This window comes from Stegastes partitus, unplaced genomic scaffold, assembly GCF_000690725.1.
Source record: "Stegastes partitus isolate 25-593 unplaced genomic scaffold, Stegastes_partitus-1.0.2 Scaffold1108, whole genome shotgun sequence".
In the NCBI taxonomy this organism is placed as follows: domain Eukaryota; kingdom Metazoa; phylum Chordata; class Actinopteri; family Pomacentridae; genus Stegastes; species Stegastes partitus.
The window spans coordinates 127,739-188,054 of NW_007578839.1; the positions used below are offsets into that span (position 1 = coordinate 127,739).

The 60,316-nt window shown below is 41.9% G+C and overlaps 3 protein-coding genes across 3 annotated transcripts; 1 reads left to right on the forward strand and 2 right to left on the reverse strand.

The window, feature by feature from the left end:
• The first annotated feature begins 832 nt into the window (after positions 1-832).
• Positions 833-21,003, forward strand: si:ch211-225h24.2 (testis development-related protein). Its single transcript, XM_008296174.1, has 4 exons — positions 833-1,211; positions 10,420-10,476; positions 16,660-16,775; positions 19,124-21,003. The coding sequence occupies exons 1-4, from the start codon at positions 1,125-1,127 to the stop codon at positions 19,560-19,562; spliced, it is 699 nt and encodes a 232-aa protein (XP_008294396.1). The 5' UTR covers positions 833-1,124; the 3' UTR covers positions 19,563-21,003.
• A 2,130-nt stretch (positions 21,004-23,133) lies between these two features.
• fbxo25 (F-box protein 25) lies at positions 23,134-38,691 on the reverse strand. The gene is made up of 10 exons (XM_008296175.1): positions 38,621-38,691; positions 37,272-37,444; positions 30,177-30,280; positions 28,918-28,967; positions 28,694-28,786; positions 28,514-28,607; positions 27,172-27,356; positions 26,576-26,758; positions 26,011-26,154; positions 23,134-24,037 (listed from the first exon to the last, which is right to left on the reverse strand). The coding sequence occupies exons 2-10, from the start codon at positions 37,397-37,399 to the stop codon at positions 23,948-23,950; spliced, it is 1,071 nt and encodes a 356-aa protein (XP_008294397.1). The 5' UTR covers positions 37,400-37,444; positions 38,621-38,691; the 3' UTR covers positions 23,134-23,947.
• A 10,222-nt stretch (positions 38,692-48,913) lies between these two features.
• On the reverse strand, positions 48,914-50,459 carry fam110c (family with sequence similarity 110 member C). The gene has a single exon (XM_008296181.1). It carries the CDS (start codon positions 50,457-50,459, stop codon positions 49,440-49,442), a length of 1,020 nt encoding a protein of 339 aa, XP_008294403.1. The 3' UTR covers positions 48,914-49,439.
• Between the last annotated feature and the right edge of the window lie 9,857 nt (positions 50,460-60,316).

Below are 60,316 nucleotides of genomic sequence, written 5' to 3' on the forward strand. Positions count from 1 at the left end.
CTGTGCAGCTTCTTAAAGGATGAAAACAATCCTATTTTGTGTGCTTCAAACTTTTTTCGTTTTGCAGAGTTATCAAAAGAGGCATCGCGTATCATCGAAGCTAAAAATTCATTTTTACTTTTGTACTTAAGTAAATTTCTGAGCCTGTACTTTTTATTTTTACTTGAGTAAAGGAGTTGAGTCAGTACTTCTACTTTTACCAGAGTCTGTTTTTACACAAGTATCTCTTCTGTGAGTACTTTTACCATCTCTGGGCTTCAATTTATATTAAGCAATTGAAAAAAAGTGTTATTTTACGGATTTGTTTTGTTAAATGAGAGATCGTTTCTGTTCATTAACAAAAACATTTAAAAAATTACAGGATAACTGAAAACTTTTACAGAAATTTGTAAGTATTTGAAGAATTAAAAAAAAATTTTTTTTGTTTAAATTACTTTTGTTTTTCAAATCTTGCCTCTTTTGTTAAATTACAGATAAAATCTTCTACTACTCACCAGATGTGTACACACAGTGAAAATACGAAACAAATCTATGCAGTCTTTTTTAAACTTTGCCCTCCAGATTTCCACTGTGTGAGACAACCACCTCCAAATACCCGTTATGCGTTTTTTTTTTTTCTTTTCTTGCGGTCCACACTTCATTTAAATGTGAATCAGTTACATTATTGTGCATGAATGCGGAGCTCAGCTCTTGCATCGGGCGGAGATGACATGTACGACCCCCTTCCTCCCTCTGCCATGGCAACTTCAAGGAAACTGAGCAGGGGATGTGGGAGGAGCGTCGGTCTGAGGTCCAGGTGGTCCAGCCTGCGTAAAAACGCACCGAACACACGCCAAAGTCTTACGAAACGACATCGTAAGCGTCATCCAGCTCCTGGCACCTTTATGAATGAGCTGTTTTTCAGAGAGAAAGAAAGAAAACAACCTGGTGGATTTACTGCTGGAGAAGAAATCAACAAACGGAGTTGAACGCGCTCGTCTGGTGCGTCGCTGCGATCTCTCCAGAAAGCCAACAGTTGGACTGCAGCTTTTTTTTAATATTGTTATTTTTTTGTTTAATTGAAAGAGCCAAAGTAGACAACTTTGCTTTTCAGAAGATTGTCTGTTTCAGCGGCAAGGAGAGATATGTTTAAGAAAACCAAGAGTAAAGTGCTGGTGGATTATGCGTCAGAGGAGGACGACATGTCCTGGCACTATCATCACTCCTACAAGGTAACAGAAAGGAAACAGCGCGAACTGTGATGCTCGTGACAAGACAAAATATCTTTGTATGCTATAAATTTCACCAAGTTTAGTTGTTCAAAAATGACTAATAATGGAGACAAGTGTCACTTTAAAGTAGCTGAAAGGAATATTAAGCACATGGAAATGATGATTTAAAAGTCAGAGTTTGGCATGAAACTGGTTAATTATATTTATATTTATTTTGTTACTTGTAAAAAAAAAAGAAAAAGAGAGACTGCTTGAGGTCTCAAAGAGGAGGCAGATGGAGGAGGAGGAGGACAAGTGCTCTCACTGGTGTCAGGTCAGCTGAGGAGGAAAAAGGCCAAGAGGTCAAAAGACAGAGAATCTAATGTAATTTACATGTGACAAGTGTGTGAACAGGACTGTTTTCTCTGCTCTGGAGCAAATGCATACAGGTGAGTAACAAAGTGCTGTTTAACGTACGACATGAGGAGTCCAACTTGTGTCAGTTCTGAATTTGTTTGCGTTCTTCAAGCTATGAAGGTCACAGTTCTGACTGGAGGCGGTGCAGCTCATAGATGTCTCTTTGTTGTCTTTACGTTATGCTCATATTTCAGCAGGTGAGCAGAAGCACTGTGTGTGTGTGTGTGTGTGTGTGTGTGTGTGTGTGTGAGGTCTATAGAGCGTCAGTATCAGCACTTCCAAACAGCTGGACTCTGTCACGGTGTTGGGGGAGTGAACATGGGGGAGGAAAGGCGTCCAGCAGTCCGGCCTCCTGAGAAATAGCAAAGTGGCATGTTTATCTGTGGAGGCACTTGTAGTCGTGGGTCTCTAACCTGCAACCTGCACAGCCTGCATTAGGTCAGCAGCACAACCTAAATGAGCAGGTTTCAGGTGTTTACTTCTAGTTAAATCCTCAGACTCTTAAATAAGAGGAGGATGTTGGGCAATTGCATTTTCCAAATCTCTGGATAGATAAACTCGGTAAAACTCTCGGGGGTTTGTTGGTTTTTTTCCTCCCTCATAAATGTGGGAGTCAAAATAATGTGCTTTCGTCATACTTGTGGGATCTTATCAGCTCACGCTACGTGTGATAAGAAGCCTTTTTAAACTGTGCGATGAATCAAGGTTTTATGGAGAGATTTCTTTTCTCTTTTGTGGATAGTATAAATCATGCCAACAAGGACTTCGGGAAGTTTTTAATGCACAAGAACTTTGATGATTTGCTTTCCTGTAACGCATGTCAGATTTTATTCACAGCCTGCAGCTCTTTTAGTATTTGAGCAATCTGAGATATCAACCAACGCCGCTTTCCAGCATTTTTCTAATGTTGAGATCTGTGACCCTTGGCTGGCTTCTGCTGGTCCTTCTTAGCTTCCATCCTGGGAACCGGCTCATGTGGCCTTTTACGTCCGTGGAGCTGCGGCAGTTTGCGTCTCCGTTTCCAGCGGTCACCGGAATTACTCGGTTGATCGGAGCAGATCCGAGATCAGTGCGGCAGCTTTCCTTCAGACTTCCTGGGAAAGTCATCAGGGAGGTCTCCTCGAGTCGCCATGGCAGTAAAGTACATCCAGGGGTCAGAGGTTAGATCATAAAATGTCGTAAACATGGCAAAGAGGCAGAGCCGGTCCAGCCGCGATACAGGATGAAGACAGGATAGAAGTTATGATAACACAGTCTGGAAACGCAGCCTCGTTTTTTTTCTCCTTCCCGTTATTCAAACTGAGGCAGATTCAAGGAGCGGGAGCATTTTTTGCGCCAGGATCCTGTTGCACGAGTACCCGTTTGGCTTCTGTTTGAATTCTTCTCGAGATCTTGAAGTTTTCAAAGTTCAAACATGTCAGACTGTTTCAGGAAAATGACTAATCAAGCTTCCAGCTACATGAAAGGGAAATGTAAGAGGGAACTCAGGGATCACAACAGGGCTGTGGCTAAAAGGTGCTTTTAGTATCTATTGATGTGACGCCTATCTTGGCTAATCGGGTTGCAGCTGTGGTGCTATAAAGGTGCTACATTAAAACTGGACTGCTGAATCAAAAGTTCTTTCATGGAGTTGTAGCTCATATTAAAGTCATATGTTTCGTGATTTGCACTTTTTTGAAGATATTATCATCAGAGATACATCCATGAATCTGCTTAGACAGCACATAGAAGCACTCTGCTTGTAACGCCACAACTTTACATTCATGATGTTTTCTCACTTTTATTAAGTATTGCAGAAATCCAGCCATGAAATCACTGTAGACATGACCGGCTGATATCATTTGACGTTCTTTTAATGGTGCAAATTTGTCAAAATGTAATCAGATATAGATTTAAAGAGACCACAGCTGGCTGATTACATTATGTCTCCTGTTTACATCCTCCAGAGATGGTACACGAGATGGGGAAAGCCCCTCGTCTGAAAGATGCCAGGAAATAGTGACAAATGTCAAGTGCAATTGTCCAGACACATTTATATTGTTTGTTTTGTCCAAGCAACAGCTTAAACTCCTACTATATACAGTTTGCTATCATATAGCTCATAGAACAGCAGCAGATCTTTACATGAGCAGAGAGAACAGTTGGCATTCCTGCTTGAAAAGCGACTGAAGTGATAATCGAAATTTGTTTTAGTTGTGGTTCACATGTATAAGGTGGGGCTGCATCATGACTCGGTGGTTAACACCATCACCGCGCAGCTAGAAGGTCGCCGGTTCGCGTCCCAGTGAGGACACCCAGGATCTGTCTGCATGGAGTCTCCATGTTCTCCCCGTGCAGCGTGGGTTCTCTCCGGGTTCTCCAGCTTCCTCCCAAAAACATGCTGAGGTTAATTGGTGATTCTAAATTGTCTGTAGGTGTGAATGTGAGTGTGCTTGGTTGTCTGTCTCTAAGTGTGGCCCTGTGATAGACTGGTTACCTGTCCAGGTGAACCTGCCTTCACCCTGAGTCAGCTGGGATAGACTCCAGCCCCCCATGTGACCCTGGTGAGGATTAAGGTGTATAGATGATGGATGGACAAGGTGAAGTTTTCCTCGGTTTCCTTTGTAATAATTCATACTAACAATAACTGGTCATCGTTATTCTCTTAAGTAATATTAGGGTCAGAATCAGAAACAGTAATATTGACAATTAAAAATCCTTGTCAGAGAAAAATGTAGCTGAAATGTTCGTAAAAGTCCTGATCTGGTCCCTCTGACTGATGTGTTGCTGTATGTAACATCAGATTATCAGTCGTGAGGTGTCAGCGTGTCGGCAGCTTGTTGCTGTTTTGACCTACGTTGTATCCAGTTTGATTTTCAGGGACAGAAGATAAATCTGAAGGCTGGTCAGGTGATACATGGAAGAAGAAAAATCAAAGTTCTGACGCACAAATTTGTTTCCCGCTTTTGAACTTTTTCTCTAGCGTTGCCAGTTGTTGGATCAGTTGACGATTTATCAAAAATGAAACTGCTGGATGCTAAAAGTGAAACTTTGTCAGAGCTGTTTGCTGCTCGTAGAAATGTGAAACGTGACTCTCCACTGCTTTTTGTAAGAAGCCCAGAGATGGTAAAAGTACTCACATTCTTTACTGAAGTAGAGATACTTGTGTCAAAATAGACTCTGGTAAAAGTAGAAGTACTGATTCAACTCCTTTACTCAAGTAAAAGTAAAAAAAGTACAGGTTCAGAAATTTACTTAAGTACAAAAGTAAAAATGAATTTTTAGCTTCGATGATACTCGACAAAAGTTTGAAGAACACAAAATAGGATTGTTTTCATCCTTTAAGAAGCTGCACAGTGCTGCTACAGAGAAACACATCACTGGACAGTTTTCCATTTCAGCAACATGATGAACATTAAACATTATGATCAACATGGAAACACTCGTCTCTTCAAGACTACCAACATCTTTTATGGAGCCTCAGCAGAAGCTGGTTCTCAGAGTTCTCTGGATGAAGACGGGCCCTTTTGGGTCTGAACATCAGTCCTGCAGTGCTAGAAAGCCTCTGGCAGGCAGCTGAGGGTGCTGAGCTTCACTGCTGGGAAAGATAAAGACGTTTGTTGTTCCGTTTTTTACGTCATGTCGTCATCCGCAGAGGTTGAAACAAGTAACGAGAATGTAAGGAGCAGAAAGTCCAGATATTTGTGTTCAAATGTAGGAAGTAAAAGTAAAAAGTGGTCAGAAAAATGATTATTCAAGTAAAGTACAGATGCCTGCAGAATCTACTGAAGTACAGTAACCAAGTATTTGTACTTTGTTACTTCCAACCTGTGAAGAAGCCTAAAAGGTTGGAAAACACCGGTTTTATCTTTACGTTGTGTTTACGAGCTTCTTGTGTTTTCTGTTCTGTAAAATCTTCACTTTCAGAGTAACTACAGCTGCCAGATACATATAATTACAGTTAATACTAAAATGTACAGACGTGTAAAGTAGGAAGAACTGGAAACACTCAAAGTGCAAGTACCTCAAAATTGCATTGTCGTACAGCACGTGAGTAAATGTACGCAGGTATTTTTTCACTACTGCATTTATACAACAAACGCCTGCCTTTATAAGCTTGTAGCATTTGGGGAGGCTGCTGAGTGTTGAGTTGGCTGCACTACTTTTATAATAGTTTTTTTAAACCTGGACTTATCCAGGGAAGTCTCAGTAGCTTTTCCTGAAAAAGAGAACATTGCTGGAAACCACAGTTTGATCCGTTGGCCACCGTGCAGCCACGCTGGAGCAGTTCGGGTCAAGTTTCTCGCTCAGGGGAACCTCAGATCCGGCTCTTTTACTTTCTCCGCCCACATTCATGCAGGTGGTCCAGGACTCAAACCAGCAACTTCCATAAGCTTTGCTCTGTCAGGCTTTCTTTGTTGCTCTCTTGAAATTAAAGCTTGTGTTAACTTCAAGGCAAAACACATGATTGTGTTGATCAGCAAGCAGACAGTATCAAGAGATCGTACATCCTCAGACACAGAGGCAAGGAGAAGGGAAAAAAGGGGGTCGAGTCAAGACAGAAAATCCAGAACTTGGACAATATCATTCCCTTCCTGCCTCCTCGGCGCTGTGGGGCGACTGCAGGCCCAACGCCGGCCTGCTGTCTCAGCACTCTGTTGAAGCTCAGCAGGCTGTCATCAGCTGTGAAGGTGTGTGTGTCTGCGGCTCACGGCGGTAACACACCTGAATACTGAACTATCAGCGTCGTTTGTGAAGTGGGATCATGAGGGCACACATCAGGCCTGAGAAAAACTTCAGACCGCCTCACATCTAAATCATGAAGCCATGCAGAGGATAAGGAAGCTTAAGAAGACCTCCTCCCCTGCTGGAGGGGTTAAAGACAGCGGAAATCAAACGTTTGTTTTGTTCACTTTAAGTCATCACAGACATGATGCCAAGCATACGGGGAGGCTTCTGGGCGTTCTGGTTTTGTTTTGCTGCTGTCACATTGTTATCACATTGTTGTTCCCTAAGAGCCCAGGTGTTATCAAGACTGGAGAAAAGGTTCTAAGTGCTGTCGGTATTTACCTGTCTGTAATCATTTGCTCTCATGCTTGTCTCCTATTGACGTTTCTTTGGAAAACACGGCCTGCAGTTCATCCCAGTTCAGCAGAGAACACGTTTGTTCCGTGACTGTCGGTGGCAGCGGAGTCGCTAACGAACTCCTGGGAGCTCAGAAGTCGTAGTTTTTTCACACAGTCTGCAAACACTTAAAACAAGACGCAGAATATAGTCATTTAATGTTCTAAGTTTATATGTATATGAAGCAATTGGGGGGAAAAAAAAGTATTTTACAGATTTTTCTTGTTTTGTTAAACTACAGATAATTTTGAGTCAACACACAGAAAACAGAGAATTTATTTACCTGAAACATTTTACAGCTAAAATTACACATGTTCTGGGTTGAAAGAATTTAAAATAAGTAGTTGACCAAGAATTTATCAGATCGTCCTCATTTTGTTAAATTATAAATGACTTCTTTTAATCTTACAGACTCAGTATTTCTTTACATGTTGACTGTAGAAAACAAACAAACCCCCAAAACAAGCCCAGACTGAACATAATATCCAAATTAACAATCTGCATCTTTAGTTGTTCTTTTACAGCGTGACCATAAAGTTATATTTAAATCCACTAAAATCTTTTTGGTTCCTTCCCACCGTTGCCATATGACATATGCTGAGAACTGCTGCACTGTATAAATAAAATTGAATTTAATTAAAAATATAAATGTACAGATATTTGCCATTATCTTCACTGTTTAATGTAATTTTTTAATTCTAATTTTAATTCATTAATTTTTACACATTAAAATATTTCCCTATTTTTGTACATGTTTTTTTTCTGGCAGCCTTGCTGCCAGATTTTTATTTTATTTTTTTTACAGGATTTTTCTTTTTACAGTCTATTCCTTTAACTATATCGCCCTGTGGTGCAGTGTCATGGTAAAACATTGTGGGGATCCTGTGTTTAGAGAATGTGGGTTATTGTTGGAGTACGAGGGCTTTGTACAAATCCAGAGTGTCTTTATTGCCAAATACGCTGAGTGTTGGAACTCTGAACTAAAATTTACACGCAGATACAAAGAGAGGAAGAGAAAAAACGGCCCCTGAGGTGTGAAATAAGAACTCTTGTTTTCTGTTGTCAGGAGCCTTTTTTCAGCCCCAAACTCCTTCTGTCCCTGAATCTCCTCCTCCTTCACTCTCTCCTGCTGTTCTGAAGTGGTTCATGCTAACAGTAGTCAACAATCAGTGTGTGTGTGAGTGAATGTGTGTCTTTGATCAGCTCCGGTGGCGGAGAACCAGCAGACTTTGCTCAGACATGTCCAACCACCATTTCTCCTCCTCTCTCCCATGGAGTCGTTAGATCTTATAAGTTCTTACGGCTTTGATCATTTTTGCAGGAATTCTGGCTCCGCTTCAGTAGTCTGAGGCTCAGCTGCACGTCTGATGACTTGTAGCTGCTCTCTTCTCATGATTTAATGCCTTTAATTACGAGGGCAAGTCAAGGCAAACTGCAAGTGCAACGGTTCATATCAATCAAAATGTACTGTAAGGCAGAAAACACTCACTGAATGTAACTTGCTCAGGATTGGAAATATATGATTTATGATTACCTCTAGTATGTTTTTGAACTTAAAACAAATCTGTCTCCATTTAGGTGTAAAAGAAAATAAATTTATTCCCAAGGCATGCCACAGCCACAGGATGGAGGAAACAAACGGAGAAACAAAGGCAAGCTGATCTAGTTAATGAACTCTAAGGAGAAAACAGGCTTAGGTGGTCCGAATGAGCAAACAAGCCCAAAGGGGGACAGCAAGAACAGATACTGGTAGATCAGGCAAGAACAGGAAGAGGTGCAGAGTCAGGTTGCAGGTACAAGTGGCTGGAATGTGATGGCATGAAACAGCGCCTGGCAGGGAACAGGTGGAAATGGCCGGTGGAAATACTGAGGGGCTGATGGAGGAGTAGGTGAGGTGTTTGGGAAAGTTGGGCGAATGGGACTGGGGAGAAAGCCTGAGGGCATCTGCAGGTGGTGAATGGTAGGAGCTGGTAAAGATGCCTCAACTTGCAGAAGGAAGTGAAGAGAAAGAGTGGGTGAAAGGAACAACTGAGGCAGTAACGGGGATGAAAGTGATCATCAGAGTTTCTAGTGGGCATTGGGCAGAGTCCAGGTTGTCCACTCTGATCCTGTTTGTGATGTTCACGGACAGAGCTCGAGGTGCTGCAGAGGTGAGGAAGGGTCCAGGATGGTGACCTTAGAGTGCCGTGTATGCTTTTGTGCAGATGATGTGCTTCGATTAGCTTCATCAGACTGTGATCTTTAGCATGTACTGGGGCAATTTGCCACCATTTTATTCTTGGATCTTCTTTGAACTACCGGTGGCTCGGTGGTTAGCACCATTGCCTCACAGCTAGAAGGTCGCTGGTTCGCGTCCCGGTGAGGACACCCGGGATCTTTCTGTATGGAGTCTCCATGTTCTTCCCGTGCAGTGTGGGTTCTCTCCGGGTTCTCCAGCTTCTCCCACACAGTCCAGAAACATGTTGAGAACTTCGGAAAGAAGGCGCCCAGGAGGCATCTTAATCAGACCTGTGCTACCTCAGCTGGCTCCTTCTAATGTAAAAGCTGATGCTGCCTGAATTTGTCTATCGCACACTCCACTTTCTTATCATTCATGAAGAAGATCCCATCCATCATCTCTACACCTTAATCCTCACTAGGGTCGTGGGGGGCTGGAGTCTATCCCAGAGGGAAGGCAGGTTCACCTGGACAGGTCGCCAGTCTATCACAGGGCTACACTTAGAGACAGACAACCAAGCACACTCACATTCACACCTACGGACAATTTACAATGATTCATCAAAAAAATAAAAATGTAATGTTTAATTTCTCTAAATACGTTATTTGCCAGACTCTATTTTGGTGTCTATATCATACATATCTATATATCATATATATATCTATGACTGCAGATCTTTAAAATTATGCAAAATTTGACATAGCTCCTTAGGATACTTTGCTGTTTGAGAAATACGGAAGCAAAAACAAGAATCAAAATATTAGATAAATGTCTGAGAGACATAGGCTCAGTTTCCAAGACATGGATTAGACCAAAACCTCAATCGAGATCTTCATTAAACTTTCCAGGGCCTAATCCGTGTCTGGCAAACTGTGTCTGGCAAGATGTGCAACATTTTAAGATGCAGGGTGCATGATGTTGTTTATTCTGTAAAAGGTCTCTACAAATCTCGTGGCAGTGTGTTCCAGGCCAAGTTAGAGTTGACTCAAGTCCAAAGTGTCATGCCTGCAGGGTCTGGGTTTTTAAATTCATCATGGTGTTCGTCATTGTCTTTAATATTAGATGTGCTGCAGTTATTTAAACAAAGTGCTTCACATCAAATAATAGGAACAATAACAGAAATATACAAAGGATCTATTAAAAATGGAAAAAAAAGCTTGGAGACAGAAACATAATGGAACCAAAATAGAACCGTTAAATCTAAATAGTGGTGCACACAGCGAAGGCAGTAGGTCACGGGTTTGTTTTCACTTTCTTTTGTTCAAATCTGCCCCCGGAGCTCGGTGGTTTCCCTTCTGTCCTCCCCCGTCCCACATCCATCCATCCATCCCTCCATCTCGCCGTCCAAACACAGCGTGTTTATGTTCCAGCTCTAAAACGGTTGCCTCCTCTTCTACAGGAAGACACACTCTGCACACACGGCGAAAAATGTGGAGCGTTTAGGGGTCGCTGTTTGTGTTAACTGGCTGTGTGTGTGTTTGTGTGTCTCAGGACAAAGACATACAAGGAGAGGAAGAGGACGAGGAAGCCGCCACGGCAGCGTCCAAGGTAAACAGCAGCTTCGCAGCTATTTGGACGGAACACAGACACAAACACGCTATCTGCTTCTAAACTAGACTCATTTTAGGCTGTTTGACTTGTTACCCTGGAAGATATGCCCTCACCCAACACGCTCTTATCTTCTCACACATACTGTCACAAGTCCACCTCAATAGAGTCAATCCTACGTCACCATGAACATCCCTACGCTTCAGATGACCTAAGTGCCTCGAATCCAGACTCAGACTCTCTCGGCAGTTTCTTCTTGACACCAAAGTGTTTGACGGTACGGCTGAGGAGAGTCATAGGACCGTCCTGTTTATCTGTAAACACACCAGCCTTCAGCCTTATCCTTCACCTTATCACTGGAAAACTGGTTTGTTGTTATGGTGCATGTGTGTGTGTGTGTACTATTATCCTTATCATCAGACAGACACGTAGGAACTGTGGCATGAGGTCATTTCGATCATCAGTGTGCTTTTGGTGTCGCTGTTTTCTTATCTTAGTTTTGACTTCTGGAGTCCTGCCGGCCGTTTTGATTTGTTGTCGCAACCTTGGATCTTTTTTCTGGAAGAAAAGAAAAGAAAAATGCAAAGTTAATACTGTAAGATGGAAACAACATTTTAACTTAGAGCGTTTTATTCATATTTTAACACAGAGACCCCTGTATCCCGAGGCCTACAGGTTACGTTGAGGACTTAAAGGATAATTCTGATCTTCTTTGTCTTGTGTCTTATTCTTGTTGTTTTCCCCATTGATTTTAACCACGATAATGTGTTTGTGTGTAATCAGGTTAATTAATACGTTTATTGAATACTGTTTTAAACAAGTCAGGCGGTGCACGAAGTTAGTCAAACATCTTTACGAGAAAAAACAGAGAAAAAGTAAACAGTAAGGTTTTTAAGCAGACTAACTGTCGTAAACATGCATCCCAGTTTGCACACAGACTTCCTGGTTCGACTCAACCTGCTAGACTTTCTGAGTACAACGAGGCTTTGTCAACGTTTTACAGGCAAAGCTTTCACCTTTTGGTTTTGATTAATTTCTGAATTGTTGGGTCGTATACAACCTGTCTGACTACTTATTTTGTTGTAGCAGTGACGAATGATAACATAACTGCTACGCTAAAATTAAACTATTCGTCTGTGATTGAGCCCAGGGCTCGTCGTGAACCCGTTCAACCTGCTCTGTAGCGAAGGATGTGCCTGTAGCTCAGCAGCTCTGTGTGACAGCTCTGTGAAGAAAAGTAGAACAAACTCAGAAGAAAGACTCCCACGAACAACTAGAAGCAACTAAATGTCAGCAGCTGTTTACATTTATTATTATTAGTGAGTTTTGTTAATCTGATGCAGAGTCTGTCTCAATCAAAGTAACATTTAAAACCTGTCAGATTGTAAAGCAGTTGAGGAAAGTGACAGACACAGGTGTTGTTTGAGATTTTGACAACTTGGTTTGCAGCTCAGCTTCCTTCCATCCTGCCATGTCGACCGCCGCAGCATTCCAGTTTTGGTAACATGTTATTATTATATGAAAGCAAACGACTTTTAATGTAGTTTTAATGGTGCATTCTGATTCAGTGACTTAGCCAACTTAGGAAGAACTTTACACACAAATATATTGATGGATTTTCAGAAAGCTGCTGCGACCCAAACCTAAAGCCCCAAATCTCCCCTCAGCTGACTGTCAGTGGTTTCCAAACAAAACTAGGGGAAGATGTCTGTAAAGGTTGTTGGTAGGTGGAAAAAGGTTGGGATTTTAGGGTGAATTAGGTTAAAAGGGGGATACTGATTCTCCTTTTATAGATGCTCAGCTAGACCAGCTTCATGGTCGTCCCTGTAAACTTTGTAGATTATGTTTTTATGAGGCAGCTTTACGAGCACGTGACCTTCGTCTGTGAAGGTGATTTTTGCCTCATCTTTCTCCTCATGAGCGATATGCATCATCTCATAATCTGTGCTGACAGCAAGTCTTTACTCAGAGGTGTAGTCGTGTCCCAACTCCTTTGACTGTGCAAAGCTCACACAGGCGATGTATTGTCTTCACGTATAGCCGCCGTATGCGACCTTGTTCACAGGACACATTTCACGACCTGTCCTGTTTGTGAGGGTCGGGGTGGCTGAGCTGCAGAAGGGAAGGAAATGCAGCATTCTTTCGAGGAGCTGGCCTTTTTGGACTGGAACAATCACTGTGGAAGAAAAACAAGGCTGAAAATAGCCACAGACTGCTTGGACACTGTGGACGGCTACAATTCTTCCACCGTCCGCTGTTTTATGCTCATATTAGGACACACAGAAGTGTACATGGAGTCTGGAAGAGGACCTGTAGCTGCAGAAGCTGATTGCATTACATAGGAGCTTCATTCCAGAGTGCTTTATATTGACTTTTACGTTAAAAAAAAGTCTTAGTAGCAAGACATTCATGTTCCTGTTGCTGATATCATGTGTTTCCTGCTTACTTTAAGCTGTAAACTAAAAGTTAGAAAACATTTGGCTGATTAAGTGATCAGTTGCTCATTCAAACTGCAGATAATTTGGCAAACAACTCTGATGATTGATAAAAATGAGGAATTAGGATGTCAGGATATTAGGTTTTTACGATACAGTTGTTGTGGCTGAACGTTTAGCGTATTGGTTCTGTTCTAGTAAATGAATGATGCTCCACGTTAGAGTCCATGGAGGAACCATAACTGTAATGCATGTTGTTCTTGTGTTGGAGTGTCAACCCGACAGTTACTGGAGCTGGATTAGTCACGATATTGTTAGATTGTATTCTCAACATGATATCGATATTTTATTTTTTAATATCAAGGTTATTGCGACAACCACTGGTAGGAACAGTGTTGACCTTTTTTATAATTATGCAACTTTTTGCTCAGAGGCAGGTGGGAAGATTAACTCTGTGACTCTCAGGCCGCACCCAGTTAGCTTAGCATGAAACTAGCTAGCCTATATGAAATGTAACACCAGTAAAACCACAACAATGCTAAAGATTAAACTAATGAGATCTAACATGTCGATTAACGAGCTTAAAACATGCTGGTAGGAAGATTTTATTACCTTCGTACAGAACCTCGCTTGTTGTCTAAAGTCCTTATGCTAAGCTAAGCTAACTAGCTGAAGACCTTATAGGGGAGGGGCTTCTTTTTAACATTACCAGCTTACTTTACAGAATTCATCCATCAGTAGAAATCAACAGGTCACACCAAGGACAGCGATTATCTGACGCATGTCCCAGCTCTTCCCCAACAAGCCAATCTCAGGCTTTGTAACATCTGAACTGGGAAACGTCCAGCGACTTGTGTTACTGCACCAATACAGCACTGAAACTTTGTGTGGTACAAATATAACCACTTGGGAAAAACTTTTTAGATGCTTTTTAAAGCATATTTTTAGGCAACATCACAAGATTTGTTTGGTAATTCTTTGCACACAGTTCTGTTCCAGAGGTTCCTCATTCATTTAGATTGAGAACTGGTCTTCTTACCACAGAGGCCTTTGGTACTTGGCCTTACCAAGAGACGTACTGAGTGGCGAGAGTTGCCTTTAAGAACTTTGCTGTAGATTCTTTTTGAATGTATGGACATGGGAATATGTCTCAAATTGTCAAGCAACTTCTTTAGGTTGGCTGCTTGTCTGAGATATTATATTTCGACATGTTTGATAACAAAGCAGTATTAATATTCTGAAGCAAATGCAGAGGATGTATCAGACAGAGAGAAAGAGAAAGGATAGGACTACGTAAAAAAGCACAAGTACATCTTGAGTTTTATCCACCCTCCACTAGCGAAGACCTGTTTGTCCCTCATCTTCAATTCATCCAGCATTTTAAAAAATCAAACGCCTCCATTTCAGAGGTATGGTTTAGTGCAATGAGAGCACTATTGTTCAGCCAAGCGTGGAGCTGTAGGAAAAGCTCCCCCACGAAGCGAGCCAGTGAGCTGCTTGGTTTACCTTCTGGCCGGAGAGATTACTGGTCATTGAGCTGCTTTGGATCTGGAGGCCTCGAGGTTAGTGCTGAGGAGAGTAGTGAATAGGCATCCCTCTGTATGTGCAGGCATGCATGCGTGCACATACACAGCTGGAATTCAGCTACACACACACACACACACACACACACACACACACACACACACACACACACATACACACACACACACACACACACACACACACACACAGCCTACATGCAGAGAGACTCCCATCTGTTTTGGCGTCTCTGGTTTCTGTTCTGCAAAGCTCGAACTACTGCAAATCTGATCCAGTTTACACCTCAAGGCGCACAGAAAACGAGGGCTTAGAGTCAGAGGGTGTTGAAATAGCGGAGATTTGATAATATTTTTTTCTCGGTGCCCACAGGCATGTTCACGATAATCAGAAGGATATTTGTCTTTTTCGTTTATCAGCAAAGTGCCTGTTTAATACAAAAGCAAAATCTGTCAAATGTGACATGACTGCAGTGGGATGACGAGTGTTTTCATGTGTGTGTTACAAAGATGTAGAGGGCAAAGAGTTCTGCAAAGTTTGTTTGACCTAAACGTGGACATTGGGGAGCTTGATCTCAGACCTGGTGATAGATCTTATTATAGATGTTCCTGTTTGGTTTTTCCAAGACGACTGCTTTCATATTCAGCGTGTTTGCTTGTTGTCGCTGCATCCTCCGGTCCTGTACATACAGTAACGGATGTTTGTCGTGCATTACCTCAAATAAAGCTTTGAACTAAATTCCTCCTCTGTATGTAGAATATAGAAACAAAGGCAGCAGTCTAAAGGGGTCGTCAGGGTCGAACCCAGTGATCACATAACGCTGCTCGCACTAAGACTGTACAGTAAAGCCAAGGCAGGCACGGATGTGAGCGGGAGTAAACATCCTGACTTTGACAGTTGACATTGGGAATTCTTTGCAGGTGAGGAACAAAACGTTGCTCCATAATCCCTGGGTCGAGCTGTATCTGTGCTCCGAGAAGGAATTCTGATGGGCTCCCTTCAGAGGGAGTGGAGGGCCTCCCACTGGAATGTGCCAAACGGTACAGCCAAGTCAATGCCGCTCAAGTTTATTGTCCAAAGAGCAAGAGGACAGTTTCCCTGTCTACGACTATTTGTGGCACAACATTTTCCTTAAAAGAACACATGAACACTTTAGGAAATACACTTAAGTGTTAGCTGGGACGAGGGACAGACCAGTTATTGGTCTGGCCTTTGGCCCATCTGCTTTCAGATGTGGACCTTAGTGGGCAATAAATAGCTACTATGATAGAACAGTGAAAGATTAAGAAGATAGAGAAGAACAGCAGTCGGAACTGCAGGAGACAAACTGATCGATCTCAGTTGATCCCACATAAACAGAGGAGAGCTTCCTGATTTAATCGCTCCTATTTCTGTTTTACATATTCACTTATCGTCACCCTTGTCAGTGAAGAAGTCCAGTTATGAATGACAGGTTCTCTGCTGTCACATGCTGTTAAAACATTACATTTAATGTGTGTTGGTTCCAAATATCAGTTACCGGCCCATCTCGTTTGCTAGTCCATCCATCCATCATCTATACATCGCTTAATCCTCACTAGGGTCGTGGGGGGCTGGAGTCTATCCCTCAGGGTGAAGGCAGGTTCACCAGGACAGGTCACCAGTCTATCACAGGGCTACACTTAGAGACAGACAACCAAGCACACTCACATTCACATTTTTTGATCAATTTAGAATCACCAATTAACCTCAACATGTTTCTGGACTGTGGGACGAAGCTGTAAACATGGAGACTCCACGCAGAAAGATACCTGGTGTCCTCACTGGGACGCCAACTGACGACCTTCTAGCTGTGAGGCGACGGTGCTGACCACTGAGCCACCTGCAGCCCTCTTTCATTTAAAAAAAATTAAAAGTATTTTCTTTCTTTCTGACCTTCTGCTTACTTGAAAAAGGCAGGTTTAAAGTGTACATATGGATGGATGGACGATTCAGATTCAAAGGAGAACCATTAGTTCAGAACCAGTAACAAGTTTTCCTCAGTGTCTGAACATATGGCTGCGTTTCTAAACTCCTGTGAAACTGATTTTGTGAAATCCTCCTCCACAGGGAGCATAAATTACTCACAGATCCCATCAGAGATAACAAGCTAACATGCAACAGATGAGGAAAGTCGATTTAAGTCAGCAACTCAGAATCACGTGTTCTCATGTCTGCTGGTTTCTGTCAGGAGGCCAAGGTGAAGAAGATCATGTCCAAGAAGGAGAGGAGGGAGAAGAAGATGTTCTCCTCCAAAGACGATGAACACTTCCTGCTGACCGGAGTCAAGCTGGCTGATCGCAGAGGGTGAGGCGACGCTCTGCAAGGCTTTATCACACAACAGCAGAGAAAACTAAATTTGGTAATCCGCACAATGACAGGTGGAGACGAGTAAGAAAGAAAAATTAGCTTCACATTGTGCTTCAAGCAAATGTGTAAAGTACTGAGTACATTTACTCAAGTACAGCTTTGAGGTACAAACTTTAGTTGAGTGCTTCTGGTTTACGCCTGCTCCTCTACATGCTGTCTGCCACCAGTTACCTCACAGTGTTTTTAAATAAGCAAAGAAATATGACGAGTAAAATGTAATTCATTAAAACGTCAATTATTTTTCACATATGTCGTTACATCACGGGATTTTTTTTTTTTTAATGAAAGCATTAACGTTAGTAGCCAACATGTAAATGATTCATATTAAGTCAAATGTAACTGTTTTATACATTATCTATAATCATATTTTAATCAACGCAAAGTAGCTGTTACCTGTAGCTGCTTCACCAAAATGAATATTTGCATCTGAAATGTGACAAATTAATCTCCAAATTTTTAGAAAAGTATATTATTTGAGTAATGTAAAGAGTTACTTAATGGGTTTATTCAGTCAGTTAATCCTCTGAACCCCGAGCAGGTCATGGGCTTTATTTGCTGCTGTCTTATTTTTACTCACTGTGGCCTCATTTGTTTGACTGCAATATAAAGTTCTGCTCTTCTATGGAAACAGCACAATCATGAATAGAAGCAGAGACGTCAGAATGTTGTTATGCAGGACAACAAAGGTAAAATCCTAAATATCATAAAGCAGAAAAAAAGGTGCTTATTGTACAAAATTTAAAAAAAAAGAAAAAGAAAAAAGAAAGGAATCAACATGTACAACATTTTTACAAGTACATGTGTTACCAATGTTGAAAAATGGTGACTGTGCACACTTCAGAAATTTTACTAGTCACATATTTATGTAAGCAGACCTATGTGCTGTGTGTACACAGCCTGCAGTTCAGCCCAGTTGGGGCAATATTTTTTAGAAGTTTTTGTCACGCAGCTTCATGCCTTCAAGCTTCCTGGTTACAATGAGGAGCACAGATGTTTTTTTCAGGACTTTTGGGCTCTTTTGGACCCCAGGTCATTTGGTTTAGGTGGCAGGTATAGTTTTTTTATTGTTGAAGATTTTTTTAAAATATAAAAATCATCAACAAATATTTAGCACATGTTCTTTCTTCAAAACACCTTCTAGGTCTGGAAACATGAAAGTCCTGAACAGGGTTCATGCAAACAATATATTTTGGTGAATTTATAAATGATTTAGCTAAACTATTGAAGTTTACATTTGCTTGTTTTTTCTGGTTTCTTGTATGTTACACNAGTTTACATTTGCTTGTTTTTTCTGGTTTCTTGTATGTTACACATGATTCTTTCATGACAAAAGCAAAACATCTTTGGGTTTTTGCAATTTCTGGTTATGATGAAATGGTGTAATTTAGGCATCAAAATAAAGCTTCCACAGTTGCATTAAATGTGAAAACGGTTTGATGTGAAACGTTTTCACACTACAGCTAACCATCACCTAAATTTTCAGCTTTTTGCTGAGCTGTGTCACTGTTTTAGTCCAGTTCTCACACTTCTATTGTTCACAGCATCGTTTTTGGCAGCAGTAGCTCCAAAACAAACACTGTACGGTACCTGCTCATCACCAAGCTGCACTCAGTGACTCGCTGGTGAACACAGTGGAGCATTTAACAGCTAAACAGCCAAATATTTTCCTTAGGAGCTGGTTGAAGCCAAATAGAGAGACGGCAATGGATTTGCATTCACTGTGCAGACAGAAGTCCAGAGTCTGTAGCTGCTGGATGTGTTTGCCAACGCATTCAGCATGTCACAGAGCCCGTGTCTCTACGGGACAGCAAAAGGTTTTCCATACAAAGGTGATGATAAGCCAGGCCTGTTTGCTCCCGCTGTGTTCAAGTGGCCCACACAACGTTCTAATAACATCCAGCAAAATGTATGTCACACTTAACCAGTTCAGTTCTGGTGTACGTCACGTCAAGAGAGTCGCCTTCTGCAGCCGTCATTGGTTCAAGTGTCTGAAGGAAAAAACGTTTATGCTCTTGACTAGAAAGAATGAAGTCACTTGTATTTGTTTATATGTAAGACAGAGCTTCATTTGCCAGCAGTTATTAACATTCAGACGCCCTGAAGAGGTGAAGAGGAAAATGCCAATTAATCAGCTCCATCTGACAAACAACTTATTGTGGCTCATTGTGTGGTGAATGTTCCAGCGTTAGGAGGTCTGTTCTAGTCACCCTAACCCACCCAGTCGGGCCTATTCATGGTAAAGGTATGAGTCATTTAAAGTGTTTCTTCTCCGTGTTTCCTCAAAGGTCTCACAAGAAAATCAAGGACGATGAGAAGGAGAAGGAGAAGAAGGACAAGCCAGAGAAGGGCCACTGTTTCTGGGAGAGCGTCACCATGACCATGAGGCAGATCTCACCCGCTAAGAAGCTGGAGAAGATGGAGGGCTGGGAGCCGCCGCAGCTGGAGAGCTTAAACGAGACTGTGACTGACGAACCGGCGGTGCAGAAGAACCAGAGAGGGGACTTGGGGGTGTCCCTCCCCGACTCCCTAAGCGTGCCGTTGGAACTGGCCTCGTGGGGGGGCCGCGGTCTGGAGGAGGACTCCTCCCGCTACGCCAACCTGTCAGACGCCAACGATTCGACGGCTGCCGTCAGGTGGACGGCCCGGGCCAAGGTCAAGCTGGCCGGCATCAGCAGGATGAGCAGAGGGATCGTGTCGGAGGGCGCGTGGGAGGGCTTCAAGTAGCAGCCGACTCTCCTCATCGATGAAGATCTGAACCAAATACCTGCGTGATGTGTAGTCGAACGTGAACGTCGACACGGTGTTGAGATGCTGTAGTGAATCCCTGAATATAACACATGAAGTTTTTTTTTTTAGTCTTTCTTTTTAGCTTTGATGACGATATATGCCAATTTTTATGAATGAACATTTGATTCACTGGCGCAAATCTCAACAAATGAAAGCCTTAAACTACTGTACCGTTTCAACTGTGATGTCCACTGGCCTCACGTTTAGATGTCTGATATTGCCAAGAAATGAGAAGGTTGATTATCAAAGAGAAATGATGAAGAATTATGCAAACCTGCTACTGAAGACTGTTTCTGTCCGTCTCCCTTCTTTTCCTTCTATGCAGTTTACAGCATCTGAGCGAAGAATGTCTGAAGCCTTTAAGTTATGTTTCAATAATGGGCTGTGCAATCATGAAACAGCTTGTAAAATCAGTTTGGGATCTGAAATACCAGTGTGTGTGTGTGTGTGTGTGTGTGTGTGTGTGTGTGTTGTGAAGTGACAAGCTTGTTTGTTTGGTTGAGGTCCAGTTCTCCTGTTGTACTGGGAGCACTGGGGTGATGCCACGCTCACGTCACAGCAGAGTCACAGTTAAAGTTCTGACTTGTGTGCTGCGTTCGTTTCAAAATCTAAAACATAAAATGATAATCACTAACATTTGGCACTTCCTAATGCAGAAGTGCTTTAAAATCAAACAAACATTCACAAGAGCGAATGATGTTCAGTGTGATTAAACACAAATTCAATGGATATTTAGACATATTGTCAATTCATAGTGTAATCAAAGAATCATCTCATACGACATGAACTCGGCAGAATGAATGCAAAGAAATAGAATCGTCTGAATCTGATGCTGAATATTTAAAAAGCCAAACTTTGTACGCTGAGAAGCTTCTCGAGCGGCTGCTCCGAGCACCGATGACGTGCCTTGAATCAAGAAAAGGACATCATGTGTTTGCTGTAAGTTTGAGCCAGACTGCTGAGCTCATCCCACCGCCTGCTGCTGGTGCAGGTAGTCCGTCTACCCAGCATGCACCTGTGCTGCACCGGCTTCCTGGTGTCCAGTCACAAACCAGCATCTCAGGATGACGTGAACGTCACCAGCAGAAGCAGCAGGTGTTTATTTTTGTTTTTAGTCTTTAACGCTGAGTGTACATATCTTTTATATCAGATAGAAAAGACGTGAGTCAGTGGACGGGGATTTCATTCCTACGATGATTTTCTTTTTTTAAATGTGAAAACTTTTCAAATGTACTCGTCACGAGTCTCTTCTTTTTAATCGGTCTACTGAATTTGTTTGAAGTCATCACAGCCAGAAGTGTCCACAGATGCAGCTCCACTGCCAAGGATGCCTGTATTTATTCACTTTTTTCAAAAAGAATAAAGATCCTGTCTGACAGTTTTGCTCTACTTCTTTCAACACTTTGCTGTTTTAGGTCAACATGCGATCTGCTTTACTGTCAACACAAATATGAATTTCACTGGTACAGTCGACCAAACATTTGAAGCTGAGCCACTTTAAAAGCAAACACCAGAGAAATATTGTTGTGTAAACACCAGTTCACTGCACCACCTTCATTCACTAGAGACTAGGGATGGACCGATACCTCTTTTTGATTTCCGATACCGATACTTCAACTTTGAGCATCTGCCTATACCGATACCGATACCATCTCTCCTCCTAAACTTCTTTGGAAATACCTTATTTGCATGGATACATTTGTTTAAGATGCTTTATCAAAAGCCTCAAACTATTAAAGCATGGACTTTGCTTTTCTAAGAAAGGAAAAAATAGCCAAAAGCATGTCTCACAGTGAAACTGTAGCTGCTTTATTTGAGCTGCAGTCAGACCACAGTGTGCACTCAGAGCCATTCACATATTTAGAACAGATCACAATGACACAGCGACATTAAGCTGCAATTTAAAGGTTAAATTACCAAAACATGGTATTAAATAATAGTACCACTAATAGCCTCTCTCGGCTCTGCGCATGAGCAGTAGTAAATGAGGCCGGAAACGTTGTGACCTGCTGCAGGATCGGATCCAATAGGAAGGTTGTGTCTGCAGAGCCGGAGAGCCCCGTACAGGCTGCTGGTAGAGGCTGGACTCGTCTGCTACGGCCCTATAAGTGCACGGCTTCTAGTTCGGGTGCGCGACGTAGTTTTAAAGGGTGATTTCACTCAAAATATACTTCCAATTTTAAAAAAAATATTTAAGAAGAGTATTTTTAACCCCTTACTGCTCCCACGACCCGCCGGCGGGACCACTTTCCAAAAACATTACAGCCAGATGTGCGCATGCTCCACAATCACGTTTCCCGACAACATACACATCAAATGAAAGCTCACAGTCGCCTCTTTCCGATGACATAAACCTTTTGACCTGCAGCAACCACAGCGTTGACACAAAGACTTTTTGTACAGAAAAGCAAAATGTTAAAATCCGAGTTTTCTTACTTTTGAAGGCTCTCTGCAGCTCAAACATCGCTCATTCCTCACCAGCTTGGTCTCATTCTGTCCGGACAGAACCAGTCAACATCATCCCGTAAAATAATTCGGTCCGTAAAACGTATTTAGATCCTCAAAGGCACAAACTCTGCAGTAATGTCTTCCCAGCTTGAGATCAGCTCCGGCTGTTTTATTCATTTCTTCTGGCAAAATCAGCCTGAATCTATTTCAGATCGCGCTGAAAGCGCTACAGGCAGCTAGACGGACGGCTCAGCTTTTGATTGACACCTAGTTTGGCCAATAGGAGGGCTTTGGGGGTGAGTGACAGCCTGAAGGGCCAATGGAGTGTCTCAGACAGTCAACTTGTAGCCAATGAGCATACGAACACGTGGATGTGTCGGAAGGCAGGATTGTGTGTGTGTGTGTGTGTGGCGGTATCGGATCGGCCAGTTACCACTGTGAAGTTAATCATCCCATACCGTAATTTCGTCCAGTATCGGCCCGATACCGATACCCAGTATCGGATCGGCGCATCTCTACTAGAGACCATTAGTATTTATTTTAAAACAGCTGTGCTTTACTTCTAGTTGGGAGCACAAAGGGGAGGCCTGCAAATAAATGGCACGAAAAGGTTGGGACAAGTTTGCTTAAATGATCTTTTTATAATGTACAAACCCATTATGATGGATACTTAAGTCTATAATTTAGTCTTCAGATCACTAATGTATTCCAAACATCTAGAAAATATGGAATAAACTGGCGCAAAAGGTGGTACAGATATTTACTGTTAGAACTTTTCATCTTGCCTCGCCATATCTCAGTCCCCATAAAACGAAGCTTCGTGTCACTAAGTCTTTCTCTGTCCAATCGTTTGCTAAAGTCAACCAAAATCCTTCACCGGCCAACATCCGAAGCTGAACCACTTTAAAAGCAAACACCAGAGAAACATTGTTCCGTACATACCAGTTCACTGCATGTTCAGCACCAATAGAAAACTCAATATATTGATCAGGTTTGGCCATTAAATTGGCAACTTCTCCTTTGTTCCTATGATAAAAATGAAGAGAGACATGAGTAAAAACAGGTTTTTAGAAATATTTAATCATTATATATCTAGTCCCTGCCCCATAAAATTCATGATCGTACCATCAAGAGTATTGGAATAGTAAAGGAATATTACAAAAGTTGGAGGAAGGATACAAAATTTGTTGTTTTTCTGTCCCATAAATGTTTTACATCTCCTCCGTCTGTCGCTTTACAGTTCTGACAAAAGTAGAAAAACATGTACAGCTCGTGGAGGCTTTACGTAACTTCTTTTTTTTCTGTTTAGTTTTGACGCTTCCAATGCACACAGAGCCGAGCGGGAGTTCACAAAGGACGACATCCAGTACGTAAACAGAGACTCAAACATGACATGCAGTTATTGCAGAAAAATGCCACCGAAACGAAAACAGAGCAAGAAGCAGTTTAAACTCCATTAAATAAGTAACACGAGTCGTCTTTCTCTGCCTCGCCGTAACCTCTGTAGTTCACAACCTACCACCGTAAACATGCTAACACTTGTTTTACACAGAAACCCTTTCAAAATACTCATATTGCATTTACATAATACTATTTAGTCCCTCTGTCTGGAGGAGCCTTTTCCTGTCATGAAGACAAATATTTGTGCAGAAGGAGGAAAAACAGAGTTTCTTTTATATTTCTCCCACATTCTTAAAATCGACAAACACAAACATGTAATCTTTCCCACGTCTTATGGAAATATTTGTGCGCATGGAAGTAAAAGACATTAAAAACGCCACTTCTTTCAGTTGAAGCCCTTTGTATTTGGGTAAACGACATCGAGGTCTCGTAAACGCTCCCGGTGCTTCAGGTTGAAGAGCAACGTGGAGGGTTTAGAACTTGAAGAGGTCGATAAAGTGCTGCGGAGAGATGGGCATCAGGCAGCTGTCTGGATCGTTGGCTGTGCACGGGTGGCCAAAGTCCTGCGAGAGAGTCGACAGAAGAGTTAGTAGAGAAAGGAAGCCTCCAACTTGGTGTGAGAAACTGGAACTAAGTGCAGATGACACCAGCGAGTCAGTAACCTGGTCCTAAAGCTGTCTGGGGCTAAGCTGACATCATATGTTCAGCTACAAGGTTGTTTTCATAAATAAAAGTGGCTCAAACCAAAATTGGTGAGAGCTGTGAGACTGAACCAAAACATGAGGCTGAAAAAACTGATTGAAGTATTAACGCTGCACAATGTGGAATTAGCCAAATTAACTCAAACAGATCATTTTTTGCTGCTTGACACAAAAAGAAAACGTGCATGGTTCTCAGCATCCTCTACTGGTCGACAAGAGAAGTCTGTCTGGAACACAGGGGTTCTTTTTGTTCAATAAAGAAATGCACCATCGGTCATATGGGTATGTCTTGGCTACTGAAAGGGTCGTGATGACCAGAAAACAGGTCGGCAACACGACTAATTTGCTTAAATCAGTAACTGCAAAGCCAGAAAACACCTATTTGGGATGTCCAGCCAGTGTTACATCTTGTAAAGTTCCAAAGAGGATCTTTTTTCAGCTCTTTAATGATTATTTTGGATGAGCTCTTCTATGTAATCAACCCAATCATTCTGGACTGACTGATGCTTTTGCAATAGTTGCTCAAGTCGTTTGGTGAAAGATTCCTGCATTGTTTCATGTATGTGTTCATCCTCAGGTGTTACTGCTGCTCCACAACTTCTACACCTGGTACAATATGGAATATAGTCACAATATCTGATCTGGAACTTGAAATGTTGGTAGTTAAGCTACATATATCGAAAAGTGTTTAAAAGTAGTTAGCAGAATGTATGTAGGACTTTACACACAAGTGATGGATTCACACATGACGAGACAATCCTGAGAGGATCGAAACATCTGCATCAGACAAAGAGACGGCTGACAGGTTTGTTCAGGCAACTCAACATTCAGAAGAACTTATGATGGAACAAAAACAAGCAGGTTAAGTTAGAAGGAAAGAATGCCACAACGTGACGACACCAAGTGAAACGGAGATACGCTACAAGACAAAGCTCGACAAATGAAAGTAGATGTGCCGTAAATCGGACTCTCGGTGAATGAGACGAGCTGGCAGATGAGGAAACAGAAAGGCACGATGGGACAGCAAGTACCTTGAATAACAAAGCCAGATGGCGATCCTTAAGGAATCAGGGAGGAGAAGGCAGGAAGGACGGGAGACAAGCAAGGAGAGGGATGCAGAGAAGGCAGAAGGTTAAACGATCCAGCCGAGGAGGGTGACAAGTTTGTGGGATGTAAATACGGGCACAGAGAGAGGGAACTAATACTGCAGGAAAGCCAGTGTTAGCTTCTGTCAATACAGATGATTTGAAGAAGCTGCTAACTCTTAAAAACATGCACATTGTCTAACACGTGGTCAAAGATCAGAGCTCATGAGTCACTGAGGGAAAACAAGTCATCTGTTTGACCTTTGACTGCTTTGTATACGTGTCTGAGTACGACGCAACGGATCACAACCGTTAGCATCGCCAGCAGGGCTTAGGCGCCATTATGTGCCTGATTTGCTTGATCCTCGACACGCTTTAGTAGAATTTAGAAAAGGAGCAACTCCACAGGTTTTTCTATTGCTCCAGAAAGCCAAATATTCTAATGATAGAGATGTGAATAGATGCATGATTGATCATCGTACGAGAGGCTGTGTGAATGACCAAACTGTCTCTTCGTCAGTGTTGCTAACGATAAGTGAAGATTTTTCTGTCTTTGCCAATGCAGATACAAGCATGCTGTTAATGTGATGGACAACTCTAAAATGAAGTACAACTTAAGAACTATCAGACCTGAAGCTTGGGTTAGGGTTAATCACTGTCCTCTCTTGTAACACACAGCTTGTGCTTTACATGCAAATACCACCAGTTAGTCGTGTGGCGTTGTGTTTTTGTGCAGGTGTGTTTGTCTACCTTCCAGAAGAGGATGCTACAGTGTTTGCAGAAGTGCAGCGTGTCGCCGTACTGCTCCTTCATGGGGTAGTGCTTCTTCAGGTTGAAGTACATGAGCTTCCAGTCCACGTTGTCACTCTTGGTTAACACCAGATTATTAGAAAACTGTAAATGTGTAGCAGACACACACACACACACAGAGAAAAGTAAAGAAACACATTTACCAGCCATTGAAAACACTGGGGACATGGATGTAATTAGAAGTGGAACAAAGAGTAATTAGATAACCAAGGCTAATTTCTCATTAACACCAGTCTTGAGTGGATGTGTGATATCTGTAAAGTGTGTGTGTGAGAGAGAAAGAGGCTGAGAAAACTGGTTGTGAGCTGAGAGCAAAGTGTGGCAACGCTGCCCTCTAGTGGTCAAACGGGCTCTACTGTCTTCATCGAGGGCTGCCACCTCATTGGATGCTTAACCATAAACTACGATTGTAAGTTTTAAGGTTTTTTGTTTCTTCAAATTAAGGCAACTCAGTATTAAAATGACAGATTCAGCTGTGATGCTTAAATATGCTGCTCTCTCTCACCGGTTTGTCTTGGAAGTGAAAGTGGCAGAGTTTCTTCCACAGCGTCCTGTTCTCGCTGAGGATGTGCAACGTGGGCGTGGCCTGTCCCAGGTTGATGATGTCGCAGGCGTCAGACAGCTTGAAGAGGATCTTGTTCTGCATGTGCAGAGGCAAGTCACTGAGCGACATGCCGGCGCACATTTGCTGAGGAAACAATAATCACAACCAAAAAACAGAGTTAGAGCTGGACTGTGCAGGATGAAGAACTAAATGCACAAAAATGAAAAGTTCTTGCATCATTCTCTCCACTGAGGCTGATGTGCAACGATTCATGCACAGTTAAGCAACAAGTAAGCAGCTGCAGATTATGAATTAGTACTTCTCCTTTCATGTTTCATGCTCCTCACTCGCTTAATTGAAAATGGGAGCAGCTGTACTGTCTCAGAGGTCAGGAGACTCAGACCTGCAGCACCACAGGCTGTTGGATTTTTAGCGTAGTTCCCTTTAAAATGGAATGTTGACATACTGGCAGCTCAAATTTGACTCGAAGGCGTGTTGAGGCCCGGAGCAAGACCATAAGCATACCGATGTATATCAAACAATGATCTGCGTCCTACCTTGGGGATCTGCATGTTGTTCAGCTCCTGCTGCCATTTAACAATGGTCTCCAGACGACACAGCCAGATGTTGACGTTGCCCACGAGGACACATCTGCCAACGTGGATGGTCAGACTGTGCAGTGTGGAGCTCAAGTCCTGCAGAAGCTCCTTGACAAGGCGTGGGTTGTAGTGGTCCTCCAGAACTAAAGTCCACATTTCAAAAACAAAGAAACAGAGGCGCAAAAAATAAGAAACAAAAATATTAGCAGCTAGTACAAAGCCTAATGGAGAGACATGGACGTATAACTCAGATGTAACAACAAATCCCTCTTTCAAACTGCATCTAGAATCAAGCTTTTCCCATAAACCACCTTAAAACCACCAATCAGCCCTGAAACACAGATTTTTATTATTTTTCCAAGTCACCCTTTCAAAAACAGATGGGAGGGAAATATCAGAATAAAAACATATCAAGGTCTTTTAGAGGACTTCTTTGGCTTTGCGTCACAATGTGCTTCACAGTTCTTCTGATCCATATGAACAATCTGTGTGTTGGTTCAGTAGAGTCATGATATACTGCCAGGTAAGGGGATGGCTGTACGTATTATGGACAGGAGTGCTAATTATTTATTTTCTAAACCTGACCTAGGACCGTATCCTGCTGCTGGTTGTGAACGCACACGCTTTTCCTGGCTGTGATGGTGAATAAGGGGTTTCATATAAAGTTAAAACCAGAAGTTTAAATCCACTGTATACATAGACATAAAACCTTTTGTCTCACCGTCTCTACATGTAACGTAATAAGTCTTGTGCCGTCGCTTTCACAGCACCTTCTATAATATTGTGCTGGTATGTCAGAACTCAGTTACTGTGATGTAAAAGTAGTCCTCAAAAAATTCTCGCCATGACGTTTCATGGACTCTGTGTACAACCTCTATGGCTCTGTATAAGAAAAAGAAAACTGAAAAAAAAGAAAAAAATTGTACATTTGTGAAAAAATCTGGAATTTGTTGCTGAAAAGAACCGGTATGTGTTCGCCAGATATACAGACACTGTCAAAGAACGCGAAAGAAGAAGGGCAGCATTTCACTGACAGAAGCACCACCCTGTAATGATGGAGCACACTGGTCCTACTGGCTTTGTGGTGGAAAATGATTGCTGTGACTAAGAGGAGGCAACAACTTCTGGTTGCTCAGAGCCTTAGCACTCAGAAAAGAAAGTCTGTAACATATGAACATACGGTTTCCAACACCAGACTGATCTAAATGTGAGTACTGGCCGAGTCTAAAACCTGAAATAATAGCGCCTGTCCAATACATCCACTGCACACGCCATCAGCCTCTGCCCCAGGTCTGCTTACCCTTTCGTACAATCTTTTCCAGTATGTTGAAATAGTTTTTCTGGGCAGCTCCACTCAAAGAAGTCAGCTGAGACCTGGCTATGAGCTGAAAAAGCTGTGGGTGACAAAAACAATAAGAGGTCGAGTCATTTGTGCTAAACCAAAGTGTCCGCAGCGTAATTAGCAGTCATCATCGCTCACCTTTGCAACATAGTTGAATCGTCTCAAGTCCTGAATGGCGCTGGAAAAGTCCAGACGGTTGAGCGCTTCGCCAAGTGTGCAGTATCCATGTCGCTGTCGGTGCACATGAAAACAGATGCATAGTTTAATAAGACTTATTTGGTTAAAATACACCCTGCTGCTGTTTCTGGTAACAGCAAGTCAATCCTTCATGTGAGAATGACAAACAAAGCTTCAGCACTCACTTCTTTTGTGCTCCCTTTCTGCACGTAGATCCATTTATCCCTGAAAACAACTGAAAAAGGAAAAACACACACATTTATACAGCTATGGTTTGGTACATCTGTCTATTACAATGGTTATTTTTTCAAGCCTTTAGTTTCTGACATTTTTGCACTAGACTTGCATTTTAGACTTTTCCTCATATTGTTCCCTCTGTATATGAGGGTAAACCTATGTACTGAACTACAAGCAGCTCTGCCACAGTTTCAACCAACACTGAACATTCCTGCAGGGCTGTTGTGTTCACAAAACTAACACGAAACAGGGTCTATTTAACAGAATGGACTGCAATGACTGAAGAAATGCTTGCCGTCTTTCACTGAGCAGCATAAATAATATACGTATCTCTACAGAGGCCCCTGAGGTTCAAAACTCTACAGTGTACCGTTCAAGTATAAAAAGGAAAAGTGCAACAGGTTGGCTCCTGTCAGTGGCACATTAATAGATGGACTGATATTATTGGCCCACTCATGTGAAACAAGGGTGTCGAGTGACAAATTAAAGGAAAAACTTCCCCCTTGAGCCTTAGAGTGGTGGTGGACAGAGGGCAGCATGGTTTGAGCTCACTTCTCCCTTCAAAAGGGAACCAGTTCCTCTATCCACAGGGCGACACTATTCTATCACTGAATGTTTAGATGAGTCTCATTATATGCTACGGCCTTCACAGTCATCAGATTTCAACCAAACTGAACACCTAAGGGAGACTCTGGGCTGAAATTGTTAAATATCACTTCCCAACACCATGTCTTTGTGGAGAATGGTGTTCACCATCCACTGGGGTTCTAGAGACTTGGAGAACCTGGAACTGAAGCTGTTCTGGCAGAATGAGGCGGCCACAGAACATATGAAGGAAACTCTGTTCCTTTCCTTTAACTTGTCACCCATGTATATTTAGATAGTTGGATGTATCACAGCTCGTATGTTTTAGGTAACTTTAGTTTTTTTAAGTAAGACCTTAACCTACAAGCTATTGCTGCCACATATGGAAGGACTCAAATAAATAAGCTAAGTACCCTAAATGGTACAAAAATACAGTAGATAAGTAAATGTGCTTATGTACGTCACTCCAATGATGGATTGCACAAAATGTGAGATAATGTGAGATGGTGAGCACTCAGGACCATTGTAAAGCCGCCCTGCCCTCTCTCTGTGTGCTTGTGTTCACACGCCTGTCGTTTTCATAGCAGAGGCCAAAGCAGCGTTACGAGCGGCTGAAACTCACACTGGGACTTGGTGTTGTTGTTGTAGAAGTCCTTTTTCCTCTTTGTGGTGGCGAGCTCACACACATCCCCGACAAACAGATTGTCATTGTTGTCGCTGCAGAGCCTGTTCAGACGGAGGAAGCATGTTGGAAATGTGTTAATAACACCAGTGCAACCAACACACCATGTAATTACAGGTGGCTGTAAAGAATCTGCTCTGCTGTGGCGTCCTGAAGGCGCAGGCAAGGTGCTCAACAAGGTTATAAAGTTAAAGCTCAGCACAACATGGAGCTAAAGAGTGAATCTTAATGCTCATTGTCTGTTGTGCATTCATTGTAATTATTATCCTGATTACATGCAGGCTAAGAGGAGCCACATGACCAACGATGTGAAACTAGAATGATTCATCTGTCAGGACGCAGAAAACGCTACAGATGGCAGATATAGATCACAAGCTACGAGACACAAACATGGATGTGACTCAGACCAGCTTTTCTCAGACAACAAGCAAAACATGGTGTCAGATATAAATCTCAAAACATTAGGAGATACCTCTGTTGTTTCTGGCAGGCGTTCTGGCCGTGCTATTTGTGAAAAGATAAATCTGAACACTTCTGACAGCTGACCTCAACTCGACATGTAACAGCACTGAACCCTGGAACCGGCTCGGCTCCAACAGAAACACAAACTGCAACCAGAGGCCGCTGCGATGGGACCAGGATGCCCGTAAACATGCTGATGTTTTAGCAGTCGGCCAGCATTCACATCGCAGTCATCTCTATCTAGATCTCAACTACACGCCTGTGAACTTTCTAGCGGCATCGCGTTGACAAAATGTGTCCACACACACAGACAGATATATGAACACCTGACACGTGTCTCCTCAATCACAGCTCACCATGATACCACCAAAACAGACTGACAAGATCAAAACAATAGCTACTATGCTACGTGGCTGTTCAAACAGATCACCTGTATCCAGATGATCCAAGGGCCTGCCTTTGCAAAGACATGAACATTTGCTGCATTTCCTATATTGAATGAAAACGCTTTAACCCTAGTGTGTGTAATCAGCTACATTTTCACTCTTACAAATTAAACTGCTAATTAAGGAAATGATGGCAACACCTTCGATACGTCTACGTTCAAGGTAAATGTCAAATAATGTCAGCATTCGCCTCACATTTGAGCGTCTGTTGGGAACCTACAAATAATAAACATTGTTGTTTGGGTCTGTTTGTACCTGAGGCAACATCTACACATTCTTCATCCTCGTGGAACTTTGCTGCAATATTTAAGATTCGTCTCCTGATATTGGAGCCAAACCTGTAAATAAAATGCCTTTCCACATGTATACTTAACGAGGAAAGGTGAGAAAATGCTAGGATGTAATTAGACGAAATGAAGGAAAGCTGAAGCGGTGATCTGTGTGTAGGCGGTTAGCTCTGTTTGCAGATCTTCTCTGATGACCTCTGACTGACAGATCAAAGGGCCGAGCTGCTCATTGACTCTCCACGCATTAATAATCCATCGGCTGAAGCTGAGCACCTGACTGGCAACGCTACTGGCTCGGAGAGCGCTTTGGTCAGCTGATTGGCAATTACATTCTGAGAATATGTTCTCAGTATTGGCAATCATAGCTGCGATATTTGACTGGTGCAGGAGTTAATGTGGAAGAAGAGCTCCTCACATCTTCAGAGTCGTTTCCTCTGGTCTGTGGTTTGATTTGATAGAGGTAGCCAATGAAAATAGAGGATAGTTTCCTTTTACAGGAAATAATGTGGAGATTAGTGCTTTTCCAAACATATATATAAAGCCATATAAGATAGTAAACTAGTTATCTTGAGTTATGGGTACATTTCATCATTCTCACTAATCAGCAGCTACCGCTATGAAAACACCTGCTAGCTGCACTTCAGGGTCAGGACATGATCCAACATCCACCTCTCTGTGACGGCACACTCTGGCTTTCAGCATGGCTCTTCACAACGACCACATCACAGCTGACGTTTTTGGAAAGAGCCAGTTTTGAGAGACAAAAGCTCGGCCTTCAACAGCTTTTGCTCAGGAAGACTGTGCCTGTGTTTTCTGCAGCAGTGGCAATGTTACCCCACCTGACTGAAGAATCCCTGGAACACACATAAAGTCACAATCCTTTCATTTGAAACGGACTGATAAGAAGGCTTTGCTGTTTCAGAGAACGACTCATAAGATCAAGAGAAAAAGCTCTGGAGTGTGTGGTACTTCTAAATGAAAGTACTCTGTGAGAAGCTGGACAAAATGTTTACTCCAACGTAGCCGTCCTCCACAGAATTGCTCTCGGATGATGAAACTAATTTACTTTTACTGAAGCATAAATGAAGACACGGTTTCGCTTGTCTGGCTGCCAAGTCGACTGATCTGAGTGAACTAGCACCCCGGTAATCCCTAGTTGTCTCTATCCATTTATCCAACTGCGCATGCATACACACAAACACATGCGAGCACAGTAATCTGTCCCAGTGGATTACATGTGAGGAATGGAGTACCACAGCTGTTGTTCTAACAGGTTGCATGCACAATACCTTCTTTACTGAGCCAGTGAAGATATCACACAGCAGCCATAAAGTCTGAAGGATTTATTGACAGTTCAACAAACTCCTGAAATCCACAGGGGCCGTATAGAAAGCCAACAGTAACACTAAAGAAAAGTAGAAAAGTATGAAGCTGACACTGAGCTTTTTCTGCTGTGGATGGATGCACTGAAGCACCTCCCTGACACTTCAGTAAGGGACAGAGGTTTGTGGACAGTCAAAGAGACACTAAGATCTAAAGCGGTGGTGTAACAGTGTGTGCCGTCTCTCGTTCTGGCCCACATGTGCTGCTCTGTACCTCGGTTGCATGAAACCATGGCCTCTCTGCGTGAGACTGTCTGGAGAGCTGCCACATTGAAGAGATGATGTCATGAGCTGCTGTCTGACGCTGTGCCTTTTTGTTGAAAAGACTGCTGACGAGCGAATGTGGTACCGCGAGGCACTGTTAGCTGACTGATCGATGGAAGAGGCGACACTGTGACCAGAGGGAGACGTCACCGACGGCTGCTGGGATTCAGTCAGGCTGGTTGTTTCAGCGAGGACTGCTCATGAACCAGCATGTCAGCAGCTCTGGTCTTTGCAAGTCAAGTGAGCGATCGTGTTAGGCGCTCTGTGTGCGTCCAAGTTCAGCTGTTACTGAGGTTGTTTTTGTCTGACTGGTCTACATTTTGATTCCTCGCCCCTAAAGGTTAGTGATGGCTTGATTTCAGACAAATTTGAATAAAAGCTGCTTTGAGATGATGTCTGTCTGCTGTATTTGAGACATTTTGTTTTTTTGGTTTTTTTTACATAATGCTGGTCTAAACCCATAGTTCCAGCCAGTCACACAAAAAACCAAGATGGATTCCTTTTCTGTCACACGCTATCCCATTTAACACCTACCAAATTTTATTAAAATGCCTTCGACAACAGACATTTTTCAGGTGCGACGGAGCAGCAGAAAGACACACCAGGTTGTGAAGGTGTGTAAAGTCCAGAAGGTGCGGATAACAAGCCCGAAACACACACACCGACGTTACCTGTCAGGTCAAAACACAGCTTCTCCCTCATCAGGGCGCTGAGACGGACGTTAGCATCGCACTTCTTAGCTCCTGTCACTGTGGGTTTAGCTGTCACTGCAACTCTATGAAATAAGCACAACTATGGCAACGACAGACTTGATAAAAACCTGACTCAAGCTGCTTGTTTTTGTCATGATGCTGATGTAAGCCAGTGGTTCTAGTCAGCTACACAACATGCCATTCTTTTAACACTTTCCGAATTCCAACGAAATGCAGTTTACAACAGACATTTTCTAGGTACACCTAAGAGATGGAGTCAGACAAAGACAAGCAGCAGAATGACAACCAGGCTACGAATGTGAAGGGTGTGTTAAGTACAGGGGGCGCAAACAACAAGCCTCGCATGAAGCCGCAGGAGACAGATGGAACAGAAAGAATGGACACTGAAGGAGTGAACGCCCGCTCATCTCTCTACTTATGGGACAACTCCTCGCCCGGTGGCATACGTCTAAACAGTCCATGTTTCCTGCAGATAACAAGGTAAGAGCTCCTGCTGGGATGTAATACAGACCCGAAAGACTGAAAACAGAGCAGGACTAAAATAGCTACTCTCAACAAACAGCGGTCATTACAGTCTTTCAGCACACTCAACGGCATTCCAGCAGTGCACAACAGCTGTTTGAACGTGGAAGCTACTCTTCTGTGTGCTTCTGTCAGAAAAACTGGTATGTTAACATTCAGCACACAACTTCAATCCCACACCTCAGAGACACCGTTCACATGCTGCAAACATTCAGAAATAACTCTAGGAGACGTACGCATGCAGCACAGCGCTGACCTCTGGGATGATGTGGCCACTATGTGTGATTCACAGGCATCTGAAAACACGATTTATCCACCAAAACTACTGTTTAATCTGCAGGATTACTCTCTTGTGCCCTGATACGTATGAAGGCAGTCACTCTGCTCTCACTGGAGAAGTGAAGCAATGAACTGAGCATTGTGTTTACTGGACACAGTGAGTAAATTCAGGAGTGAGACGTCATTGAAAACTGTGATCCTGGTGCTTTACTTCTACAAATACCGAACTTGTTCCACTGTTTCCAACCTACTCTGTTTCGATATTAACACAGTTTATGGTTTGTCATTCAATCAAATGGATAAACATGCAAAATGACCCAATTCCAAGGATTCTTGTATATGAATCATTACACAGGACTGCTGGTTAGGATTACTATATTACCACCAGTTGACTGATTCCACATGTGTGTGCTGCTCTGAGGAGATACCGGAGGTCACACAGAAAACACTCAACCGAAATACTTCAGATTTTGGACAGAATCAATGTAGGACTTTTTTTTTACTGTTATATGCAGTAAAGTTCTGCAGCTCTATGGAAACAGAGTAAACACGGCTAGAAGTAGACAAAACTGAAGGGTTAGGGTTGTACAACATTTTCTCAAGTGTCCACAGGTGTTACTATTACTTGGGGAAAATGGTAGCTCTACAAACTCTAGATATTTTACAACTGATTTTTTCAAAATGAGTTTCCCTGCGAGTCACCTACGTGTCCTGTGTGAACACAGCCTGCAGCCCAGTTCAGCCCAGTTCAGCCCAGTTCAGCCCAGTTCAGCCAGAACAAAGGCTGAAGGTTTGCACACAACTGCTGGCCACAAGTCAGTTGCAAAGGGTTTCTCGGAGAGGAACGCAGAATATTTGTTTTGCTACATACATGATTTTTGCAAATGATTTTTATTTGGCGTTTTTAAATGAAAAACTGATTTGGATAAAGTATCTGGATTTTAGGTTTAGATTTGGTTAACTTTCTAAATGGAAAGGCACATCACACATTCATGTCTGGACCACTGGGGGGTTGAAAATCCTTCACCTCTTTAGGTTTTCACAGTTTCTGGCTCTTTAAATGGTGTAATTTTGGCAGTTTATCAAAACATAACGTGCTCATCAAACCCGCCAACAGGTTTTGGGGTTTCGAGGGTCAATGCATCTAAATGACCAAGTACGGTGAACTCGTTTCATTTGTCATCTCTTCTTAAGAGAGATGGAATACTTGTATCCAGGTAAGTACCCTCATCTCAGTTATTTCTAATCTCTCCTCTTACAGAATACACTGGAGACACTTTTGTCTCATGTAAAATGCCCCTCAAGTCTCTCGACTGAACCCTCTATCCTCACTCTGTCTGTTGCCATGGCAGCCCTGTGGCAGCATCATCACCTCATCAAAGACTCTCTGCTATGGCCCTGATAAGAGCTGGCTGAATTATTTTCTCCCTGGCAGGGAGCAGCTACGGCCTTATCGGTGCAACTGGGTCCAGAACCACGGTTTTCATTTGCTGACTTTTTAAAATATTTCTACCACAGTTTACTGGAACAGGACGCACTTGTTTGTCTTCAACCTCAAGGAGATTAGATTTTTAGCCACACACGAACGCATACTGTAGCTCGAGGAAACGCATCAGTAACACCGAACTACAACAATCCATAATGCGTCGTAACAGATCGTCCCAAGTTATCGCTAGTCAAAACACAACAGATGAGCTTTGTGTTACCCTTTACTGCATGTCCTGTGCCATCTCTATCCCTCAATTTCCTGTCTGCTCTCCGCTGTCTTGGGTTTATTAATGGGGAAAAGCCTCCAAAAATATTTGGAGGATTTTTTGGGGGAAGTTGGAAAGTGTCTGAAAACTACGTCAACATTTAAAGTGAGCCTTGGCAGCCAGTCAGTCCACCTTTAAGCAAATCTAAGCTACATTAGTTTAGTGAGACAGAGCAGCTCAGAATACCAAAACCCTGCGTTATTTTACATTGCTTAGGTATTGTAGCTATCCATTTGTAATACTATTACAGAATACACGCACAACTCTGAGTCTATAGAGGAACAATAAAGTTTAACAAATGGAGTGCTACAAAAGCCACCTACTTTCATTACATTTACTGTCGGAGTTCTTTTTCAAGTAGGATATAATACAGTCAATGAATGAAGTGAAAGAGAGCACAGGGCTGACTGATGTATTCCCAACCAAGATCATAAAGCCACAAAGATATTTGAGACATACAAAATACTGTAAATAGACTCATATCTGATGCAATGAACTATGTTTTATCATCATGTTTCAATCAGACAAAAACTCCAGTTTTGTTGGTTTTTAACTACATCAAACTCTAAATCCAGACTTTGAGCATTAAATAACATTATGATCAAATCATCAAGAAGCGCCAAGAGTCTGTCAGAACTGTTTTCAAGCTGTAACATTATTTTATGATTGTAGAAATTAATCAAAGCACAGCAGGAGAAAAGGCATGTTACGTAGGGCTGTAGGGGAAACACTAGTTTAATACAACCGTATGCATAGAATCTAAAACATTTGAAGACTTTAAATGCAGTCAGCTAAGTCTAATCCAATCTGGCAAATCAGGAACTAAAAAAATGTCCAGAGAGCGACGCAGGTTGCACCGGTTAGGGTTCGTGTTACTGAGGGTTAGGGTTATATAGGAGACAATGGCAAACAAGTTCAGATCTTACTCTTTCAAGTCTATCTCTCTGTTGTTGTCCTCCAACTCGTGTCCAAAGAAGACCATCCTCTTCCAGCCGTGCTCCGTCTTCGTCCAGCTCCATCCTGGCGACCTCCAGTCCTTGCCCAAGAAAGGCATTTTGCTGGGCTGGGGGGCAGAGAGGGTCGCTGCCACTCCAAACACCTGAAGGGTGAAGCAGCTGTGGTTAGAAGAAGATTTATTTCATTCCTATCAGTCACTACTTGAGTAGCAGTAGCAGTAAAGGTTACGGTGGAGGCAGGCAGCCATCCTGACTGACCTTCCCCCAGCTGGTTTCTTATCCTGGTCTACATCCACCCTAAAGCTTCAGACCACATCAGGACTGTGTTGAGCAGGTTGGACCTCACATCCCCTGACGGTCCAAAAGTCGTCCCATGTAATATAATGTGAGATTTATAATGTGGTTTATTGTTTTGTGTCTTGCTATGAAATACTCAGTGAGCTTTTGAGGTGCCCATAACTGTATTGAATATCTGATTTAGTTTTTCTTTTTTTCTGTCTTTTCTGGTGAAGGAAAGGTTTTTTTGTTCCTTTCCACTGTTGCCAAGTGTTTGCTCCCAAAGAAAACTTTGGATTTGTTGTGTTTCTCTGTGTAAAGTCTGCAGCGTACTATGTGAAGGGTTAGGGTTTGATGAGCTGACTGAAGCTCTGCTATTGAACCACTATAGCTGCAGTTTGAAGGACGTGTTATTTTAAGGTTTGAATTTCAAATATAGAAAGTCTTCAGTATTAAAAAAAATATATACTGAAGATGCTCAAATTAATTTTGAATATTCTGGTGAGAACTGGAGTAAAAATCAGACATTGAAATTCACCAAAAAAAGATGCAAATTTCAAACTTGAAAATTACTGTCAGTCAGTTATTTTGATTCTAAAAAGATAAGAACAAACGAGCAACTAGAAACCAGGCACAGCTGTTCCTCTCAGATGAGAGTCTCAACAGCACCTGATTCACAGCAGCCTCTCTGCTGCAAACTCAGCGTCATTGAACCGTTAGGACTGAACGGTGATGATGGACTCGGTGGGTTCGGGCTGTCTGCCTCCACACCAGCCAGAGGGCCAGCAGCTGTTTCAGGGGTTTAACACTGACATGAGAAATGGCACACTGAGCCAAACTGCTTTTAAAAACAGAAATGGCAGCGTTTGTGACGCATTTATCTCTCTTTAGCGTTTTTGGACAATTACAGGTCGTCTAACGGTTAAAAATGGCATAAAACAAAGATGTCAGTCGACTCAACGCATACAACAACGACAGTAACGTAATGCAGAATCTACATTAGGCTAGAATAAGACTGGGGGCTTAATAAAAAATGAACAGACCTTTAAAAGGCAAGCGACTCCTTTGTTGTGCCGTCAGTCTCTGGCCCCGCCGCCTGCCCTGCTGCAAATATTGACGGAAGTAAATACAGCGCGGACACAGGCGTTCGTCCCCGCCCCCTGCTCGGCTCTGATTGGACGACGCGTCTGTATTTATCTTGTTGCTACCCGGAGTCGCGTCGCTGATTGGCTGAGCGGCACCGTCAGTCACCTTCTCGCTTCTCTGTAATCCTCTGTGTTTTGTTGGGGCTTTCTTCTACACGTGACAGCGCGCTGCGCACATGTACTTGTGTTTTGGTTTTGAGATGGGGGATGGGAGCTGGACCACTGGATAGATAGGGAGGAATGGGGCTAGGGAACATTTTTCTGACTTCATGCGTTTTTCTAGCAGCCAGAAGCCTTCAGTTTAAACCACTTTTATCTAGGTCACAATCTTATTGACGTGGGAGGCGCCTACTCTCATTCATTGTTAACATTTCACACATTTCTTCAATAAATCTTACATATTTTTAATATGTTGCATTCAGTGGAGTCTCTGGAGAAGTCTAAGCTCAGATCGAGCTTTTTTCAAAGTAGTTTTCATTCAAGCCTTTCAAACCTGAACCAGATCAGGTCCAGGTTTATGCCTGCACATACAAACAGTAATGCAGATATTTCAGATCCCTGAATGTTACAATGACAGAGCATCTTAACATTTACTCTTCATTGCTGTTTCTTTTTAATCTTTTATTATAAAGAGTACAAATATCGAATTTTCTCTTTACATATCCATTAACATTAAAATAGAGACACTTATAACAGTAATAATCCTGTATAACATAATGATCAACAGTACTCGTGCATATTTCTTGCTTATTTTAATATCAGCAGTATTTATGTATATTTATTGATTATTTTAATTTTCTAGTGCTCTTCCTTTGCTGCAGATTATCTTACAAAACAGTCTTAAACCAGAAATTAATTTCTGGCAAAACACAAAACAGCAAACATGATTACAGAACAAAAAAAAAGTTAATTAAACAGCTTAAACTTAGTCTAAAATGAAAAGTTAAGTCACATGAAATAAAACTCAGGAATTTAATCGAACCAAACTGGTTTTCTCATTAAACACTTTATGAAAATCATTTGTGTGGCTCATGTGTAGTGTTATTACGTGCCTTTTTAACAAGTTAACTTACATTAAATAACCATTTTATTTTCATACTCTGGGAAGTTACCTGCAAGAAAAGCTGAATATCTGGCTTGTGCATGTACATATTGATCAGGTTACAGTTATATTCTTACCTTTTCCGGAGAACGTCAAAAAGCTAGACACACTTCCAGCCGTTGGATGAATCCGTATCGTAATTCAGGCACTTTTGCAGCAGGTTTGTCAACCAACAGGGAGGAGCTGGAGCACCTGTAAGGAAGATTTTTCAAATTCTTGACTTCCTCTCTGCACACTGCCTTTTGTAGTAGTTTTCATCAGTTTGTTGTAGGTTGTATTAAATGTGTGTTTTACACAGCTGAGACCAAATCTTGTCATCGCATTGGCCTCCACTCAAAACAAATGTTTAGCTTTTTGTTACTTATTTTGTTATCAATAAATTACATGAAACAAGGAAAGTGAGCCTAGCATTTGCTGGGTTGTCATCTGCATTTTTGCAGGATTGTAACTTTAGTTCTAGACGAGTCAGACTGATGTCCATCATTAATCATGCTGTAGGATCTTATTATGTAGTTGTATTATAATTAGGTTTTGTGGGCTTTAGTCCTTAACATTGGAATTGCTAAGTCTGCAGGGCCTCAAGCTCAATATTTAAACTTAATCTAGGTTTTTCTACTTTTGGCTCAGTGGTTGTTGCTTTGCGTGTGCTTTATAAATAACTTAACTTGACGTCACCTGACCTTTACATGGCAGAAAAATGTATGCGCAGAGTTTGATGTATGTGCTCGGAGGGAAAGGTCTCTTTGCAGCACTTTACATTTAAGACTAATTGCCTGCAAGTAGGGTTTTTTGACAGCACAACAATTTTAGATGCTGAAAGCAGCCTAATAATAACATTTAAGTACAATGTGGGAACCTGAAACATCCAAATCACACATAATGAGACCAGTGCAGCAGAGGCTAATGGAACATTTTTGTAGGGGGGAAAAAACATAGCAGATACAAATTGTTATTCGGAGGACTGAATATGCAAAGAGAATCTTGGAACGGTCAAATCTTAAGTCAAGCCTTTGGGAATTGGGTCACAGGAAAGTTAAACACAGAGCAGTCAAGTGTGGGAGTTAAAGCATTTCCATCAAGAACTTTACATTTCTCTCATAGTCACAGATAATCTTCAGTTATAGGAGAGATGAGCTTTAAATAGCTCCTGCCTTTATTTTTCTCAGATTGACTGACATCAAGCATCCACTTAGACTAGTGTATGAGAGTTCATTTAGACTGTGAGTCTTGCTGTTGGACACTGCCCCCCTTAGGCTCCATTCAGGAAACTCAAGCAGTTTGCTATCATCTATCCCACTCATATTTACTGTCTTTCTGCTGCACACACAGGCAGTTGACAAATTAAAGTTTTTTAAAAAATGGAATAAGTGAGTTGAGATTCACAATAAATACAGATGCTGCCACACAAGGTCACAACTTGGTAAAATTAAACATCCAATCATGTTCTGCTGCATGAATAAAAATGCTGAGCAGGCTCAGTTGATTCAGATTTTTGCATGAAGACGGCAGAAGGAAAGCTTCAGTCAGAAAGACGGCTAAGTTGGCTAGAAAAACATCAGTAAACAATGTTGTGGTCGATACCATGCATTTGATGTCTGTGATCCTTTGGCTATAGTGCATCAGTAAAGAACAACAGAAGATTAACTGTTCCTCATGTGAGCATGTTCATGAAAGACGTCATAAGACTGCATCGGCAAGAATAATCTGTCAACAGCTACATAAAGCGGGATCTTATAGTCGAGTTGCAGTGCATTAACCCTCGTTACAAAGATGAATGCTCCTTTGAGATTTCAGTGGTGCAAAAACCATTGACACTGGTCTACAGAGATGTGGAAATACGTGATACAGTCAGATGGATCGTCTTTCACTGTATTCTCAACATCTGTGGGGGCCGTTTTGCTGCCATGGTTTGGGTCACTGACCAGTCAACCAACACAAAGTTGTTCTAAGTGATCATCTTTATCCTCTGACTAAACATCTCTGCCCTGATGAAGTGATCCTACGTGCTAGACAGCAGTCTCCATTAACATCAACAAGTCAAGTAGAGTAAAACTTTATTGTCCCAGTGGGGGCAATTTCCTTTACAGACAGTAATCCAACATAAATACATACATCATTCACAAAGACAGTACAAGGTCCGTGTCTCCCACACTGTCACTATGAATCATGGGAAAAGAAGGAAATGTGCGGTGGCATCCAGGGTTATTTTTGTGTAAAAAGCAAGAGAAAAAGCAAACGGGGCAAAGGCCAATCTGTCTCAGTTAGTTCTACCTCCTGTGATACAAGCATGTGGAACTGAGCATGTAAAGGATGATGTAAGTCCAAAGCAATGTTCTGTGCCCTTGACGTGAGCCTCACTTCATACAGGTGCTGAAGGGTAGCGCCGCTAATCTTATCGCACAGCTTTGACAAGTTGTCTCCAGTTTCATCCTGTTTTTAAGACCATCAAACCAGCAGCTCATAGAAAAAGAAAGGACAGACTCACTAAAAGAAGACTGAAATCTTTTCATTGGCTGATTTCTCTTTCTACGTTCTGTGTAGCATTAGTGTTTGCATCAAAACTACACCCTTATCGAAGACAGTGCCAAATATTGCTGCACTGTTGCTGACTGACTCGCCCCCGGGGGGAAGAGGCCTCCTCCGAGAAGCAATAAACACTTTTTATTGGAATTAGCCACATTTATTTTTTAAAGTAAAGCTGGTGTGACAAAGTGGGTGAGAACTCTTTTTTTTCTTCACAACTTGTCCCTCGACATTTCCATTCTACATATTACACAATACTGTTTTCCTTGTGTGTATTTTGCTTTAATTTAATCATGCTAGTGTAACATCGCAGTCCATACTATCACCGGTTTGTTTGTGTTAATATTGTGTTACTGTTTACATCCATTATGTGGGGGGTTTAAAGCAAAACACAGATATTAATTAGTTTCAGTTATCGAGTCACAGGTCACATGTGGTTTAATTGTTTGTTCCTTTGTTCTGACTCTCGGTGCAGGGTGAGTGTTTGGAAGGAGGCCGATCCAGCACTTCCTGGATTTACGGTATTGGTGATGTCAGAGTGACATCACTGAGCCAGACCAAGTGGAGGGTTTTTTCTTTTTTGATCAAATCAAACCAAATCAAGTTCACTGTCATGTTGCTGTACATACACAGTAGTACAGGCAAGACAAGAGAGTGTTTCTTCAGGATCATTTTATTAGTATATTTTGCGTAATGGTCGTCTGGGATAAGACACTAAACGTTCGCTGACGCTGCCTCCTGAAGGGGGCGCTGTGTCCATGCGCGCCACCATTTTGTTGAACATAGCGAACCTCTTCAGACAAAGACACAACGATGGTATGACGATGATGAAGCCACAGAAGCTGCCCAGAGCTGTCTGTCTGTCTGTCTGCATCCCCTCCAGCTGTATGTCCGTCTGGGATGCTGTCATGGAGCCATGTTCCTGTTAAAGCAGACACACAGCAGTCCCTCCACTCTCTGAGGGTTTCTCTCAGCAAACATAGCTCGTCCAGCTTGTTGTGGAGGGAGCAGACATTGGAGAGCATTAGGACGGTCCTGCTGGTCTGGAGGGGTTAGCCTTCAGCCTAGCATGGATCCCGGCTCTCTTCCTCCTCCTTTGTTTACATTCGTACCGCTTCCTTCTCTCTCGGGTAACTGCCGGCGTCGTCTCCGATCGGACTCTGTGTTGGTGTAGCATGTCCACATCACAACTGACCGCCGCAATTCCAGCACCGTTCACTGTCCTGACGCCCAACAAAGTCTCCCGGCCACAAGTTTTGCGGAATGAACATGTGGGATAGACAAGACACTCAAAACGTTCACTTTCGTTGTCTCCTGAAGGGGGCGCTGCGTTTATGCACGCCGCCATCACCATGGCAGATTGATGAACGTTTCTTTTATTTAAAAAAAAAAAAAAAGGCATCAATTAGTCATGACTTCAAATGTTTAGCTCTTGTGGAGACATTTAAACATGCCAACGAGTTGGTAGTGTGCATGGTGGTGTTCTCTGTTTGCATCTTGATGACAGAGTCGGTCACTGTGCTGTTCGGTGGTAGAGCTGAAGTGAGGAAGGTGTGAATTGAGCAACATATACAATAAGAAGCAGGGATTTTGTTTTCCTTTCAGTAGCTATGGGTTAATTTTGGAATTATTTTTCCTTGTAAATGATTTCTTTCATCGTTATGTCACTGCAAAAGAAAACCCTCCCCCCTTTTGCACACAAGAAGCCTGAATCTGCCTGCCTACCGTCTTCCTTGACCTTTTGGCCAGATTACTCTACAACTGGTTGCACCAGTTAACAAATTCATCAAGGCCTGGGCTGTGATCCCCACCATGCAGAAGACTCACAATCCCAGAGTCACCGACATACTTAAAGGTAGAGTAAGCCATTATTATCCATGACAGATTTGGTCAAATTCAGAGAACATCTCCTCACAGTCCGCTAGCTGTCCGTTCTGTGTGTGCACAACCTTGGTTCACAGGAAAAGGAAAAAAGAAAAAAGTAAATTGCTAACAACTGGGAGTATTTGTGCAAAGGCAGCCCTATGAATTCCTTCACATTTGTGGAGTAAAGGTCCACCTTATTATTTGCAGCAGATTTTCTTTTTGTGCAGCAGCAGCTTGTAGAGCAAAACAGCATCCCTCTCCTCCTTGTCTCCAAGGAGGGAAATTCAAAGTGACAAGCAGCTTTCAACACCACAAACACAGACCAAGACTCCCATCTTGTGCTCTCAATGCAGCAACCGCGGCAGCAGCAGCAGCAGCAGCAGCTGGCCGTGCCTGCTCGGTCTGACACTCATTTGTGTCTAAAAGAAATTAAAGTGGTGAAAACATGCATCAATGAGGGGATTCAGATTAAAAGCATAGTTGACAGTTTTCCATTAACCTAAAGCCCTCTTAGATCAGTTTGTTCAGAAGTCAAGAGAACCTTTGTGCAAGAACATGTGGCCGGATGCAATTAAACGCAGAAAAAAAGTCAACAAAAAGCAAATGTTCATGGTTCTTATTTGCTAAATTCAACCGGATACGTGTAGCATCCTTTGGTTTCCAATATGCCCTGTTGAACAACTGTGAGGTGTCCAGTGCGTGATATGGACCGCCTGTAAAACTTCAGATGGAGCAGCGTTCAAACGTTTTCTCAATAAGGGCGTATGGACCACAGGGTGATAATCACTCAGTGCCTTCAGAGATTTAACATTTGCTTATGGCACCACAACAGGTTTTTTGCACATGCTGGGAATTTTCTGTTGCTTGAAGGAGAGCTGAGGAATACATGAAAACAATACGTTTGTCGAGCACAACACTAAAATTATTTCCCCCTTGTGCCGCGCCGTCACGAACGAGGCTTTAGATTTACTTAAAGCCTGCAACCACATTTCTAAAATTTGAAAGCACAGACATCAATCCTACAGAAAAATTTGCTTCACTCTCCTGCCAATTCAGCTTGTCATTATAAAATACTCTCTTGTACTTGTTTTGAATCCCAACCTGGGACTTGATTCTTTTCCAAGCCAACCTTGAATAGCCTTTGTTCAGCTCACACACTCCTTTTCTTTTATACCTGATTAAAGCTGGTGTGCCACTGTCTTTTCATTAGCATCTCCCATCTAAAGCCAGGGCTTGTTATTGAGTAAAACTGTTTTGCGAGGAACTGAGATGTAACCCGAGGCAGTGTTTGTAAAATCAAAATAAGAGTCTTAAATTAGATCTCAAACACTACTTTGCTCAGTTTTCACTCATTCAGGGCCGATTGAGAAATGAGAACCAAATGAGCAGTGCTGTGGTCTGATAAACCCAGAGGAGGCCTCATGTATGATTTACTATAAGCTTCCTAGTATTGCATGGCCAGTCCATTCTGAACTTCAGAACTAACTGTCTGGCTGCACCTCACAAAAAAACCGAAACAACAACGCTCTGGCACGCTTGTGTTTTTTTTAAATCAATCACAGCGAAGGATGTCGATGCAAACCATCTGCAGAACTGAATCTGCAGCGGAACAGGTTGCTGCCTGGATGTTGTTGTTTCCTGTTGGGAAGGAGATTTAGAAAACGGCAACACGTTGGTAGGAGAAAGCGACGGTGCCATAACCCTGGTCTAATACTTCACCCATCTTTTTGTAAAGGTGCTGGAATAAAAGTGATTCATAGTCATACAATCCCTATAAAATGTTTCCCCTGCTGGAAGATTTCCCCTTTTATTTCCTCCTAAATTTAGGGTTTTGTCAATGAAAAGCAAATGCTCATGGTTCTTATTTCCTAGATTTCAGAGGACAACAGTACCATCATTCTTCCGTTTTATCTTTGCCCTGTAGAAAAACCGTAAGGGGGGCTAACCCTGACCTTACATCCTGGAAGTTTTCTCCTATAATTGCTTTTAAACATGGAATCCTGGTCAATATAATTTGCTGTTTGTTGAATAAAATTTACAAAAAAAACAACTCTTTCAAGTCAAAGTGAAAACATATTTATACAAAGCAATGCCAATTTAATAATAAAAAAAACTGTAAAGTTAAACGAGTGATTACATAAGTATTCCCATCTTTTCAAGCCAGTGAATGCACCTTTGGTCATAGTTACGGCACTGAGCCTGAAAGAAATTCTACACACAGTCCATGACATGTGTTGGACACCTTACAGTTAAACCTGGGAGACAGTTACTGCATGCACCACCTCAGTCGCTGAAGCTTGGAGCTCATTCAGAGGACTCATAGGTGTCTTGGTGGATCTTCCTCACTACTCTCCTTCTCAGTTTTCACAGTTGTTGTGAAGAACAGTGCTCCATCCTTCCACTAGACCTCCACACACTTGTAGGAAATATATCTGTAGTAGAAATGACCTTTTCGTACAACTGGAGCAAGATAGAGATAAGTGATGTCCAGCGCTGTTAGTAACAATGGAGACTATTCTCACCTTGTCCCACGCCCGGCCATGAATACAATTACACAACACTTTACAGGCAAGACAACAGTGTATTTGTGCATTACACAGTCAGCAGCATGACAGCATTAGATGATGGATTGACCTTGGTTTGGATGAGGAGTGAGGTGATGCTGCAGCTACATTACAACAAAGACAGCAAAACAGAACAATAAACTCAAAATACAAGAACACACAAGCGACAGTTTAAACAGTGCATACTTCCAGTCAGTGATAACATACGCGACAGTTCAGATACATTCCTGCAAGTTGAGCCACATATTGTAGTTCCAGTGAAACGCTAAGTACCATTTTTTCAAACTGAATCATCATTAAGAATTAACTTTGGGTAGCAATGTAGAGAACAGGACATGACTTGCCTTGATCCTAAACACTCAGGCTGAAAGGAGTGTCTGCACCCTCACAGTTATTTTTTTTTAATCTACTCACACATACATAAATATTATACGCCTGTGTGAGATTGAACAAGAAGGTGGTAATTCTGTTCTGCAAACTGAGTCAACAAGAGTCTTTCAGTTGCTTTTTTTTTTTTCCCACTCGGCCTCTGAGCTTCAAAGAATCGGCGAGGAAAACTTGGCCAAGAGGCAGAAAGAGGTGAAGAGACAAAGCAGAGGGAGGGAAGCAGAGATACAGTTGCAACGGGTCACTGGACATAAGCCTATCAGATTATTGGGAACATTCCTCTCACACACAACTCAAGGACCGGCTGGCTAGAAAACAGTCACATCCTTCAGGCTTTTTAGTTTCTCTGCATTTTCATTAAATTGCTTAACAAGTTTCAGTGCTGTCGTTAAACACGACACCATGTAAGGGGCAGATCTCTGTATGCTGCCTTTTCCTATCAGTGGAAAGTTTTGTTAATGCTAGATTGAGTCTCCAGGAAGTCAATAAAAGTCTGAGTGACATCCTCTGAAATCAGCGCCTGTGTTTTGTGTGTGGGATGGAATGTGTACCTTTCACCTGGAGAGAAACGGAGCATTAGGAACAGTTAACATGAATGTTGTGGAGCTTTCATGTTTGTGGAACAGAATTTGTGAACATCAGCATGGGACACCCTGAAATTGTTTCTGGCAGGAATCATAAGGCAGTGAGCTCCAAGCCTTTTATCTAGAATTATTGGCACTTCAGTTGATGATAATTATACCTTGTATAAAGTCTATTGAAGAGTAATGGCCTTGTAATAGATGATAAAGAACAAATGAGGGCCAGATTTGAGTAAATAGTCACGCCAGTATTCTATTTTAAGTCCTCCCATTTAGTATTTAAAGGCAGTACATAAACATTTAGATGTTTATAACCAACTACAATGTAGCTGTAAGAAGATATGCGTCAGGAATATGTCTCGTTCACAAATACTGTACATTAATGATTTAAAATCATTCAACTAACATTTATTAAATGTTTGTATACAGCTTGAAATAAAGTGTTCTTTGCACTGTCAGCAGAAGAAGAGCCTTAAGGAACCCTTTGGGCCACTGTGTAGGAACTCAAAAATCTGTTTTATGGGTTTTTGGGTTCCACTTTGAACTTTTTATAATTTCAAAACTTCAAACATTAAAAAAATATACAACAAAAAAACAGAAACTTCCTTTACATTCAGGCAAATATGGACTCAGCAGATATTATTATTGTTATTATATTAGATAAATGCTGAAATATTACAATCTGCACAATTGCAGTAAAACCAAGTTCTTAAAGTAAAATAAATACAACAAAGTGTATGTGTTGGTATAAAGTGTCATTTAGGCCTTCAGGAACCCATTTGGTGGTATTAAATGTTCCTCAGCTGACCTTATCTCTGAATTAAAGGTCTTTTCAGAAACTCCACAAGCATGCAGGGTTTCTTAAATATATATGAGTCCCTTGAGGCCCTCCTAATTCTAAGAGAGTAGTTACCTGTCCAAGAAGCTGGACATAAATCACCCTATCAGTTCCTTTGAACTGCACTGTTGTTACCTTATTACTTAATTATTGTTCTTTCCTTTTACTTCCTTTCTATATTTCTTGGATGCTGCTGTGGCATGTAAATAAATTCAATAAAAAAATATATTCTCTCTCTATATATATTTTCTATATTCTATTGCAAGTTAGGCAAAAAAAAAACAAAAAAAAACTCAAAATTAGCTCTTGCTACCTGCTTCTTCTTTTTTTCTTTAAGCTGTATGCTCCTGCATTCTATTGGATATTTCTTTTAGATGTGTGTGTCGTCGTGTGCATCTTCAAGTACACATACATGCAGGCTTGACCACATCCAACACAGAACTGCATTCTGACTTGCAATTCTGGTTTGAACAATGTAACATCTGTAGTTAATGATGAGATAAAGCTATAATTATATCAATTTTCAAAATGCAGAAACAACATTTTTGTGTCCATGTGGTTTGTGAGGGTGTATTTGGACACAAAACACCTCCAGGTAGTCTTCTACAAGTTTGAACAGAAGCAAAAACACTAAGTTTGCACAAAGGTAGACACAGACATGTTGGTACACATGCACACGTAGCCTGTAACAGACATGTGCACCACAGTAGACAGCACTTGAAGTACAGTAGACATGTGAGGCCAGAAGTGAACGTTCTTCACAACCAAAAGTGTAAAATTACCTCTAGCTTCTTTAAAACAAAAACATCTTGTATACACATGGAAAGCATTTCTTCTGTAGAAAAACAAAAAGTAGTCAATCGAGGTCTCGTAACTTTTTTCCAGTCTCTGAAGCGTTTTTGCAGCTGTACAGCCACTTGATAATCCGTGCATTGCGCTCAATAACTGAGGTACGCTGGCGTATCTTTTGCCGTAAATCATCCTCCAGTAGCCCGATGCTGTCACCGCTGTTCCTGGAGAAGCCATCATCCGACGTGGACACGCTGGCACTCCGAATGTTTATTGCAATTTCATCCGATCGGGCAGAGAAGTTCTCCCTCCCCAAAGACTCGATGACCTCCCCGCCCAGCCCACAGTACTTGAAAAAAGAGTCAAAGTCTGCAAAGTTTTTGGAGTACCTGGAGCTGATGTCAGAGTGAGAACGACTGACACCTTTGCCGGGCCTCCTTTCGATCTCGGGAACTTTGAGGAGGCCACTGGATGGATTAGCTGTCGGCTTCATCCCAGAACCACTGCTCTTGGTGCTTCCATTCCACCTCCTCTCCGACTGAGGGGCAGCTACACTTGAGCTGCATTCCTTTGCTGCTCCCTCAGGTGTGGGTTTTTGTTCCCCGTTGCCCTGAGACTCGCATTCTGTATCCGTGGCCTCAGTTAGCGGAGCATTTTTATTCACAGAGTTAAGCAGCAGTTTACGAGTTATGTGGTGTTTACGATCGTTCGCTGACCCTCTCAGTAGCTCACACTTCTGTCTGTAAAGTAAAAGTGAGTCTGGACGTTTTTTGGAGCTGGAGCGCCGTGCCTGCCCCGGTGAGCACGTTTGTGCAGCACCTGTATGCTCTGTTGAGTTGCTCACTGTGGCAAGAGCCGAGCTTTGGTTAGAAAACCCAGCGCTACTCACAGAAGCAGATCCGAGACTGATGGCCGGCTCCTGGCTTGTGTTGACCACCTGTTGGCTTTTGACGTATTTGGGTTTGCTGGCGGCGAGCCTCTCCACAGCACTCAAGCGTCCTTTCGTCTCACTCTCCAGTTCCATTTGCTTTCGAAGGTATTCGGGACCCTTCTCCAGGATTTTTGTCGTATCACTAGTCGCCTCCATTTGAATAAACATTCGAATCCTTTATCTCCAAATGGCTGGTAGTCCTTCAGTGTACAGTCTGTGAAGAGTTAGAGGTACAGAGATTCCATTCAAGCCCGCTCTTTGCCTGAGCACGTATCACAACAAGAGACTTCACCTTGTCTGTTCACACACATCACATCACCCCACCCATTCTGCGCAAGGCTAGTTTTAACCAAACACAAGCCTGTTCAAAGTACACCTGATACTATCACAAGTGAGAGCAGTGAAAGCCGAGACTGCTGCAGACTTTTTTTTTTTCTCCCCCTCTTGTTTTGCTAGAAATGTAGGTCTTTAATCTTGTTGCTCAAAACCAGACCGTTTCACATTATCTCCTTCTAGGAAAATTGGTTTCAGGACTTTACCAAGTACCCACTGTTAGCTTTTATTGAAGCATTCACCAATTAAACTGACTCATCAAATAGGCTTGTTGCTCATTAAGGTGAAAATGTTGTGCAATTAAAGGTTTACCCCCTACCTATTCACCCTTCAGTTATGCACAGCGTGTGGGATGTGTCAGACTGGGGTTGTAGAAGACGGGCAGTTGCTTTTGGTGTAAAGCATATTTACAACGGCATTGTGCAATTCTAAACACAGAGATGTTTAATGGGCTTTTATGTTTAGTTTTGTGTGCAGTCACTTCCTGGAGGAGTCTACCGATGCTGAAAAGTTGTTGAAGGTGTTGGTCAGAGTGGTTTGATTACACATGAAATCAGTGCTCACACCTTGTCAGACAAAGTGACCTTGTATCAGTAACACTATTAATTGGATCAAGGCAACGTTGAAACACCGCCCTGACAGGAACCTCTGACCTGCTCGTTTAAATAACTCCATAAAAACTAAGGGCGGAAAAGTAAAAGAAATATGTTAAATAAAGGGCTGAACTGTAGAAAACTAACCAAATAAAAACACGTTAATGTGCAATTTTGCTGTCTAAGTATTTATGACATGTCTGCACCGCATTTAACGACCCCGCATGTGTCCGGTCAATTATGAAAGGCCTTTTTCTGAACATGTGCTTTAATCTGGCGTTCAGTTAATCATTTGTCTACACTTACAAGACCTATGACTCCCACCTGTGACGCTCTCCCTCCAGCACTCCACTCTTTCCCACGTCTCTGCTCACCTGCATCCACTTCCCCAGTCAATAACAAGAAGTCGTAATGAGAAGGTACAGACTGAAGCTGAAGTGCAGTGTCGCAGTGTGTTGGAGTTTCAGTTGAGTGTGTGTGCATACATTTATATGTTATATACATATTTACATTCATCCAGGGTGCTCTTGCTGTTTTAGGTAAGATGCTATGATTTGAATTTAAATCTCAAGTCAGGGTTCACAGTCTTGACAGCGTGAAGAAGGAAACTCTTGTCGAGTCTTCCTTGTGTTTGCCTTGATGTTACACCGGCCAGAGCAAAGCCACTCCAACAGTCCGTCGCCCAGTTGGTGGGGGTTTTCCATGATCCTCTTTGCCCTGACCACACTCTACTGACCTCACATCCTCTGCAGGGCAGTTGTCTGCCACAACTCCAGTGTAAGAAGTCCTCACTAAATGTCCAGACTAAATGTTCTCAACTGTCCAAGGTGATGGAGATGCTGCCTCGCCTTCTTTCCCTTCCGACCATGACAGATCCGTAGAGATGTGCACTCACAGGTACTCGAAGCTGCACACCCTCTCAGACTTGACCCGTTAATACTGGCTTCGCCCAAAGTTCTTACACCAGCGGTTCACATCTAATCTTGTGCCAAGTTGTCTTTGTGGTCTCTGTTTCAACACTTAGCTTCCTTCCTTCATCTGTTTGTCCTCAGGGCCTATTGTTGTTCCCTGGACTCTCCTGCTCCCTCTGCTTTGTCTACCTGCCTGTTCTCTTGGGAGCTTGTAAGAAAATATCTATTTTTTAATTTGAATAATTTTTGATCATACATTAGTTGTTCTGTGCTGTGCTTTTGTGTCTTTCATCCTGACCTGAAACACGACATGTCATGGTGTTCTGTACAACAACCGTCTTCCAAATCATTGAAATGAGCTAAATAATAAATAAATGAGCATTAAAAATGTGAGTAGATGTTAAAAAAAAAAAGATCCATGCCAGTTTGAATATTATTTTTTCATTCATGGTGAACCAAAATGAAAACTTTGTGGGAGCAGCTTCTCGACCGGCTCAGCAGTCGGTTCATTCAGTGCTGCTGCTGACTGAACCAAACTGAACCAAAGTGACGGAGCGATCAGTCAGGCGCCATGCATAGAGCGCTCTTTATGGGTTTAAAAGAGTGTTATGGCTTCATCTTGCACGTGTTTTGACACTTTCCCGACCCAAGCTGAACACTGGCACAGCAACACTTAGAAACCTTCCTGGCTTATGAAAACTGGAAGATCAAGATTTGAATGCAGCGTATGAAAATCAATAAAAACAATCGATTAATCCCATTGCAAAAATTTAGATGGTAACGAGTGGCTCCCTGTTTTCTCCTTCCTCATCTAACTGGAAACATTCACTGTAGGTAGATATGAAACATGTGTCCACAAACTGAATCTGAAATATGCCAGATCACCAGGTTTACTTGTTCAGAAGGCAGAGGGCAGCACTGGAGCGGTTCGTGTGGAAGCCATTAGAATAAAGCCTCCCTACCGCACTGTATCAGATTAAAATGCTCATTTTCATACTTTCCTTTAACAGCAAACACATGTCGCATCTCTTATTGAATTTGTTTAACATCAAAAAGAAGACATTGTCATTACCTCTCTGCATGTAAAGTTAACTGAAACCAAAGGTCTCAATCAAATCATTTAAACCGACTCTTATTTTTCAGTGTTTGCACATAATCATCGTACCACATCTGTTTTTCGTGTTGATTACGTTTTTTCAGCCACATGATTTCTTTTGATTGGCTTCCCAGCAGTTCTTACTTAAACTTTATCCCGTTCTTGGCCCCAGTTTAATCATGTCTCCCCAAGATAAATTCAGAGAAGTCCAGAAGTATGCACAATGTGCCATTATGATTGATGATATTTTCCAGGAATGATAAGGGTGAAAGGTAATTGATATGAAAGGATTATGAGGAATATGAGGCGGACATGTTTGTTGTTGAAAAAGCGCAAATGGAAAAAAAATTCTCCTTCTTATATTTTTATGTTTGTATATGAATGCCCACTGGCATGCAGTCCCCACCTCTAACTATAAAAACACTATAATAAATATGTTTTTTAATCAAAAGTGGATCAAATGACTAACGGTTTCTGCAGTTCTAGGAAATAAGCATCAAAGGCAAGTGTATGTTTGCCACCACATCGACCAGGAGACAAAAAACAGCCACAAGCAGAGTGAAACAAACATGAATCCAAATGGATGACTTTGTTCCTTAGCGTCTGCTGGATTAGCAAGAGATTAAAACCTCCAGCTTGTGAAAGTAATAGCTAATTGACCATCCAAAGTTTCATCCTAAATTAAACAACGGCTTCTAATCCTAAAACCAGGTCTTCACCTCAGACGACCCCGTTGGGAAACCCTGGTGGCCAGTGGGGCTTTAAGAAGCCAACTGGGAGCCTTTGTTACTTCATTTCTCTCTCCTCGGATTTCCTGTCATCTGTCCATTACTGCCTCTTTAATAATGGCAAAAAGAAATGACTAAAATAAATACTTAAAGCAGTCTTTTGAAGGTTCAGCCAACATGACCACGGGCCAAGATTGGTCTCTGAGACAGATGCATGACAGCACACAGCCCTCCCAGTGTCCTTTGGCTCGAGGTTCGCCGGTGGACACATGACTTCAAAAACTCCTGTGTCACATCATTGTGAAAGACGTGTTAGGGTTGAAACCGAGTGCAGCGGCAGCGTTGACAACCGTTTAGCATCTTTTCCCTGCGATTGACGAAAATCTGTTTCTGACTAATTAGAAAAAATTCAGACTCGGGGAGGGGGGGGTGGGGAGCAGAGTAAACACCATTAGTCACTTCTCCCTCGGGCCCCATCACTTTTATGTAATTCTAAACTTACACCGCCGGTGGAAAACACATATTCTACTCTTTAATGTGACAACATATCATCTGCTAATTGTGTTTTTATTGAGTCATTCACAATAATTACCTTCCATGAATGAAACTGGCTGACTCAATTAAAAATGGCTTGCAAATTACGAGATATAATTGCTGCAGCCATCTTTTGCTTGCAGTTATTGTTTGTTATGTAAAGTAACCCCATAATTGGCAATTATGCATGCAGCATTAATTACCAGGAATATAAGGTCACCTCCCACTCAATTAGTCGGTGTCTATTTATCACAGGCTCATCTTACTGTATTTCAGGAAACAACTGTGCTGGGAAGGATTACTGACGGGTTTTTTTCATGTTACATTAAAGGTTTTCATTTCTCTTTTCCTTTTACTTCATCTTATGTATAAGACTTGTAACCAACGAACTAAACTTTTCCTCCAAAGTCGAGTACATTTTATTTGCATTAAAATGTGAAGCATGCTCTAATCCATTCTTCTAAATTAACAATAGATCAAATAAATGCACAAATATCGTTTCATCTGCGAAATATGACTTATTTGGATGTTTATGGGATGCTTAGTGTCAGTTCCAGTTTCACTTGAGGCTTTGGACAGAATTAGTTTAAGCCTCTTTTCGGTTCTGTCCTTTCATCCACCTGCTCAGCTGCTGCTTGTCCACAGCCTCCTCTGTTATGCACATGGGAACTTATAAAAGGCAGATTAGAAACGTGGCCGTTACCTATACATGGCCATGGTTTGGTTTGTAGTTATGAAAACAGCTTACTTACCAAATCAGGTGGTTACTCAAAGGAACATAAATGCAAACTAATGACGTGTGGCTTTAGAAAGTGTGCACTTTTGCTCCTGTAAACACATCAGAGGTCAGCACAAAACTGTACAAGGACCCACATCAAAGCTGTCTAACGTAACCAGACAGCTTCTCGACGCAAAACAGGCCCGAAATAGCCTTTAAATCCTAATATCTCACTTCAATTTATATAAGTGTGCTTTGTATCTGAACCAGTGTTTTTTTACTGTTTGCTGTATTCACATTGAATTGATTATAAGCCTCACTGCAGTAAAATAAAACATGACACACAACGGATACAAACCACTGACGTTTACATGTCAGAGCCAGGCTTTAAAAGTAATGAGTGCCAAACATAAAACAAATGTATCGGAAGTATTCTTTTTGACTGACAACATTATTATGTTTTCTTTGTAATAAACTGTAACAAAATCCCGCATATTAAATTATCAAGTTAACAACAACTTGAAGTGGAAGCAGCAATAATTCTGTCTTGGATCAGCCCCATAAAACACATCCCATATATCTGCCAGAGAGATTTATACAGGTCCATATGTTTAGGCCATCATCCCTGCCTTGCTGCTACGACCCTGCTTGCTCCTCCGTCTCCATCTGTACGAACACACCCAAACACATTAGCTGGGAACCGGAGCTTGTGTGCTGTTCAGACTTCAATAGCAAAACCAAAAATGTGAATCCGTCATAAAGTGGAGCAGCCCGCAGACCTCCACATAGTTTTTATCACTGTAAACAAGTATAGCTTTTTAGTTTGTAAACTTTTGTTGCACGATATAGAAATCCCTAATATGGAGCTCAAAAATATACCGAGCAATATAAAAATACCCCAGGATAAATAATGAGCTGCATGCTACAAGTGTAAAAATCATGTTTCCAATTGAATTAAGACATTTCCTTTCTAATGCTACAGATTTGTTTAATTTAAATTTCATTTACTTGTCTGTAGTTATACTGCCTCTTATATTAGTTCTTTAGTGTGGCCATAAATGCTCATACCAAGTGAAAATGTCATATGAAATGACAATGGTGGTCACAAACAGGGATCTCCTATTGTTAGCCTTCTGCTTGTTTGTGGTTTGAGGACTGTCTGTGTTACTCTGTGCATGTTATGTATAATGCTGTGTAGGACTGTGCAAACTGTGAGCTGCCTGTTCTCATCTGACCCCATGAGGCTACGTGAGGAAGAAAGGCCGCTAACGCTCCTTGTCACTACCCGATGTGCATGCGTTAGCAGACATGGTTTAGGGCATGTAGAGTCTACCATCTGTACTGGATTACATAAAAGCACAAACCACCTTCCTACAGTCTTTGGACACTGGAGGGTTCAGTGTCTCCTCTACTGATCTGACCCGATGGGGTTAGCTGGGATGGAGCACCTGGTTGTTCATTCTCCTCTTTGAAACCCGAAAAAGGTCACAACAATAGTGACACTCCTTTCAGTAATTTGGGACCAAAGACTATTTCTAAAGATGGAGCAAACCACAGAGACCAAAACTGTAGGCTGCAAACACATTTATTTCTGCTGTGAAGTTGGTCATTTTAACCTACAGGTCAGTGGGATTGACTTGCTTGTGGAGCCAGCCTCAAGTGGCCATTTAAGGGAAGTGCAGCCGTTGACACTTACCATTTTTCAGCCCTGACAGTTGACATTTGCTTGCATTCAGCAAACACCGTGAGCTAGGGTAACTCCACGTCAAGAATGGAAATCAAACTGAGGAGCAACATTCTTTGTTTTCCACATCAGGAACTCTATGTTGTATTGTTGAAAATACAGTACAAGATTTATATGAAAGCAAACTATCATATAAATAAACTGTTAAGTGAAAAAATAGTTTAGAAGGTATATTAATTATATTAACAGTAGATTCAATGTCGGGTTTCTGTGATACATTTTTGACATGATTAGCAAACAATGACTAATCAGCCTGGTTCCACATCAGCTCTGTACCATTTCATTCTCACTAAAGACACATGAGAGCGCCCCTTACAGTTCATCCAGGCTACCTACCCCATGTTTTCATTTCCCCCCCAAAATTGAAAACATTAAATTCAATACAAGAATAATTCTACTATGCAGAGACATCTTGATGTTACCTTCCTCTGCACGAACAATGTTTTTTTTTTTTTTTTTTTTAATTCAGTGCAATTATTACCAAAACTATTGGAAAATCAGTGCAGCAATCTAAACCATCTACTTGCTCATTAGAGCTTCTGCCTACAGGCTTTTAAAAAATTGTTTTCAGCTCCTTGGCAGTGGATATATTGGGCACTGTAAATGGCTGACCTCTCTCAGGCAGCTTTCCAGCATCATTAAAAACTGCATTTTTCAGGCATTCTCCTGAAAAACAGAAACATGGATATTTCTGCATTAGGCAACTGTAGGGATCTCAAATCTTCCATTTATTAGTAAGATTATTGAAAATGGGTTCCTCAATTTGAAAGACATCCTTGACAGTGTTCAATGAGGTTTTCGCTCATGTCAGAGCACCGAAACTGTCCTGACATGAGCATGATTAAGGATTCAGGGAGTCAAACAGTCCTGTTATTAGATCTTCGTGCAACATTTGACCCTGTAGACCGTAAACTACTCCTACATAGTCTGGAAAGTTGGATTGGGCTTTCAGGAACCATCCTCAGGTGGCTCAGATCAGACTTAGAGCACAGGAGGTCTGTAGTTAGTATTGGTAGTTATGACTCTCAAAAAACCCAATAATGTATGGCGTCCCTAAAGGATTGGTTCTTGGGCCCTTCCTGTTTAATCTCTACATGTTTTCTGTTTCTTCTCGGTAGCTTATCATAGCTATGCAGATGACACCCATATCTACCTAGTGCTCTCCCCAATTGACGATTGTGTCTAGGTTTGTTTCCTCTTGACAAAGTGAATAACTGGATGCAACAAATCTTTATTCAACTAACTGAAGACTGAAATAATCCTATTATATTATACATATTAGAAAAACTAACAGCCAGGTCAGCACTTTCAGTGTGATCACTGAACTGCAATAAAGCTAAGACTAAGTTATCATTCTGGTAATAAACTAAGAAACTGTGCATCCAAGAAAGATGTAAAAAAAAAAAAAAAAAACGACTCAAGCTTTTATTTCTTCTAAAAATGGACTACCGTGATTCCCTCCTCTCTGGCCTCCAAATCCATTTGACATTGTTAACGCATTCAAAATGCTGCTGCTGGAAAACTGACACCAAGAGGAGAGAACACATTACTCTGATTCTTAGTTCCCTGCTCTGGCTTCTGATTTATAAGTTATGTGGGGTTTTTTTTTTCAAGTTTGTGTCTATACTGACTGAAAAACCAAAAAGCAACACTGACTATCAAATACCAGCTGCCATGACAACTGCCCCTGAAGCTAAGACACTGTTTCTCCTAATAAGTTAAGTTCAAAACTGGAAATTCATGCACAAGTGCTGCAGCGTGAATGAATATAATTTATAGTTCCTTTTAATAAAAAACTGAGGAGCGATACTGATTGATTGGTTTTAGCATGCTGTAGATATGCACATTAAAGTTACAGGCTGAATGAGTGAGAGAGTAATGCTCAGTCTCTCCACCATATGTTCACTTAATTCCACTTAATTTGAGTTCAGAGAAGTACATGAAGAGTTTGGCTGCTGGTGCGCCAGCTGTAGCAAAGGTTTGGAGACTTTGGTAATGAGACCATGTTGTGACCAATAATGATAAGCCACCGTTTATGAGTTTTCACGGTCGATTTAGAACAGTTTTACTAGATTAAGTTAATACTCTTTGAACATTTGAGACAGCCTTTAAAAGCTATATTGTAATTTGTCCCTCCAAATGAGCTCCTTTTCTTAATCAGATGCGATGTTTACAACACATGCCGGCTGTGTTCTAATTGATTGGCGATTACTTTCTTCCTGTTTTGACTGCAGTGTGAAAAGAACATTTTGTGGAACACTTTGCTGTCGGGCATGGATCCTGTGGAACGAACTCAGTTTGAGTTTGGGAAGCAGACACCTTAAGACTAGACTTAAAACTTTCCTTTTCGATAAAGACTTTAAAAAAACAACCTTCTTACAAAACCCTTTTCAAACTTTGAAACTTTAATTTTGTGTATCAAATGTTGACTTTTGTTTTTAAATTTTTGGTTCAAAAAGCTCAAGAGTTCTGGATGGCTCAGGCAATTATGAATCCTCTCTTATTGTTTTCTACCATATGCCTAGACAGAACTCCTCACAATGCACTGAGCACCTCTCTTCTGCTCTTTCGCTCTCCAACCATGGGCCAAAACCAGCTCTGACCTATCGGGCCACAAACGACAGCACAAGCACATTGGCGGCATATCCTTTGAATTTTGTGGATCTTGTGATCTGGGGAATATGGAGTCCTGCTGGGGGACGTTGCTGCTGTCTTGGAGTGCTGTTGTCATGGAAGGGGGGTCTTGTACATGTCAAAGTAATAACCCCCTGAACACCAGGACCGCAGCTTTCCCAGCAGAGCGCTACATTGTGATGAGCTAATCGATGTCATTCACTTCCCCCGTCGTCTGTGGTTTAAATACTGAGCAGAGTATTTTCTCCTGTTGTGTGACACCAGCTCTGTGATTTCTCTTGCTCCTTCTGGTTCTGCAGTGTGCTTTTGCCTTTCTGCAGGTATCTGCAGAGCTGCATGTTCCTGATCTGCGCTCACTGGCCTCACCAACCTGCCCATAATTCATTGCTAACAGCTGTCCTTTTCTCAACAAACTGTTATGCACGATTATTTTCTCTGCTTATGAGACTTCTTATTTTCATACTTTACGCCGGCCTACTCACCCGTAAAACAAATGACTATCATCTTTGACCCAGTTTTCTGCCTCATTGCTCTGCTTATCCTGAGAACAGTAACCTTATATACATACTGTATAGCCACTGAGCTGTTCTATAATTAATACTCTGACTGCCTCTCTAATTTTATCCTCTGTCTATCTTACATGCATCTTGGTCATATGCTGCATTTAGGGTAACATGCTTTGTCCTGGTGTGAGGATGAATTCATCTGCTTGTTTCAGACCT

Coding starts and splice junctions, on each gene's coding strand:
- si:ch211-225h24.2 (XM_008296174.1), top strand. CDS start 1,125: ATGTTTAAGAAAACCAAGAGTAAAGTGCTGGTGGATTATGCGTCAGAG. Junction 1,212..10,419: donor ACTATCATCACTCCTACAAG/GTAACAGAAAGG, acceptor TGTGTGTCTCAG/GACAAAGACATACAAGGAGA. Junction 10,477..16,659: donor CCGCCACGGCAGCGTCCAAG/GTAAACAGCAGC, acceptor GGTTTCTGTCAG/GAGGCCAAGGTGAAGAAGAT.
- fbxo25 (XM_008296175.1), bottom strand. CDS start 37,399: ATGCCTTTCTTGGGCAAGGACTGGAGGTCGCCAGGATGGAGCTGGACG. Junction 28,787..28,917: donor AGAAAGGGAGCACAAAAGAA/GTGAGTGCTGAA, acceptor GTGCACCGACAG/CGACATGGATACTGCACACT. Junction 26,759..27,171: donor ACAACATGCAGATCCCCAAG/GTAGGACGCAGA, acceptor TTGTTTCCTCAG/CAAATGTGCGCCGGCATGTC.
- fam110c (XM_008296181.1), bottom strand. CDS start 50,459: ATGGAGGCGACTAGTGATACGACAAAAATCCTGGAGAAGGGTCCCGAA.